General features: G+C 48.2%; 2 protein-coding genes across 3 annotated transcripts; both read right to left on the bottom strand.

Moving 5' to 3' along the window:
- Positions 1-15,463: 15,463 nt before the first annotated feature.
- Positions 15,464-60,533, bottom strand: LOC135826251 (uncharacterized). The gene is made up of 22 exons (XM_065338880.1): positions 59,772-60,533; positions 57,771-57,929; positions 56,462-56,614; positions 55,926-56,057; positions 55,259-55,414; positions 54,263-54,481; positions 38,977-41,513; positions 36,861-36,950; positions 35,826-36,103; positions 34,688-35,070; positions 33,196-33,303; positions 32,039-32,524; positions 31,208-31,476; positions 30,176-30,330; positions 29,336-29,492; positions 24,913-25,064; positions 24,275-24,401; positions 23,075-23,341; positions 20,732-20,910; positions 19,305-19,651; positions 18,610-18,681; positions 15,464-17,413 (listed from the first exon to the last, which is right to left on the bottom strand). Exons 1-22 carry the CDS (start codon positions 60,046-60,048, stop codon positions 17,340-17,342), a joined length of 6,777 nt encoding a protein of 2,258 aa, XP_065194952.1. The 5' UTR covers positions 60,049-60,533; the 3' UTR covers positions 15,464-17,339.
- On the bottom strand, positions 25,073-29,024 carry LOC135826252 (uncharacterized). Of its 2 annotated transcripts, XM_065338882.1 has the most exons (3): positions 27,037-28,894; positions 25,679-26,841; positions 25,073-25,580 (listed from the first exon to the last, which is right to left on the bottom strand). In XM_065338882.1, the coding sequence occupies exons 1-3, from the start codon at positions 28,739-28,741 to the stop codon at positions 25,578-25,580; spliced, it is 2,871 nt and encodes a 956-aa protein (XP_065194954.1). In that variant the 5' UTR covers positions 28,742-28,894; the 3' UTR covers positions 25,073-25,577. The 2 variants fall into 2 exon arrangements, with proteins under 2 accessions (XP_065194954.1, XP_065194953.1); XM_065338881.1 differs by having other exon boundaries at positions 25,073-26,841; positions 27,037-29,024.
- Positions 60,534-72,089: the final 11,556 nt, after the last annotated feature.

The raw sequence follows: 72,089 nt of genomic DNA, 5'->3' as shown, positions 1-72,089 counted from the left end.
CATACATGGCACTACCTGATCAGCATGCCGGCACAGGACGTGTTTGATAGTTCGCGTGTGACTGCGAGGGTAAGTACACGGTTTTCTCGTTAGTTGCATGCAAGAGAGACGATGCGACAGAATGCAAAGCCCTTTGTAGTTTTCTCTCTCGCACTGGTAATGGTCTGCTGTTGGAGTGGAAATGCTAAGACATAATCCTTGTTTCGCTCTTCTGTGTAGTGTGAAGAGGTCAACGAACATGTAGAGCTCACTTTGATGAAGTAGGCAAGGCTGTGAGCGCTGTGGCTCAAAGCGATAGGCCCTAAATCTTACGAGATATTTCGAGTGCTATTGTTTGTTGCGAGCGCTTCGTCTTCGATGAGTCCTGCCTCTTTCCTGGCAGCTGCCCTCCTATAGGATCAACCACGAAGTGACTGTACTCATCTGCAGCCGATCAATGTTATATTGCACAAGAAGATATCGTTTTCGCCAAGCCAGTGCCCCGCCAAAGACCATCGCCGTGTCACACCGTCGGAACGAGTTCATGATGAGAAACATCATTCGCGCGAGCGTGATGAAGAACTATTTCGAAAGACAACATAGTCTTTACCCCCGGGGCGACGACTATGTGCACGTCCTGCAAGGGGAGAATGTCACCAGCGACATCAACGAAGACGACGGCAGTATTTCGGAAACCTGGAGTCAGCGGACGTCGTCAAGCTCCTCCGCGACCCGGTACATGTACAGTATAGGTGACATGTCGACACGAGCGTGCGGAAACACAGCATACACTGTAGTAATGTTGCGAGAGTTTGCGGAAGGAGTCCAAGTCGGGAAATCCATCAGCTCCAAAAGCTACCTGCAGGTGGGCGATGAGACTCCAGCTTCAGACTACAACAGTCAGGACTTGTAAATAGTTGAACTTTGTGAAGCAGCAGATCGAGAAGTCAGCTGAAATCGTAGCTGTTGCAGTATGTCGGCGCTATGTAGCTTGCATTGTTAACGGAGAGTCGATCGCCAAGCGAATGTTTCTCTCCTCACCGAGAGCTATCTAGCCTCCAAACTCCGTCAGGGTCTGCCTAAGGTACCGAAGGTCCTTTGACTGGCTGCTGGCAGGACTCCATCAAATCCTCTAGCTTCAGCTCGGCGAGCAAAAGTCTCTCTCTCCTCCGCCATGAGCTGACACACACAAGCTGAATACAAAACGATGCACTTCACACTTGCTGGCTTGCACGCGTGCCCCCTTTCACGAACCCAGACAATCTTTTCGGGATTGGTCTATTACAAAAACGACAGCAACAATACTCTCAGTACAATGCCATCAGGAGTTAGGAAACCTACTGATTGACCTCAGGGGTCAGCGATCCAAACCAGACAAATTGCCATAACTGTATTCCAGCTTGAGAGAAGCTTGCAACAATTGCACATCTTGTAAAGGTATGTCACACCGACGATTCACACTGGTCAACAATCACTTGACAATGGTACAGACAAGGCAACCAGGTGTCACAGAACCCCCCCCCCCCACACACACACACTGTACAGCAACACTCTACTTACTCCCATTGAGTAGCAGCATGTCTTCCATGATGATGATGATTCCCATGTCACTTTACGTGATGCGGAGGACAATTGCGGCTGCTCAGGAGGCACAGCAGCCTCAAGACTTTCCGTTGTGGCATCCCGTCGCCGTACTTCCACAGCAAATCCTTCGACGTCTTGACTGGACATGTCTGTACAGGGACAATGCATACGCGCACAGACGGACAGACAGACAGACAGACAGACAGAGAACAGACAGACTGACATACACACACAGACACACACACACACGTACCCACGCATACACATACACACACACACACACACACACACACAAACAGATGGACAGACAGATACAAACAGACGGACAGGCACACATACAGATGGACAGACAAGGGGACAGAAAATAAGACGTAAGAAAGACAGCAAGTACTCACATACTATGACATACACAATGATCCAAACAAGATTGATCTCACATGTCAATACTTGCATCTACACTGATGCGTACGCACACACATACACACTCATCATGACGTCATACCCAGCACCATATTTAGAGTGGAATAACCTTTGACCCCACGTCCACGGACATGCAGCTACGTCAGCCAATGACTGTGTCAGTAGCTGAAAAACGTGAGGACGATCAATGAACGACATCGCGGGGACATCTTCACAACACACTGCAACACAATGCAATTTACCTGTCTCAGCAAAACCACAGAAACCACCGACAAATGTTACACCTCATTACTACAACTGCCTACGACAACTATCAACGAAAGAATACTGCTCTCCACCTCAAACAACACCAACGCTCGTACCGTTGACAACCAAGAAGAAAACGACAGTTCGAAGAAAGGTCTTCGCACAAAATGAATGGAACAACTTCAACTTCAACTTGACAAGCACGAACAGTTACAACAGCAAACACTTGATATTTGAACAATCTTCATGTCGATCGCAACTAGAAATATCTATAAATCCTCTTGCTCGCCAAGTCTACCTTCGTTACAAAGAACTGAAATGTACTTCGTCTACAAAAGGTCAATCAGTAGGTCCCTGAATGGCCGTCATGGTTCGACACGGGACAAGGGCAAAGATGGAGACCAACGAGACGACAGTACCAACGAAAATATGGGAAGTGAACGAGGAGAAATAGTTGGAGTGCCACCATTTGTAACTTACATTCCTTGTTGGAGAAACGTTGATGACAGTGAAAACGATCTACTTTTCTCTTCTTTCTCACTAAGTGTAGGAAACATACTTCTCTGGTCTATTGAGAGTTCTGAAAATGGTCTATTCAGTTTCTAACTTGCCATGCGGATAAAGTCACCGTTGAACTTCTCCTAGACGAACACGACTACAAGTAGTGAGTCTAAAGGAAAGAGCTGAATTGAAGAAAGTCATCCTTGCCGTTTTGTTGAACGTTGTCTTCAAGTAGCAGTGAAGAGAAAAGAAGAAACTTGACGTGGAAGTCCGGAGGGCCAACACCTGCAAGAAGGTACTCAGCTGCTTGACGGAATGGTGCAGCAAAGGAGTAACTCACTGTTTGAACTTTGGACTTTGATCTACAGGTCATGAACCGCTACTGAACAATCCACAGTTAAAGGGGAAGTTAAGGCAAAAATTAAAATTTCACCAGTTGTAGTCTTCGGGGTGCTGAGTCGAATGGTCGTGGTCCGAGGAAGCTGAGACGCTCCCTTCCTACTTGAATCCCAATCGAACTCGCGCACTTCCACCGAAACTGGGTGACTGCGCCCTACGAGATGGGGATTTGTATGCAAAATGTCACTAAAAGCGCCATTTCGTTCTTATAAAAGCACGGATGACCGCGATTGGCCCATATGTTGTAGTATTTTGGACGCTGAGTCGACTGGTTTTGGTCCGAAAAGGCTGCGATGCAGCGTTCCGCCTTTATTCCCAATCGAACATGGTTGAACAAGCGGTCACGTGCTCCTGCGTACGCCAGTCACCTGGTCACTGTGCCTGCAGGGTACAACTTACTAGCCTGTTTGACCTTTTTTGGGTGCAGTCCTGTCACTCGAGTTGAACTCGAGTTGAACCTTGGTGTGAAAGTTGTCACCTGCTGGCGTGGTGACCAGGTGATTTGGGCACCCAGGAGCACGTGACCACTTGTTCAACCATGTTCGATTGGGAATAAAGGAGGAACGCTGCATCGCAGCCTTTTCGGACCAAAACCAGTCGACTCAGCGTCCAAAAGACTACAACATATGGGCCAATCGCGGTCATCCGTGCTTTTATAAGAACGAAATGGCGCTTTTAGTGACATTTTGCATACAAATCCCCATCTCGTAGGGCGCAGTCACCCAGTTTCGGTGGAAGTGCGCGAGTTCGATTGGGATTCAAGTAGGAAGGGAGCGTCTCAGCTTCCTCGGACCAAGACCATTCGACTCAGCACCCCGAAGACTACAACTGGTGAAATTTTAATTTTTGCCTTAACTTCCCCTTTAAGTTGCTAACTAGACCGATAAGATGTAACACTCAGTGCGAGGACAGGGTCAGGGCTAGGGGGAGTGAAACGAATGATCCAGTCGCTAACGTGAGCCGTTTTTGAAATACATCCATTATGTCAACCAGGTCAGTCAGTGCAGTACCTGGCGCCGTGGCGGATTTCTACCTCTGGAGTAGGCATCGTCACAGTGTGCTATATCAGTGATACTAATGCTGTAGGGGGATTTCAAATAGACCTATAGCGCATGATTGTATTTTTACTTACTGAGTGAGTTGTCCGTTCGGTGAAATCTTCTTCAAACGTTGGCGGTGTAGGCTGACTGGAGTAAGTAGGTCGTTTAGAGAAGGAGAGCGTTGTGCTGAACTTGTTACTCACTGAGAGAACGTTGTGCTGAACTTGTTATTCACTGAGAGAGCGTTGTAGCCACTACAGACTGATTAGTAGTTGAGAGCACGAGTAACAATGACTGGAAAGGATAATGCACGACTAACAAAGGTAGGTAGGCACTTTTCAACAACACTAGAAGACGTTTACAACAAATGAGAAAGGGAGGGAGACGAAAACGGACAACTGGACTGTGTCGTGAGAAATGGAAGACTGAGCTGTGCCGACCGAATAGCGATGTGATCTAATGTTTGAACGAATCGTGCTTTACATGCATGTGGTAAATGGCAAGAGATGCTCACCGTCTGCCAGACCACGGATGGCTATCTACTCATACATTACTCATACTGGTTTAGCTTTGTGGCTGTGTGCCTTGGCGAGAACTCAGGCATCTCGTGTCCGCAGCACTGCGTGTACGTGTGCGCGTGTGTCGTGGTTTGTCACGTGATATGCTGCACAGACAGATTCTGCTCCGCTCGCCTCGATATTTTGCCGCAAAAAGTTGCTGCGAAATCTTCGATATTTTGCCGAGCCTGGCACAAGAATCTCGGTATTTTGCTCCATTTTGCTCCGGAAAAACGTGTATTTTATCCAATTCCCGTACAATAACGTACAACTTTTCATAAAATCGCAGGGTCGGTTTCTCAACACGGATTTCCACGCACGTGTCCCTTAGTTCTTCCAAAATCATGTGGATCCACAGTGAATCCCAGTGATATTTCGGTCACATGATATCTCGTCCTGGGCAGTGTTTGTTTGTTTGTTTGTTTATACGGATTCTCCAGAGGTAAATGGATACCTATCATGGTAGTCTCACCAAACCAATAAAATAATGAAAATAAAATTAACTACCTGCTGAACCAAGGAAATCCAAGTATCAGGCACCCAACATCTCGATATTTTGCTCTGATTTTACCGGCATTTTCCGCTCTTTAAATTCTTCGATATTTTGCCGAAAGAATTGCCGGCAGGATCTGTCTGGGCCTAACGTCTGCACGATGTCATCGCGCTCTGCACAGACCGAGACCATAACAGGTGTTGTTTACATTGGTGACAAGAATCACATTCACACATGTAGACTACACACATCATGGGCGACCTACCCCATTACCACATAACAACACTACCGGTATATACCTGTAACCAATCACGATTCCGACACACTTTTTTTAATTTTTTTTACTAAGTACACTACAACCTACTCGTCAGAATGCTACGCTCTTCTCATCAAACACGGACAAAGAGCTGATGACATCATGTCTTAGGGTACAGTCCCATACAGACCAGGGTGGTGTTGGTGTTGTCAATCTGATTGTCGTAAAATTCTATTTTATAACTGGTTGTTGCCAAACACATGTCACCATAATGACATGACGTCTCTGAGCAACTTGACAATGTAGACATTGTAGTAGCTGCTTGTGTGTGGTCTGGTGTACAACTCAGCAACAGACTGTACATTTGGCTGATCGTGGATAAACAGGGCAGGTCTAATACTATGTACTCTACTATGTGTTGTCATGAAATGGTGTGTTGGAGTGCTGTTGTTGTTGCTGTTGTTGTTGTGGTTGTCGCCGTCGTCGTCGTCGTCGCCGTGGTTGTTGTTGTTGTTGTTGTTGTTGTTGCTACTGTTGTTGCTGTCTTTTCCTCTTGCTGTGATCCCCCAGATAGGCGTTAGCCTTTGGGTAATCCTGAAATAAAGATTATTATCACGTGATATTGTGAATGTGCATGCAGCGTGCAGGTGTGACCAATTGATGTCATTGTTGTGAACCCTTCTGGTTCTCTAAAAGTCAGGAACGAACGACCACAGGGCACGAGGACAACTATTTTACTCTTCAACAGTATATTTCACTTCGATCGACTAATAACAACTAACACTAAAACCAGCAGGTAGTTATAGTGTGAAAATGACAGCGTATAATTATGAGAAAAGCATACACGTACATGTACAACATACAACTACAGCGCACATAGCAAACCGCACATAGCGCATGTAGCGTATACCACGTCGTAATCATCAGTGGTACGGCGGAGTCGAGATACAACTGCATTGAAACGAGCACAATGTCACAAGCGAGAAGGCCTTTCACATTTGAGAACTTGTGGTTTCATAACAGTCATTCCCTGAGTACTTCTATAGCCTTGGCTATTTTGCTTTGTGATATTCTTCTGTCCGTTGCTGTCATTGTGTTTCCTTTCCCCCGTTGCTTCTTTCCTTCCGTATTCGTCTTTGTACCATCGGACCCAGTTACCCTTTTACGTGCCAAGTTAACAAACAAATTTAACAAATGAATAAACAAACATTGTATGTAGAACGGATAAGTCCAGTCCTACACATGGTGCAGTGACGTCATGTCCTGGCTGGTGATCCACCATCAGATTGCAGTGGCCGCTAACTAACGGTGTTAATTCCATGCGTATCTCACTTCATGTACTATAGCTTTTTGCTATCAAACTTATCTGCTCCTGTGTATGTTTAACAGTATAGTACTTTCCGGCTCAGTTTTCTTCTCTTCTTCCTTTGATTAATTAATTGTTATACATGTATGTACAATGTGCCATTGTGTTGAAAATCAACGTGTATTGTGTTTTTGTGCCAATGAAAAGGGCAGTCCTTAATAGACCTAATAAACAAATACACTACAAAACGTTTGTACAGACTTCAGCCTGTACCTTTTACTACAGAGTTTTCCCTTCAATTGTCGTGACGTCATTACACATAACACTACACATAACAACCCAGTGGCATTGAGTTCAGAATGGAAACTTTTACCAATAGAATACACAGTGTTGAGATACAGAGCCGGCTCCTGAAGGGTGGTATGGCCCCAGGTCGGTTACGGGGACACTGATTTGCCAATACCCAATTTCAGTACAATGGGAGTGTGCATCTCTAGCTCTGTGCGGTATCATATCTGGTAGTTCCAGCTACACATTGGGCCTCCAGCTACAGACACAGCCAGCACATTTCCAGCGGATCACGTTAGAAAATCATTTCCTTCTTAGATGACTTGTAGAAAAAGACGTTTTGTCTGAGATTTTCCCAAATGTTCACTATGAGATGAACAGCAGTGTAAAATACAGACTTCACTGTGTGTAAACTATGCTACACATCAACACTGTCTAACTGCATCGTCATACAATCAACCACTACATTGACTAAGAGCGGACACGTGACATTCGTGGACATCATCATTGCTATCATTTACAAGCTACGTAGAACACAGAAACGCAGTGTATGATAATTATGACGTGACGGAGACTGGCTCAATCATAGTCAATGACTCAGATTTAAAAACATTCTAACAGCAGCTTATTATTATTATTATTAGACACAATCTCATAGCATGTGACAAGCATAGCGAATGCAGGGACAGAATCCCCTGAGACAAGGGCGTTGAGCCAGCCACGGCAATAGTAAGCTAGGAAAACAAAGCAAATATGAATTAGAGCAGAAAATGAATGGAAAATTACAAAGAAAAACGATTAACGGAATATGATGCCGGATGACCTTATCACGACAACCCATGACTACAATTATAAACATAGAATCAACAAAAACATCTGCGGCACGCACCTTGTTACAATTCTCAAGTAAATGTGATTTCGGGTGTGGACACCTGAATTTTCTGAAAGACAAGACAATTTTATGACAGAGTCATGAAATTCTGCAACATCCACAGAATGACCTGCGTTTAAAAAAAGTATCACCGCCACTACCCATATGATTCCCCTGCAGAAGAACATGAATACATGTATGCAAGACTTGTTCCATTTTCTGCAAGAAAAGGCTTGCACATCAATGCGTATACTACGGTATTGAATTTGATATGATACACGTACATAGGGGCTCCCGTAAGAAGACCATAGGTCTGTGGGAAACACCCTAGTAAAATAAAATAATAATAATAATAACAGTCATGTAGAGGCGCTACATGTAGGCCATCATTTATTTGGGCATTCCATTGGTGACACAATTATATCCTTTAGCCAAAAAAACAAAAGAAATTATAGCAATAAAAACTGCTTTATGGCAGTTTTCTAAAAAAAGTTATTGTGTTCTAGTCCATGGACCCCGTCTAAAAAGTAAGAAATTAATGAAATGTGATAGCCGAAAATTAAAATTTCACACCAAACCTCATAATAATTTCACACAGAATGCGAGACGACCTTTTCCCCTCGTGGTCCTCTTTCATATGCATGTATATGTACTTGTACAAGTACAAGTGTCGGAATAAACAAGTGTTGAAAGTGTCGTGATTATTGTGAGGTTTTGTGTGAAATTTTAATTTTCGGCTATCACATTTCGTTAATAATTTCTTACTTTTTAGACGGGGTCCATGGACTAGAACACAATAACTTTTTTTAGAAAACTGCCATAAAGCAGTTTTTATTGCTATAATGACATTTGTATTGTTGAGACGAAGATGGAATTCTTTTTGGAGATGGACGTCCCGGCAATGGACATGGCCTCCGACTTCTGCCGTGTGGTGCTTGCAGGATCATTTGTTCAGTCATTTTGGCAGCCTGACCGTCGGTAAGCTTGTGGATAGGATTCAGTTGTGCTCGATGTGGTACTGTGATCACAAACAATTATTTGAAATAACACAAATTCAACTCAGCATCGTGCGTTTTCAGATCCTCGCAAAGTCACTGCCGGGTCTTCCTGTGCCAAGCGAAACTCTTGCCAGGCTCATCTGTCCTCTGCGCAGCTGCCTTCACGTTTGCTTGAACAACAAACACAACAATTCAGGAATGTTTTGCAATGAAAAATACAGCTATCTGGAGCTGAAAAAAAGAAGAAAAATTGTCCTCAGAATTACACACCAGGGAGTCGTCAAATACTTGCAGTACTTGCAGTACTGTATTTGACAACTTCCTAATACACAATGTCATGTAAACACGAAGAAACTCTTTGTGGTAGCACTCTAAATTTTTCAACTGGAATTATCATGATTATGATTCTGCTGTGGTCGCCATGTCTGTTGCTATGACGATGCCGTGCCGGCACTTTTTTCTGTCTCCGTCTTTCAGTACTGTATACTCTCTGATGGCCTATTGCAGACGTTTTGTTAGGGTGTAGGAGAAATATCTTCATTTTTCCTCTTTTGATAATGATAGCACATCAATACACATTGTGGTCATAATGTGTTGGTATTTGGGGTAGGTTCAACAGCAGCCCAATGGTCTGCTCTGTGGGTCATGTGATAAATTTGCTATCGCATGGTTGCTGCGGGCCTTATGGCATATTATTGCCCCTCGAGGTTAGCCCTCGGGCCTACGGCCCTCTGGCTAACCTCTCGAGGCAATAATATGCCATAAGGCCCGCAGCAACCATGCGATAACATATACTAAGTATACTTATCAAGTTCGCGACCAGTAAATTGCTGGATCGAGGTCGCAAGACACCAGACGCGAAATATTAAAGGAGCCTAAGCTGACTTTTGGCGGACGCTCTCACGAAGGCCAACTACTTTTTTTTACTTTACTCTCGAAGGCAGTTGCTATGGAAGCATCACTTTTGGACTCCAACTTGTACAACAGTAAACCAGGACCTGGTCCTGGTGTAGCAGCATATCAATATTATGTGAGGCCAGAGACCACAGCAGCTGTGTCAGGCAGTGAACTTTGTTTTCCTCCCTGTTCTTTCTTGGCTGAGCTTTGTTTTCCTCCCCGTTCCTTTCTTTCCACTGTTTTCTTGTTTTCTTTTGTACTTTTACCATGCCTGGTTATCGCCCTCATCTCTGGGGTTGCTCCCCACATTAGCAATGCGTGCACATGCTACGAGATTGAGTTTAGTAATAATAATAATAATAATAATAATAATAATAATAATAATAATAATAAGTCATTCACCCCGATCGTCCTGTCTTCCGCTGGTGCCCTGGCGAAGGAGGCCACCCGGTTCCTGAAGCTGCTCGGAACGAAGCTCTCCACCAAGCTCTCGCAGCCTTATCCCCTCGTGATGGGAAAGCTGCGGACGGACCTGGCTTTCAGCCTTGTCCGCGACTCCGTCCTGATGGTTCGTGGGAGTCGCCGTGCATTCCGTGCACCTGGTCTGGCGGCGGATGTGGATGCTGTTTCTGTGGAGGCCCGCATTCCCGCCACTACGTGACGCTAAGTCCTCCTGGGGTTTGCCGCTCTCCGGTCCTCTTTCATCCCGTTCTCCCCTCTTTTTTGGGGATTCTTTGTACTTCGTCTTTCTTGTTTTTCTTGTTCCTTTGTTTTTTGTAGGACAGATTTTTGGTGTACTGATTTCGGTCGTTGTTGTGTCTGACTCTATTCCCAATATCTAATTCTGTGGTTGGTTTTCCAACTCATTGGGTTTTGTAGTTTCCATCATGAGTTTGATTCCATCGTGAGTTTGATTCCATCGTGAGTTTTGATTCTATTTGCTATTTTTCGTTCCATTTTTGAGCTCATATTTTATTTTCCTGATTTCTTCTCCAGTGTATGTTGTATTGCATTTTAATACATTGTGTTAATTTTTGCCCGTAAAAGAGGCTTGCACTTAAAAAAAAAAAAAATAATAATAATAATAATAATAATAATTAGGAGTATAATCGATGCAGACATGGCCAGACAACAACGAGTTCATGGAATTTTTAAGGATTTTTATGTTATTCAAAATCGATTTTCGTGTTCCGCTCATCAGTGAATAGTATCGGAACTGAGGGTACTGTGTACAACAATAGAACATTTTATAACAGCATAATTAATTAAAAGTGTGAACAACAAAGGAAGTGCTACAGCATTACATAATAGGTGTCAAACATAGTGCTAACGTACATAACTGAGTGCAGCCACAAAGCAAGAGGTGATACAGTGCAACATGACACAACATTTACATCTGATAACCAGCTAATTATGCTGTTATAAAATGTTCTATTGTTGTACACAGTACCCTCAGTTCCGATACTATTCACTGATGAGCGGAACACGAAAATCGATTTTGAATAACATAAAAATCCTTAAAAATTCCATGAACTCGTTGTTGTCTGGCCATGTCTGCATCGATTATACTCCTAATTGCACTAATAAAATTGCTTTCTCCACGCCGACTCTTTAAATAATAATAATAATAACCCAAGCACCAGCTCAAAACAAAAAGGGAAATGAAGAAAGGTCTGGCTGCAAGTACTGTGGTCGAATGCATGCCAATGGAAAGCAGTCCTGCCCAGCAGCACGTGTCCGTTGCAACAGCTGCAGGAAAGTTGGGCCTAACAAAGCCAATGCAGTAGATGCGGAGGAAGACAGTGACACTGCACAAGTGGTGTATGATTCCATTTTCGCGTGCAGCGATAAGACAGCTAGCCAGAGCCCAGAGGCCAGTTCACCATGACACTGATGGTGAATGGCAAGGCATGTGAGGGATTGATTGACACCGGAGCAACACGCACCATTCTCACGGATGATGTGCAGCCTACCCGCTCAAGTGACCGCATACTTCGAGCATACAACGGTGGCGAAGTGAAGACTCTTGGCATGGCGGACGTCGATAATGCTGTAGGAGACAACACCATTCTCTGTGAATGTTTCGTTGTACCGGCTGGCAAGCGTTCAGTATTGTTTGGAAAAGATGTCATCTCACAATTGGAACTGCTGGTGAATGCACACATGGCGGATACAGCACGTCTTGTTGAAACTGCTCCAGTTACTATCACTGTGGACAAGAGCGCTAGACCAGTAGCCCAGCCAGCTCGTCGCCCTCAATTTAGCGCCAAAGCCGACACAGAGAAGGAGTTGGCACGTCTGGCTAAGGCTGACATCATCGAGCCCGTGAAGGAGGCATCGCCTTGGGTCTCGCCCGTTGTGCCTGTCCGTAAGTCTAACAGTACACTCCGGTTATGTGTGGATTATAGACAGCTGAATAAGTCCATCATTAGAGAACGCCAATCTCTCCCGACGGTGGACGAAATAACCAGCGAGTTAGCAGGAGCACAAGTATTCTCAGTGCTGGATGCCGAATCGGGATTCCACCAGCTGTTACTGGAGGAAGAATCACGATCATTTACAACATTTTCCGCACACTGTGGATCGTATCGATTCAAGAGACTGCCGTTTGGTATTTCATGCGCCCCGAAATCTTTCAGCAAGTGATGTCAGATATTCTAGTTGGCCTGCCGGTGTGTTGTTGTCTACATAGATGACATAATATTGATTTTCGGAAGGAATCAAGTTGAGCATGATGCTTGCATCATGCTCGTACCGACAGCAATCGGCTCCGATGCCTCACCCTCTGGTCTGGGAGCTATTCTGTGGCAGCAGAGCAAGTCTGGACAATGGCTGCCGATTACATGCGCCAGGCGCATGCTCACGGACAAGGAGTCACGATATTCGCAGACGGAGCGTGAGATGCTCGGCATAGTGTTTGCACTGATCCGTTTTCGCCAGTATGTTCTGGGTCGTCATGTACAAGTATACACTGATCATAAACCTCTCATACGGATTGTGCAGAAGGCACTTGACGATGTGCCGCCTCGATTGCAGCGCTGGTTAGTCGCGCTCAGGCCGTATGATTACTCCCTCAAGCATGTTCCAGTGAAGGAGCTCTTCTGTACTGATGCACTTTTCAGAGCCCCGGCAGCGTCTACAGTACTCATGCTTCTCCAGCTGAATCGCGTTCCCTCCATGAGTACGTTGGCCTAGTTCTGGCAGCCGCTCCAGTAGGCATTGCAGACATTAGTTGCGCTGCACAAGATGGTCCAGTAGTAAGCAAAGTGATTCAACGCACACTGTATGGTTCGTGGCGTGACATTTTGCCACCGGAACACCCCTACTATCTCGTCCGTGATCAGCTGACATCTTAATGTTCGGTGGCAGGTTCGTTATTCCTGAAGGTTTACGAACAGCGATCATGACCCTAGCACACGAAAGACATCCTGGACAAAAGGCCTTCCAAGACACCCTGCACCAGAGAGTCTGGTGGCCAGCAATGACTAAAGATGAAAGCACATACAAGTACGTGGAACGCTGCTCTGAATGCTGGAGGAGACGTACCAATAGTCCGCAAGAGCTTCAACCAACTGAGGTAGTTGGCGTCAGGAGAAAGTTGGCAGTAGACATTGCATCCATTGAGGGGCACTCGATTCTCTCCATAGTCCATTATGGCTCCAGGTACCCTATTCTGAAGACATGGCGCTCGACAACCTCAGCTTCCGTCATCAATGAACTTGATGAGGTATTCTCCGCATTTGGTCTTCCCGAGACTTTAGTTTCGGACAACGGCCCTCAGTTTGTCTCTGGTGAGATGTCCTCATTTCTCAGCCGTCTTACAATTGCACATGTACGATCTAGCCCAAGACATGCCCGCGTCTGCATTGAGTGTTATGGGAGAGACTCTCTGGTCTTAATCCACATCTTAACCAACTGTTGTTTGACATTCGATGTTCGAGGCATAGAATGCTCGGTACATCACCAAGTGAAGCTTTGTTCTCTCGACCACTGCGTACAAGAGTCCCGGCACAACTCCACCCCACCGTTGTGAATCCCCAGCACCAGCTGAAAGCAAAAGCTGAAATGTCTGCACAACACGACTCCCGACGTAGCGTGAGAATGCTTTCTGAGCTTCGGCCCGGCACAAAAGTCACTATGCAGGACGGGTACTGCGACAAGTCTCAGTCATGGACCGTGGTGAACCAGTTCGGCCGTCAGGTAGGAGTGACCGATGTCTCTCGTTTCCTACTAAGGAATAGGCAGCATGTACGAGAGTTAGTTTCACCGCACCGCCCGGACGATTCTCCACCCATGCTGTCAGCAAACCCGTCTTTCAGCCGTCATGAGGTGGATCTTCAGCGAGCGCCAGCACAGGCGGCTCCTCGGATCGGTCAGCCTTCAGTGCCAGAACCACATAGAACCGGAAATGGACAGTCTGCTCGGATTGGTCAGTCTACAGCGCCAGCGTTTCGGCCTGTCTACTGTCTGTAGATCTGCCTCCGAGCTCGCCATGCCACAACATGCCACTCTCTCAACTTCCATCTGCACGTGACAACCAGCCTGCTCCGAAGGAACACACTCCAGCCGCCTCCGGCAAGCGCTCATTCGTCGATGGTGCAGTCACTCGCTCGGGCTGACATATCAAATTTACTGAGAAGGCACGGCTCTACGTAACGCAGACAGTTTATCCTAAAAGATTATTGCAACAATGTATTATACTCACTCTGGTGGTTCAACTTGACAACTTTTTTGTATGGTTTGAAGTTGAGTTCCAAACTTCCTCAATTAGGTGCTTTGAAATTGGGGTTATCCATTTCAAAAGACATATTGTGTTCTTTTTTCTAAATTCCTTCTGTTTCTTTCCCCGGCACCGGCTTTTTCGTTTGGGGGAAGGAGTGATGTAGTGATAGCGACTGCGTTGTTCTTACACCACCTAGCTGTCGTATGTTGCATTCTACACATCACTGCATGTGTCGTACTCACACCTTCATGATGTGCTGCATTCACAGTGCTGTATGTGATAGTCTCTTGTCAGTACAGTAATCATTACATTCTGGTCAGCTCACTACAATAAGCACGAGCTGAAAGTCTCAGCTATGAAGGACCGTTGGCGGATGTTCATGTATGTCGATGACGATACTGGCAAGACCATTGGACAACCTTCCCCTCCTTATGCTATTTCGATAACTTAGAACCTTCCAAGGTGGAAGGCTGTTGGAGTGCGCATCCAAGATGTGCTAGAGCTGTTAGCCAGTTAAATGTAGAACGTCAGTACCGTTGATCAGTGTCGTGCAATGTTATCACATGAGCTGATTATTTTAGTATCTAGTGGTGTTACTGGACAGTATAGCGTAACTTGTTGTTCCTTGGTCCTTTTTCTTTTGTATAAATTAAAAATCCTTGGCTCTCCATCCGAGTCCATTGGTAAAAATATCAATAATTAAAAAATAAAAATATCAATTATTATTTCAGGTCACATGCGATCGAGTCCACCAACTAACCCAGATTTTGAACGGTCAGACGTGCACAATCTCCTTGTCAGTTTTGTGCTAGATTTTGCACGTCTGACTGTTCAAAATCTGGTTTAGTTGGTGGACTCGGTCACATAATTTTTGCCCATAATTAATTCCATGTTACAACTTTTTTCCTTGGCTCATCATCTGAGTTCTATATTTGAGGATGAAATTAAAAGAAGGGAAAAGTCTGGAGAAATTGATGAAGATGGTTCACTTACTTGATTATAACTTGAAATGCCAAATGCCGTATGTTTGCACTCAGTAACAATATTAATGTCATTGAAAAAACAAAAGGGTGTTGATCAAGCTCCGCCACCCTTGCGACGGCACATTCTATCAAGTTCAAAATGCTTAAAATATTCATCATTCGAGAGAAGAAGAATAGAATAACGTATAGTTTGCATAGACAGGAGCAGCGCTGACGTATGTCAACAAGACAAGCCAGGCCAGAGGAGTGGGTAGGGGGGGGGGGGGGGGGGGGGAGGGAGCGGAAAGCGAAATAATTATTTGGAAATGATTCTGTTGCGTCAGCTTTTGTTGGCCGGGTTCGTTCTGTTGAGGATTGCTGGTACCAGCTGAGCGGGCTCAACATGCACTGTGAGCGGGCTCAACATGCGCTGTGAGCGGGGTCAACATGCGCTGTGAGCGGGGTCAACATACACTCTTAGCGGGCTCAACATACACTCTTAGCGGGCTCAACATGCGCTTTGAGCGGGCTCAACATGCCGTGGCTGGCTCAACGCCCTTGTCTCCGGGGATTCTGTCCCTGTATTACCATGCTTGTCACATGCTATGAGATTGTGTCTAGTAATAACATACGTTCTGCTCAATAGCGCACTGACTTATTATATAAAATTTAATGGTACAACTTACATAGAAAACATATCTCAACCGAAGCACTGCAGTTCCAGGGCAGCCAGAACACATTGGTTTCCTTACTTGTACATGTAGCTTTGGTCTTGTACACAGATACGCAAGCACGTATGTACGTACACACTGGCACAAGTCATATGGATCTGTGCAAGATCACACACACACACACACACACACACACACACACACACACACACACACACACACACACACACACACACACACACACACACACACACACCCGGGGGAAGTAGCGGAGAAGCACACTGGTGCAAGCTGCACGACCCTTATCTCAAAGCTGCTGTGTGCGGTTGGTGAAGAAGGATCCATTACTTTCCTGTGTGTGGCATTCCGCAAATATTGTAAGCACGTAGCCTGTGTCCTTTGGCATGAAATGACCGTGATTCTATTTACAGTGCTCCTGGAACAGTCAATGCCCTTGCAGGAGGTCCTCAAGGTGCGGACGGTGAAAAACTGCAAGCTTGAGAAATCAGCCGAGAGCAGGCCAGCTATCGGAGGACGGTGTCGACCCGAGCGCATATACTGTGCTGGCGTGTCGGTGGAACGCCATGCCATTTCAGCACGTCTTGAAGACTGATCCGGATTCTTTGCAAGCCTCTCAGCGCTTCTGCTTACTTCGACGTAACTGGCACTTGCGGGTAGAAAAGTTTTAACTTGAGCATGCCTGCGGTGCTATTGGTGTAACGTATTGGTGGCACGCCATGCTATTTCCGCATGCGTCGAAGACAAACTTCTGACTGTATGGTCAGCCAGGGGCGTCGAAAGGGAATTCAGGGTGGTATGGTCAGCCACCTGGGGTACAGTTTATTGGTGGGAGGGGTGGCTCTGCTGCAAATTTTCAAAATCTAGAGTCCAAATCCGTGTTTTTTATTTATTCTTGGGGTGCCTGGGTGCAAAAGTGGTACGGTCAATACCGTAGTGACCGCAGCGTGTCCGACGCCCCTGCCAGCGTTCCTGTACGGTTACAGCGTGGTTTGGTCGCTACGGTTACCGCATGGCTTGGTCGCTACAGTTACAGCATGTCTTGGTCGATACGGTTACAGCATGGCTTGGTCGCTACGGCTACAGCATGGCTTGGTTGCTACGGTTACAGCATGGATTGGTTTCTACGGCTACAGCATGGCTTGGTCGCTGGTATGTAGAGGTATAGCAAGTGCCCGGCCGCCTTCTCGGACATACTCCACATCTGCAGTGCAATGGTGTTGAAATAGCACGTAAACACAGAGGCGCACACACAGACGTGAGCACATACATGTATGCACGCACCCACACGCACACACACACACACACATACAGAAACACACAAAACACACATGTCCCGTGACACACACACACACACACACACACACACACACGGAAGAAAAAACCATAAGTATTTGCCCCTGCCTGCAGCATACATACAAGGAAGGTCACTGGGGCAAGATTCGTTCTGCATGACGTTTGTAGGCGCTTGCTGCATGCACAGTTGCTGCATAGAAGGTAGTTTACTGCACCGTTTTCGACCGGCGATGTTACGGTTCTCCTTTTAGTTGTCCACTGAACCATTGACTAAGTTACTACAGAATACTACAGCGCTGCTCACTGGCTGCGTTCGATTATGCACTTGGATCGATTCATGAATCCATTACATGCATTCAAGTCGTTCGATTTTCATGTCATAAGCCCTGGAATCGATTCGGAATCCATTCACCCTATTCACATGGGGTGATGTGAATAGCGCGAATCGATTCATGAATCGATGGGTGAATCGATTCACGCGCATAATCGAACGCACTCACTGAAATCCAGTCGGGGCACTCAAGTTTTCACCTTGCACCATTCCGCAGCCCAGTGCTGCGCAGGTCTAGGGCTGCGTAACGCCCGGCGGGTACTCGAGTGACGCGACCGGATTTCATTGAACAGCGCTGTAGATGTCATGCCCCTTGTCGTAGAGCAAGGCAAGGTATGACAAAAAGGTGAAGAACACCTGGTACTCTTACACATACTCACACTGAAGTGTATGACCGAACGTTGGAGAACTTTTTCCCCGAATTGAATTTTTGAAAAGCAGTGATTGAGTGCGAGCCAGTGTTGCTCACAATCCACTTATTATTTTAAGAAGCTGTGTGACGGGTCTTACAGGATTCCACACACCAAAGCTGTTGGCAGTACGAGTGAATGGCTGTGCCGCAGTGAGTGAAATCCGATCTTGCTGATTACGCAGTGCACTGTTGCTGACAGTGCAAAGAGTAACCAGATCCACGGAGCTATTTCACTACTCGTAGTCATATTTCACTTCAATCATGACGGAGCTATTTAGTCATATGTCACTTCAATCATGATGGAGCTATTTAGTCATATTTCACTTATCATGACCATAATTAGCACTCTAGAATTACTCACCTCGACTGGAGGATAGTCGTCTTTGAACTTGTGTCTTGCATCGCGTACACTTCTTCACAAGCACGCAGCATTCTGTCAACACAAGCAGAAACACAGACAAATTGAACCGCTTCTAGAGAATTTAAGGATGCTGGCAGGAGATTCCCCCAGTCGGAAGACTCTAGAATCAACCCGTGAGCCTATTGCCATGACAATATTCCTACTACTCCCGTGCTTTACGTGTGTTCGTATGCACCCTGAATAAGTCTACCAGAGGTAGCGCAGCTGCAATGTGTCAGGCAGGTCTAAACAAGTTCCCACACAGATCATGGTGTCTGTGTCAGTAACAATGCAGCAGTGATTACCGTAAACTAAACGCTAACAGACTAGACGCACTCTCAACCCTCACCCCCAACCCCTCCCCTACCCACCCCCATTTAACATGGGCACTCTCACCATGACCACCACCCACATCGACACAATGGAGGCACTCTCTAACCCCTTACCCCGCCCCGCCATTACCACCCCCCCCCCCCACACACACACACACCCGCCAACAGAAAGATGCACCATCACAAGGGATGATATTTCCAGTCAAACGACCCTGGATAAGGAGACCACCTGGCAACAGAGGCCATATTTTGAAGGTACGTTGAGTGGCCGGCTTAGACAGGTTTCACTGTGCTAGAAATTGTAGTTCATATCCTAGAACTGACCAGTGCAAGCTTGAATGTGACCACACGGTTCAAACATCACGGTGGCTAGGCTCTCACACAGGACACATTCCTCTGGCAGGTCGGCATCGCCAGCAGCATCACCTGCACCATCTCCGCTCTGCGTGCCATCGGTGTTTCCCGATGTTGCGCGTGCTGTGCCCGTGGAGTGTGGCCGCTCGTCCGGCACGTTCACCTCCATGCTCACTGTACGCAGCACTGCAGGCGTCACCAGTATTGGGATGCTGTACGGCGAGGCAGCGGTGTGATTGGACGCAGCGGATTCCTGCGCCGCAAAGACGCTGTGCTCATACTCAGCTGCTCGGGTTTCTGCCGCTGCTGCGGCTGCTCTGTATAGGGTAACGTACGCAGACACGTGCACACACAAGAACACCCCCTCCCCACACACACACAATCACACACACACATACACACACGCACACACATATGGATCCACATACACAAACACGCACACAAACATACACACGCACACGCACACGCCCATACACCCAAACACACACACACATACGCACGTACGTACGTACGTACACACACACACACACACACACACACACACACACATGTACACACGCCCATACACCCAAACACACACATAGACACACGTACACACACACATACGCATACACACACACACACATACACAAACACACAAAACACCCCCAAACACACACGTACGCATGTACACAAACACACAAAACACACACAGGCGTTGTTATCCACAAGGTTGACAGTACGTGAACGCTGACACGAGTACACCTCGTGACTAGAACTCAGAGAGACGCAGTGTACGAATCACGCGGAAGATGCATGAAAATAGTGCACCGTATTACCGTATTACCGTATTGTATTTGCAGATTGGGAGAATACTGTAAAACCCGAAAGTCTAACGTGTCACAAAGTCAAACGTTTTAACGACCAATTGTATTTCGTTATTTGAAGAAACGTTATCGCGAACCCGGTTTCGAGATGTCTGTGTAAAGATGCGCATACATCGATGCATGTTCTGAAAGGTGGCCAGGTAGCCAGGTAGTCAGGGAGCAAGGTGGCCAACTAGCCAGGTAGCCAGGTGGCCAGGTGGCCAGGTGGCCAGGTAACCAGCGTTAAACTTTCTGCATGTTATCATCCTAAAATTACAAAAACCTTTAAAAACCTTTTGGTCGTTAAACTCTCCGGCTTTACAGTAGCTGGATGCATCTAACACAAGTCATTCAGCGCTTTCAAAACGGCTAAAAGCACTCTAGTTGGAACAGCAGGCTTTACAAATCTATGCAGAACAAGGTATTGGACTCGGATGGAGATGTAGTTCCTCCGTCCTTCTTCTATTCTATGAACGAGGTTTAAATTCTGAGACAGGAAAGCTTCATGATACCCAAAGAAGCAAAAAGGAAAAACCAAAATTCTAGACGCACCTTTCCTTGGGCGAATATGCCCGGATTATCTCAGCCATGGCTGGGTCGCTGCACAACTCCAGCGGTGTCTTGAAGTCGTGATTGTAGTAGTCTAAATCCGCACCGCGCTCAGCAAGAAAACAGGCAATGGCCGTCATCGTGTTCTTGGTGGGCGTCTCGAACGACAGGAGCATTTCAACCTGTGCAATACAAGGACAAAGCAAGAGTGACGAGATGCAAGGAGAACTGTAAATGGACAAGGTAGCCAAGCCGGTGGACACAGTTCGTATATTTCAGGAAACTCTTGACTTTCCTGCCACCTCACCAAACACGCACACCAGTACTGATACTCTGCCATTATCATATAAGACCATTGCGCAATGACGTCATTTGTACCGCCAACAACCCATACAGCCACCTGGGCGTGGTATTCTGGGGTGTTGAACAGTGCATTGCTGATCCCAGCGTACTCACATAACGCTCCACACAGCCACCTGGGTATGGTCGTCTGGGTGTGTTGAACAGTGCATTGCTGATCCCAGCGTACTCACATAACACCCCACACAGCCACCTGGGCATGGTCGTCTGGGGTGTTGAACAGTGCATTGCTGATCCCAGCGTACTCACATAACACTCCACACAGCCACCTGGGCATGGTTGTCTGGGGTGTTGAACAGTGCATTGCTGATCCCAGCGTACTCACATGCATTATTCGTACCTTCCATATTTGGCATTGCACAATGGGCTGATTGATAAAAGAGAAGGAAGTAGGTCAACTGACAACCGCTGTATGCAGTTGCTGTTCACTTTCCTCACTGCGTTGTTACCTAAAAAGAGTTGATTGATACTGTACAATTGACGTTTTGGGCCGGACACCCATCATCGGAACCACTGACTGGCCAGAAACGTACATTCTGCAGCGCCAATACACTAATTTTCAGGTAACAGCGCAGTGAGTGGAGTGAATAGCAACTGAACAGAGCAGTTGGTAGTAGACAATCTCCCTGCTCTTTCATGATACAGTAAAACCTGTAACTAAAGACCACCGTGACTAGCGACCAGCCTGGTACAGTACACCCTGTAACTAAAGACCACCGTGACTAGCGACCAGCCTGGTACTACAGACCACGGTGACTAGCGACCAGCCTGGTACTACAGACCACTTTGCCAGGCACGGACGGTCTCACATTCATATGTGGTTGTGCGGTGCAAACCTCTCACTAAAGACCACCTGCCACTAAAGACAGCTTTCTCTGGCCTCAAGGGGTGGTCGTTAGTCACAGGTTTTACTGTATATCCATCAACTTCTTAGTTATGACATTGATGCTTGCACTAATAGCCATTGACAGAAACATACAGACACATGTTAATCTCCACTCTGTTCTAGAATACTGCACGTCCTCAATAAGGGCATGTTCGTTTGGTAGGATCGGGATCCCGATCCACCAGATCCACTGGATTCGCACCCTTTCGATTGGTCGAATCCGGATCCGGATCCTTCGGATTTGGATCCGGTCAACCCAGCTCGGGGAGCAGGGTTGACCGGATCCAACGGATCCAAATGTGACCTTTGTGCGTATATGGCGGGTAAAACTCGTTTTTGTACACATTGTGGTACGCACACGTGGATCGAGATAGAGCTTGCTGACTTTTTGTACAACTGGCGCTGTGAGTATGACTTTTTTTATTATTTCGTCAACATGGCAACAGTCAAGGCTCAAAAAAGTGTCCAGTTAACTCTGAAGGATCCGACGGATCTGAGATCTGGATCCCGATCCCGATCCTTACCAATCGAACATGCCCTAAGAAGCCCCTCTCGAATTAAAACCCCTATTGAATAATAGCAACCCCCCCCCCCCCCCACCCCCGGGCAGGATCCATTTAAAATAATACAAGCCCCTTTTGAACAGAAGCGCGGACTACTTTTGGTGAAGCCTCCTCAAAACTGCCATGGGAAAAAATAGAAGCCACCGGTTTGACCAAGTGAGTACACAGTGTCTGCTCCAGATCAGGGTCAGCCGGGTCAGCCACCCGGTTGGAGGGTTCTTGGACCCGTTTGGAAAAAGAACACCGGGTCACCTGTGACCCTGTTGGGAATACACACCAGGGAGTCATATTATGTACACCAGGGAGTCATATTATGCACACCAGGGAGTCATATTATGCACACCAGGGAGTACTATTATGTACAGCAGGGAGTACTATTATGTACAGCTACCTGATGCGCACATATATGCAGTAGCCATACTTGAACCGACCAGGCTCTGACCCGGTTGGAAGAGTTGTGCCAGGTACACGTGTACCCGGTTGGTTTGAAATCCTAGAGCAGACACTGGTACAGTATTTATGTTTCCTGTCACGTACCATATCAATGGATGGGGAAATGCCCGTCGCCTGGTCGCAAGCTAGCGACCGTCGGTCTCGCCCGACGACCGCCACGTCACAGTCTATGCCGTCGTCGCTGACCCGGTAGCAGAGGGTGTGCAGGGCCGTGTTGCCGCACGCATCCTCGGCGTTCAAGTCGGCGTTGCTGCGCACCAGCAGCTCCACGCACGCCTTGTCTCCGTGCAGTGCGGCGAGCATCAACGGCGTATCGAGTTTCGGCCCGCGGACGTTCACATCAATTTCCTCCTACGGGGTAAGGAAACGAAAATCGACCGGTAAGTCTGTATCAAAGCACTACAACTCAAAGAAGCAACATATCATGTTAGATGCATATCAAGTATAAATCCCTGATGATCGGCCAGGCCCGGAAAATTGGTGGAATATAAATTGAATCGCAGTAGAGAGACAATTATCGGAGTTGAGGAGTGGAACTGGTGGAATTTATGCAGAGCTCACTGACTTGCCAGTTTGAGCACTCTGGCAAGGTACGTTCGGGCCTGGTTTAAATCTGGCTTTGGAAAATGTATTATTCACTGCTATCAGGTTCGGGCTCATTTCATCTGTGCTGCGCTGATGAGTCCACACAGGACGAAACAGTTCTGTCCGCAGATTGAGGAGCGGGATTTCATGAAAGTGAAAGCGGCTGTGTGGGCGTAAGACAGCAAGAAGATTGTGAAGTCAATGGCCAATGAGAAACAAAGTTCAAAGCCAATGCCTCGTACTAGGGACAGCAGCAGACTTTCCACACAATGCGCAATATGCGCTGGATATGCTACTTTCACCAGCACAGTTTTGTCGGCACCTTCAGTGCAAGTGAGGATATCAGAAGTCAAGATCTAACGACAAATAACTACTTTCGGATCCGCTCTGCCCATAGTGTATGGTGGGTAGGCTGCTTTCCCAGTCATATGCTTGTCAGCATCCTCATTTGCTGGATAAAACCTGTCTTCACAACTCTAGGTGTTCTCAAAATTCAACCCTAGACATGAACATTTTGTGCCAAAGCTTTTCTACACGAGACTGCTGGAGTGGCTGTTGGGCGATGATGTGGCAAAGGAATTGCCCAATCCTCATGCAAGAAGGCACATTTTCCTGTTTATCGTTCAACTTTACATAAAGACAAAACCAAAACAACAGCAACAAATTCAGCCGTCGCCTTGCGCCATCCAATCGACATACCCGATTCAACAGCAGACTGGCTGTGCAGTAGTTGCCATGGAGAACGGCATGGTGCAATGGCCGAAATCCATCGTCACCGGCAACGTTGGCAAGCTGTGGAGACCGATCCAGCAGTAGTTCCAGGATTCTGCCGACACATTCACACACACGCACGCACGTGCACACGTGCACACACGCACGCACACACACACACGCACACACACACGACAGCAGATAAAAGTAAAAGGTTGCACATCCACGTTACCACCCACCAGCTATACAGTGAAAAATTCAGCAAATGAAGTATTATAAACGTTCGTCAGAAAGGTATTCTTGTTTTCGTTGGCGGTATCCCAGCGGGATACGGACAAACGTATATCAGCTGCACAGACACGTCTGGACAAGTACAGACATGTTCAGACAAGCACAGACATGTGCACACTCTACCCAGGAAGAGGCAATTGCAGTAACAGTCTCAAGATTTTTGCATACGATGAAAAAGCGGAAAACACGAAGATAGCATTTTAGACTGGAGTTTCACATCTGTCCTGGAAATGTCCCGGATTCCTCCACTACTGGCCCCTTTTTCCACTTCCGCCCCAGCTTCAGTGGTCTTATACTTGTAACTGTATGCCGCTAGTGTGTTGCTGCCGACTTACTCAGTAGAGCCTGCAGCTGCTGCACACTCCGTAGCATTCATGCCACTCTGTGTGCAGACAGTCATGTCCGCTCCGGCAGCCAGGAGGCAGTCAGCGACATGCATTCTGTCGTTTTGGCAAGCACAGTGGAGTGGTGTGCTGCCACTGCAATCCTGAGCGAGAGAGAGAGAGAGAGAGAGAGTAAGTTACATTTATAAAGACAGGTAAGTCTAACAAATGAGGACTGAGACCTCTACAACAGGGTTTTTACGCCTGAAAGCAGGTGCATGATTTAACAAGCAGGTTGTCAGTCTAGATTTTATGCGCAGATGGAGAAAAAGCGCAGAATTTTTGTAATGAGATGAAAAGCAGAAATAATAAGAAATAATAAGAAAAGATGAAATGAAAGCCTGCTCACAACCCCGCCCAGCCTTGCGAACTGGGTATGGTGGATTAAGAACCCGGTTCAACGCTCGAGCAAGCGCTCTCCACTCAAGGTGTTCACAGCAACTGATAGGAACTCATATGGGGAAATAATAGAAAAGAAATAATAAGATAAAGAGAATAAATTTCAACGCACCTCAATAAACGGAGCCCCACATACAGTACCTCAGAAAAGTGGATCTTCCGACCAGTGTTTTTGTTGACGCCGCAACCAGATGATGTAGCTGCTTCGCAGAGACGTCTTACTGCACAAATTACAAATAAATTTTATTCTTCGATTAGAAAATCCAAGCGCTTTCAGAGCCCTCCGAAGAGAGTCCGGGATGAAACCACGCACACCTACCTCAACCGAAAAAGAAACGACCTGCCACCCGTTTGCTCGGCATTGATCGGCCAGATCCGCATACCGCCTGTCCTTCCGCGAGCTACTGACACTGAATCTGTCCTCAGCACAAACTGTCAACTCCATCCAGAATACAATCCTACGACTCGTAGAGTACAGAACTATATCTGGTCTTAGGGTGGTAAGTGCAACACAGCTAGGGAAAGAAATCTTTGCACTAACTGAGTCGACAAGAAGTTTCCAGTCTGAGGCCGCTGACAGGAGATCAGTCGTAACCAACTTTCGTCTGGGCTGAACGCGAACTGGCTTCTCTCCCGCCTTGCAAAACGAGATGAAGTCAAGCTCATTTGAATTTTCGGTTTGTACGGTGTTTGCAGCAGTGCGGATTCGAATCTCCTCACGCATGTTCCTGACGATGACCCCGAGTACGTTGTCGTGCCTCCAGGTGTAACGTCCCTGGTCCAGCGCTACGCGACAAGCGCCAAGCACGTGGCGCGTAGTACAGGCCCAGGTACGGCACAAACTACAGTACGGATCCACTACGGTGTTTCCCCAACGGCGTAGGTTCGTCGGAGAAGGTAGCACGTCGAGGGTTGATGCGAGAAGAAATTTCAAATCCTTACCAGTACCACCGTACAAAAGGGATTTCCACGAGAGGTCCTGCCACATCACCGATGTCCACTCCAACCACTTGCCTTGCACCTGAAGAGTCTTCAGCCTCAAAATCTGCTCCTGCGCGTTGATCTCCTCAAATGTTTGAAGGAGATCCTTCCTCGGGGGTTTGGAATGCTGCTTCGGAGCACGAGCACCCAACCCTGCACGATGACTTGAAGATGACGGTGGACGGAGAGTCCCTGAACCTACTGATGCCTCTGCACACTCCAGCTCTATTGTCGCCGCATATCGCTTTGTCAGCTTCGCATCCTTACTCCGACGCAGAGTGTACAGCGCCCTCATGCGCGCGTCCCCACTCGATCGAAGAATGTGCCATTTGATGGACTGGCACTTTTTCCACACCGTAGGAAGGTAGTGGAGGCGTAAGCCAAAGCGTTTGCGACTGCCAATAAAAAGAATGGCAGAGTTTGCGCATCGAGGTAGGCCTGACCATTTCTTCAGAAATGGTAAACACATAAAGTGCAGTTCACGTACAAAACCTTGTGTGAGTTCAAGAACCTGGAAAGACCAAGAAAGCTTGGGCACTACAAGATGGTGGTAAAGCCATAGCTTGTGGTGGTCTTGAAGCCAAGAGCCATCTACTTTTTGCATGAGAGATACAGTGAGTTGACGGATGTCTTCCCGCTGGGTCTGCTCAGAGCAATCAGCATGCAGCCTTCGCCCCAGGAACTTGAACTCTGCAGTGTCAATGAAAGCGATCTTCCTCCCTGACATTGTCAGGCAGGGATCGTAAGGTTTGTACCGGCCATCTACAAGCTTTGCTGCACTGCTTTTGCATTTGTGCGGCGCCGCCTGCATACATTGGGTCCACGAGAGAAAGTCCTCCGTGACCGCAATGAGTTTTTGACAACCTGCACTAGATTTGCTATAGAGGCCTAAGTCATCAGCAAAAGCTGTTTGGGACACTTGCAAAGGGGCAGATTTAAAATCATAGGAGAGGCAACTTAATTCAGGGGCTGCAAGTGAGTCCAGCAGAAGCTGGAAACAAATATTGAAAAGGACCGGGGACAAGGGGCACCCCTGGAAAACACCAATGTTGTAATTAAAGGTGGGTGTGTGTGGTTGTACGACGAAAGCGCAAAGACTGTCGTAGTAGGAAAAAATTAATTTCCTGAATTGCAAAGGAAGGCTGTAGTGGGTTAGAGCATACTGTATCAGATTGTGGCGCACTGAACCAAATGCATTCTTCAAATCTATCCACGCAATGCAAATTTGGCGTTTTGCCGTCTTTGCATCACGCATCGCCTCATAACAAAGTGATGTATGCTCTAAGCACCCAGCCTTTGCAGGCATAAATCCTTTCTGGTTGTCACCATCGAAGAACTTATTGCCTAGCATATGTTTCAAGAGGCGCTTTGCAACTAAGGTGAAAAAGATCTTCCCGGACGTGTTCGCTAGAGCAATCGGTCGGAATTTCGAAGGATCATCAGACACCTCCCCCTTGGCCAGGAGTGTGATACACGCTACCTGCCACTGCCTTGGAATGATCTTGCTCTCCCAAACCCGCCCAAAGATGGTGAAAAGAATGGATTGAAGGGAGGGACAAAGCTTCCAAACTATGTAAGGTATCTTGTCAGGACCCGGTGCAGAGGTGTTGCGACACTTCTTCAAAACATTCTGAAATTCAGTCCATGTAGGGGTCCCCTCATCGACTGGGTGGGTGCAATCCCGGGGCTTCCCTGCACTGGGGCAGGATTCGTACGAAGTGGCACGATCCTGGTCTGCATATGTGTGTTGGAAGTACTCAAAGCAGGTAGTGTCAGAGAAAGTGGGTTTGACATGGTTGGTTGGTTGAAACAATTTCCTTCCGAAGGCATATGGGTCCTTGAGAAAGGCATCCTGGTCCCTCTTGTTCCGGGATCGATCGTCGTACATCTTTTGTTGTTTCAAAAGACGCTTGATTTGTTTTCCAATTGAAAAATACTCATTTCTGAGCGCTGCAGGTACTTCGTCCGGGTTTTTGATCTTACGAAATTGGCGCTTTAAATCACGCCTGTGAGCCCGGAGTTTTTCCACTGCACGGTTTTTATTTGCATTCTTGTGTTTTGGTGGAGGTGGTGGTGGTTTCTGGTCGAAAAACCAGTGAATGAAGTTCTCTAGTTTGTCCAGAGTCTCTTCGATGTTAGTGTTTTTGAGGTATGAGGTTGGGAAATGTTGAGTGAGATGGATCTTCAACTGAGCGTTTATTGTGTGCCATGCCTTGGTGTTTTTGGCTGACGGTAGCAGTAGGGACTGCCGGACTTCTACCTTGTCCATGTCCCGTTGATTCAGGACATGAAGTAAAGACTCATTATGACAGGGAGTGGATTCGTGCGGGATTGTTCGCAATTCATCTCCAGGAGTCATTGTCTGACCTACAGATGGGCTGAAGTGCATTGAATCAATCATGGAAGTCGTCCGACCATCCCCGCTACTGCCGTCTGCTTTGGCTGAGGTGGTTGAAAGTGATTTGTAGACCGGGCAGGTCTGTAGATGTCGTGGCAAGTTTTGTTTCCATTTGAGTTTTCTCAAACAGTGTGGACGAGAGAGAGAGAGAGAGAGAGAGAGAGAGAGAGAGAGAGAGAGAGAGAGAGAGAGAGAGAGAGAGAGAGAGAGAGAAAGAGAGAGACAGAGAGAGAGAGAGAGAGAGAGAGAGAGAGAGAGAGAGACAGAGAGAGAGAGAGAGAGAGAGAGAGAGAGAGAGAGAGAGAGAGAGAGAGAGTGTGTGTGTGCGAGAGAAAGGAAGACAAAGAGAGGGAAAGAGGTAGAGCGCGACAGAAAGGAAGACAAAGAGAGGAAGAAAGAAAGAGGTAGTGCGAAGAAGACAAGAGACAGAGAAACAAAGGTCAATGGGACTGTAGCGCAATTACAGCGAAGCACCACTTGCGTTTGTGAGATCTTGCAGGGGGGTTCCTTGCATTACATTTGCTAATAAAATGGTGGACAGCTAAACTAGTCTCGGTGGTGTGTAAGCTGTGTGCTTCTGCAGCCAGCTACTCATACCTGTGCGTTGGTGTTTGCTCCGGCCGTTATCAATTCTTCACAGGCCTGTAAGCACCCTCGGATTGCCGTCAAGTGCAGTGCCGTGCATTGTTCTTTGTCTGTGATGTCCGGATCTGCACCTAGGCTAGACAGTGCTTGGATGGTATCCACTTCATTTCTGCACACGTAGAAACACACATAGCAGAAAACAGAACAGATCTAGTTGACCGAGTGAAGATAGATCATTTGATGGAGCGATGGACGGGAGTATGGATGAATGGATAGATGGGTGAATGGATGGATGGATGGATGGGTGAATGCCGGGATGGATGGATACATGGATGGATGGATGGTTGGATGGATGGATACATGGATGGGCAGTTCGATGGATGGATGGTTGGGTGGATGGATGGATGGATAGATTGATGGGTGGGTAGATGGATGGATGGATGGATGAATGGGAATCGCTGGAAATCACATCCCTTGGTGCCAGTTGTCCTGGTTCTCTCAGGCAGGGGGTAGTTAATCCGTGTGGTCTACTTAACAAGTTTTACTGTCGTGTGTCTTGTGATTGTAACCCTGAGAGCATTGAAAATGTGTGAAAATGTATGGATGTGATGGTTGGTGACAGTACAGTCCTAGGACACTGTCTGTTTTGAATGCAAGCCTGAGTATCGATAAGGACGGACGGCACGTAAGCCTGGTTTTACAGTTGAAAGACACAGTGTTACCAGGTTTAAATACAGGCCTGATTCTAACAGAAGCCTATCTGTGATGTCGGCGTTTACAGAAATACTCGTAAAAACTGCCACTACACGTGACATTACGTGGTATTGAAAAAAAACATTGGCTGTGTGTTACCTCAGCGCAGCGATATGCAATGCAGTGCTGCCATCCGCCAGTTGAGCCTCGATGTCAGCGCCAAACTCATGCAGCAGGCGCACACCCTCGTCCTTGCCAAAGCAGGCGGCCACGTGAACAGCGCGGATAGAGTACGGGCTAAAGCAGCCATTCACCTGGACAGAACATGCCAGCACACACATCGTACTCTACCAGTCATAAGGGCACTGACACTTGACAGGAATTACGTGCGAGCTCCAACATTTGGAGCAACCACCTTCTTCCACAATTACACTCAAACGTCTCTTATCCGGGCGCATCAGTCGTTAAAGCCAGGTGGTCTTTAGAACCAGGTCCCACATATTCGTGGCATATCAGATCATGTACATACATGTGCATGATTGTACTTCCATGTACTCATATTGACAGGTGTGGAGCATAGAATACTTTCGTGCAGGCGCAGCACACCTCACTAAAGTGCATACAGCGCATCCTATACTGTCACTTGTCACTTCTGTTGACTGCATGCACTCGCTTCAGAGCACATTTCAACCCTGTTGCAGTCAACCCTGGCAGCCAAGAAGGCACTTTTGGCTAGTTTTGGTCGCTGTGTGTAGGTCCGATATGGCACTTGGCACACTAAAACTTGGTCGCTGGTCGCACAAGGCAGTTAGTCAAACCAGAGGTCGCTTACACCATGTTTACGGTATGTGTATGTGTGTGTGTCCGTGCGAAACGGTCGTCACATGCAGTCAGGAACAACTGCCGTCATGAATGCGAGCATTGCGAAAGGCGGTTCTCAAGGCCACAGGGACTTGCAACGCCATGCCCAATACTGTTGACTTTGCAATTTCTCTCTCTTCTCTTCTCTCTTCTTGCCATTGTCTCCCGCTTCTGGGAGTGGCGTGGCCCGATAGGGTAGCTGTACATAGTAGTACTAGTAGTAGTGTGTGTGTGTGTGTGTGTGTGTGTGTGTGTGTGTATGTGTTTGTATGTGTGTGTGTGTGTGTGTGTGTGTGTATGTGTTTGTATGTGTGTGTGTATGTAGCTTACATGCTCGCGCTGGCATTGCAATACCACTCGTAGGGTGTCGGTGTCATCGCTGGCAACACTCTTAGCTAGCAGCATGACCGGGTTAGAGAGGTCAATAGCACAGCTAAACACGCCTGTCGCTGGTGATGACGTCGTCCCACTGGCAAATATCCTTGTGATGACATCACACAGGTCTCCGTCGCCCGAAAGCAAACGAAGAGACGGCGAGACATCTGTTGTTGTATGCACATTACCATATTGATCTGCGCAGCGAGCGTTGGCTTCACTTTCTGCAGAGAAGGAAAAACAATTACACCACCATCCACACCTTGAATACCATCACTCTGGTGACAACCAACAAAAGTCTGATTTGTGCTAGATTGTGCACGTCTGACTGTTCAAAATCTGGTTTTGCTGGTGGACTCGATCGCATAACATGCGCCCACAATTTCCATGTTACAATACTTTCCTTGGCTCACCATCTGAGTTCTTAGGCACTTGCCTTCAACGTTTCACTCAAATTACCAGGAACAGCTAGAGAGATTTGATACCTTTCGGCCATTCGCCATCCAAATGACACGCGGGAATGATAGTCAAAGAGATCAGACACCCAATGCACTAGCATATGATTCAGCCCAGAGGTGCAGCACTGTTGTACATGCAGCTTTCTAACAGAGGGTGGTTTGCCAGACACAGCACATAACTAGAACCTATGACAATCTATTTCACCCAGCTGTCACCGGGCCTGGTTGACAGTACACTGGTTTTCACAAAGCCCGACACGTCCTGCAATCAAATATAACCCGTACTAAGCAATATCCAGTAGTAGAATGATCCCCTCTCTTAACTTACCGGGCTGACCTCCTTCCACTGTCGCTGCAGGTACTGTCGCTTCTTCTGGTGGTGCTGTTACGGCTGCTTCTGCTTCTGCTGCGTCACCTGCCTCGTCAAGGTGTTCAGCGGACTCATCTTGCAGATCTCCACCGCTAATATCCACATCACACTCGCAACATCGATTTGCGGCTATGGACGTCGTAGCATCGATGACCAACTCCACTGGCAAGGGTGTGTTACCACTGTCATCAGTAGGACCGCTCACGGGCGATTTCATCAAATCATCGGCCGAACCTTGACGGCAGAGCGAGCCAGGATGACTCGAGACGTCACCTGGCTTGTCCGTGGCGCTGCAAGCAAGCGTACTAGCCTTGTCTCCAGCGGTATCGTTCTCGACTGGCACGCTGACAGGTACGGGCACAGACTCCGCTGTACCGGAGGCTGAACCGCTGGAATCACCGGCCATCATCTCTGCTGAATGTTGCTCTGCACCTTGGTTCGCAACTACGAACACACCGGCGGCATAACACAAAGTAAAATATACGTTGATCAGCCTAGGGTTCTGTGAATCGCACAGCCGCATAGCGTCCTAAGCATTATAACTGCATCCTGTGGTAAACTGTTCATCTCCAAACGCTGGCCACTTTCTAAACGTGCGAAAAGCGCTACGCCTGTAGTTTCAATGTGTGTTAGAGGTCACACAAGTTGCCAATAGAACTAGACTGAATAGAGCTGTAACTCGGAGTTTCATGGCTATGCACAAGCAACGTAGCTTGTGTTAGAGGGTATACGTAGAGGTGAGAACAGACACCCTCCTGATGAAACAAGCATGGCTAGAATGTCTCTTATACCGTTGCATGTCATGATTGGAAGCTGTGGCCGAAGTAAAACAAAAAATAATAATAAATAAAAAATTCGGACAAGAGGGAAGAGCAACTGACAGTGATACAGAGCAACCAACGAACAAGAAGACAAACACATACGCATACGCATACGCATAAGCATACGCAGAGACCTCTACAAAACAAGCATGTGACATTCACGACACATTTTTGCTCACGCACCAACACGTGAACACGCGCACGCACACACAGCTGCTTGCCTGACAATCATGTAAGACCGTGAGCTACGACGGGGGTCAATATCCACAAGCAGTGCAGTCGCGCACAACCTACCTTTGGAGAAGTTACACGCCAGTTTTCCGAAGCGAGTTGGTCTAGAGGACCGTGGCAAGGCTTGTTCTGAACCCTTTGTCACTTCGTCAACCACAACACGAGACGGATCTGGAAATTGGCAAGATAAAAGCACATCCATTGGTTTGAGGGAAAGATGCAAACGGAGAAGGTCTGAAAAACAATTGACTGTCACCACCAGGATTCGAACCGGGGGCATTTGCTTGAGGCTAGCGATGTTCTAACCACTGAGCCATCAGACCTGCCGTAAGGTGGGCGAAGTCGGTCCGGTTTGAGGGGGGTTGGGGGAGGGGGGGGGGGTGCGGGGGGATACCCGCGGGAAATTGCTTGAAAATTCCGGTGAGAAATAGCAGAATTTGGGTCTTTCACAAGTTTTCAGAGCCCACTACAGGGAATCATGTACATGATGAAGTCAGCAGCAGTTCAGTAATCAGCCCTGCCACCGTTGCATTGCTGCAGTGCAATCAAAACTATCAAGTCGCGATTGCTTAAAAATATTCATCATTATTTTGAGGGAACTTAGTGTCAAGTTCGGCAGGAAGCGTTTGTTCCACGCAGGAATAACCTGCTTCATCATTTGAGGGAATAATAATAATAATACTTGGTCCGCGTCAGCAATATTGTCGCTTATCTTTTGACAATTTGAACTTGACTTTGGACATGAACGCGTGCACTTGAAGTGATGAAACTTGGTACGATGGACGGTAAGGTATAGAATGACAACTAGCTATGAGGAATTTATTGTCCAAGGAAAGGTTCCTACTTTTTTCGGTCCTCCTCGTCGCTGCTCTCGGCGATGTTGACAAATATTTTTGCTCGGGATCGACTCTCTTGCTTTTGCAAGCTCATCTCTCTTCCTCTCCGCTGCCTGGCAATTTTCTAAAGAGAAGTCGATCTTGACGGTCGCCTTCTCTATAGGACTTCGCGTGGGCAGCACAACAGCCTTTGTGGTTCAAATCAGACGCCGTTCTTTGCAAGATTTTATTTTGAACGACGACAACGACGACGCGTACAGTACTTGCAAATCTCCACGACGCGCTGGATACTCCGAGCATTTAACTGGAGATAAGGGAGCTGCGATCTCAGCTTGACGAGCGATCACTGAGGTGAGCAATCTCGGCCGTTCAGCAAAATGGAGCTGATTCCGAGTAGCCGATTCCTTTCTTGTGGCTTGCGCTGCTCTTGCCTGCACAGCGTAACACGATAATTTATTTTGATGCGGCGCTATATCAATCAGAATCACCCACCCATCGCTCTCGAAATCCACTCGAACTGTAGCTAGACCTTTCAGGTACTAGTAAACTAACTTACTAACCAAAATTGGGATGAAATGGGCTGCCAAGTGAGCTTTGGCGACATATAAACAAAGCTGAAAGATAAGCGACAATATCGCTGACGCGGACCAAGTACTGCATCTGTCAACAGACAGAGACAGACGAGATCGCGGTCAAACTGCCGGCAATAGATCACATACCCCTGCTAGCTGGTGGCATACCCATGCCTGATGCAGCAGGTAGCAAGGCCGGGACTCTGGCAGGAGCAGGCAGTGTGACCTGGACGCTGGCAGGAGCAGGCAGTGTGGTCTGGACGCTGGCAGGAGCAGGCAGTGTGGCCTGGACGCTGGCAGGAGCGGGCAGTGTGGCCTGGACGCTGGCAGGAGGAGAAACCACAGGAGCAATCCAGCTCCAGTCGCTCGAGTCGATAGCTGGCAAATCACCGATTTGATTGCTAACATCTATGCCCTTCTCCTTGATGATGAAGCAGTGTTTGAGCAGCAAGAAGCACCACAATGGACGCGGGTACCGCTGGCATCTTTTCCTTGCCACAAGAGGTGACATGATGGAAACCTTCAATGTCCTGCAAGTGCACATACAAAAATACATGTACGCATAAACCAACAAACACACCCTTGACCATGACCATTTTGTGCCCATCACCGGAAGCGATGATAGTGATGCTGCAGCAGAAGCCATAGCACCTTGTGCTGGGATGGCACTATTCAACAGCTTGCAAGGCTGAAGAATTGAACACCCCTATTCAGCCTGGTATACACCACACAGCTATGAAGTGGCTTTTCTGGCCAGTGAATCCCTACTTTTTGGTCTTTCTTCCTTTTCTTTCCCGCACACACATCACACCACATACTCCGGCATGCACTGGCTGTTGGTAACCACCCAGGAAAATAAAAGAAAAGTCAGAAAGAGTTTGAGAAAGAGAAGAAAGACGTGCGTGGCCATAATCATCGGGAATCGAACCCGCAACCTATCGATTAGAAATCGCTGCACATACCACAGCACCATATGGGACACACAAACACACACACACAAACACACACACGCACACACGCACACACGCACACACACACACACAAACATACATACACACACGCACACACACACACACGCACACACACACACACACACACACACACACACACACACACACACACAAACACATGCATGCCAAAGGTGACACAGTGTTGCAGAAATTGGCAAAAGAGTAGGATTTCAACTGGAACTTGCCCGGTACTGGAATAGAACAAGGCGTCCATAACTTCGAGGTCCGGATAACAAAGGTGTGAGTGTGGTAGCATTATTTATATTTTTACTCACCGCTCAGAAGTGCCACACTGTTTCTCCTCACAGAAGTGACTTAGAACACGAACAAGCTGATCTTCGCTCTGCAGAGTGTCGCACATGCGAGCAGCACGCAGGATCACATCCGAATGCCCAGCACCGACATACTGGCAGCACAGCATCCATATCTCCGCCAGACCCACAGCCGGCTCGATAGTGCCGAACGACGATGGTGCCACGGCAAGTGTATCTCTGCTTCCAGCCAGCATACACAAACACTTGTCCGCACGGTCAGCAAGGAACTTCTTCACCTCCTGAAAAATAACACAAGAAAATGGATGAACAGAAGAATTTTAAACATACACAATGAAGATGACCGCCGCCGAAGTCGCGACTTCTAAGTTCATACACAATGAGTGGAACACAATTCTTCGCAGGCTTTCGTGAAGCAACCTAATTTTAAAATGAACAATCTAAAAAATTCAAACAGGTTGATGGGAAGCAATAAACACAACAGACCTGCCGTCTTCTCGGCACAGAATCAAACACAGAATTCCAGGTAGTCAACTTGAGGTGACGACTAGCAACGCACCCAATGGATGGCGGTCATTGAATATATAACCCGGATATTCGCCGGAGGACGCAGCATTCCTAGATCACCACTCAGTGATGTATTCAAACTGAAGATTGTCACAGGAAAAAGTTCGTACAACCAACACAGATTGCTGCTTGATGATGTGTAGATGCATGATTATTTAGAATGACCATGCAACTTATCTTTTTATTAATCTTATTTCCATTGTACAAGTACAAGAACATGTACACACGTACAAACATGCACGTGCCTGCGTGAGTATGTGCGTGAGAGCACTCCTGCTTCTGCTCTGCTCAACACCCCTATCATCCTGATCACGGATGGGCGCCCGAGGTTCAAGGCCCAAGGCTAGCACACACGTTAAAACACACCGGCACGCACGTGTCCGGGCCAAAAAATGCTCTACGTTCTCGTCGTCCTTGGAAGGTTTTTTAAATTGGAATACTTTTCTACACTTTTCTACAGACGTGACTAACCGTAGGAAGTGACTGATCATTGGCAATCTCCGCTTTCTTCTTCCAGAGTGCCACTTGCTTCCTCGCTACAGCATTCTGCTGTCCTTCGAGCTGCACGTGTACAGGTACCAATTCCCATTCACATGCGTATACCATACACATCCAAACACACACCATAAATACTCTCAAGGAAAAGGCATAAGTAAAGATGCAATTCAAAGATAGAGTCCCTAATGATAGCTTGCATAGACCTCTTTCCTACCGATGGGACCATCATACACAGACATGCTGCACAGCCTCTGTTCTAACATTGGCTTAAAAACATTGACCCTAAACTGTTGCTAAGGGGCTAATGAAGTGAAGGAGTCCACAAATTTTGGACGTGATTATACAAGTGTTAGGTACCTCCTCCCGTACCTTTTCTGGCTGGCCTGCATGCACTTGCGTACGCACCTTTTGTCTCCTTTTGCTCCGTTGGCCTGGGTAGCTACTTGCGCGCCCATATTTGCCATAGCTACCCAGGCCCTTTATCTTGCCGTTTAGACTTGATCTCTCTCTCTCTCTTTTCTCACTCGTCAATAATCACCATGTAGTCGTTTCGTTCGTCTTGGTCTCTTGTCTCGTCGTCTATAATAAATGTCGTTCCCACTAACTTGTTCCCGTTGTCAGTCGTCTTGTTTCGAACTCAACATTGGCGCCCGATTATTGATCGACCCACGACCCTGAGATCATCCCATGCCCAGCCGTCCTCAACCACCATTCGTCTCGTCTATGTCAACCTCGTCTCGTCCATGTCAGTCTCGTCTCTCCTACGCCAACCTCGTCTCGTCTCTATCAACCTCGTCTCTCCTACGCCAACCTTACCTCGTCTATTCTCGTTCAAGCCATGCAGGTCAGCCACCTTTCTCTCTTTCTTTTTTTTTGTATGCTTCTTCGTCAAATTTATTTTCGTGAATTTTTTTGTAGTGTGTGCGCGCGCGTGTGTTCGTAAAACATAACCAAGTTAGGGGTCCGATCATGGTGAGCCACGCTCTAATTTTTGGATGTTTAGCAAAAGTGTAACTAGGCTGTATTAGCCGTGCAGAATACTAGTAATTCACGTTCCTCGTCAAACTCCAATAGTTATTACACACAATAAGTAGTACAGGAATGATGTGTACCAGTGCATTTTTCGTACACACTTTCGTGAGATCCATGCGCGCGTGCAGTATGTGTGTGTGTGTGTGTGTGTGTGTGTGTGTGTGTGTGTGTGTGTTTTCTCCTCCAGTTCATTTTTTTAAATCTTTGACTCTCTTTTTTTTCTCTCCGCGAGGACGCAGGATTTTTTTCATGGAGGGGTTGTATGTTAGGTACCTCCTCCCGTACCTTTTCTGGCTGGCCTGCATGCACTTGCGTACGCACCTTTTGTCTCCTTTTGCTCCGTTGGCCTGGGTAGCTACTTGCGCGCCCATATTTGCCATAGCTACCCAGGCCCTTTATCTTGCCGTTTAGACTTGATCTCTCTCTCTCTCTCTTTTCTCACTCGTCAATAATCACCATGTAGTCGTTTCGTTCGTCTTGGTCTCTTGTCTCGTCGTCTATAATAAATGTCGTTCCCACTAACTTGTTCCCGTTGTCAGTCGTCTTGTTTCGAACTCAACACAAGGCATACCATGGCAATAGCACATGGTAACCATGGAAACGGAGTATGGAATTTTGCATTCCACAACCATGGCAGGCTGAGAAAAACATTAGGACCTCATCACGATTTATGGGCCATGGTCAAAATTCACTTTGGACAGAGTTTCTAGCGCTCCGACAGGAGCATGTGTGGCCATTTCGACAATTGATAAAATTGCACATATGCAATGCTCTGGACATAGTCTCGCATTTTGCACCATTACTTTGCCTTATAAAGACAACAATTGTTTTAAGAAAATTCCCAACCAAAAGCACATTTGCAGCGCGATTTCTTGGATCCTACGAGACTAAACATATTTCGTTAATTCAGTTCAAGCTTGAGCTTATGCACGAAACCATTTGACAATTTGTATTCAACTTGAAGCAGATTCGTTTTTGGGTTTTGATCAGGGCAATGTGAGTGAGTGAATTAACTCCATGGTCACTAGAATGTTTAGACTTTGGTCTCATTTCTTACCTGGAAGCTACTACTAGCTTTGAACCAGCAGTTTGAGTTGTTGGGTATGCTGTACTCCGAATTACACTTGGCACAGTACGGATCGTGATGAGCACCGGATTCACTGTAGCGTACGCGCCACGGTGCATATCCGAGGTCCCGGCTTTCGCTGCTGTAGTCCTTCCACTCCTGTGCTTTGCATGCGCACACTGGCGGTAGTGGTAAACTGAACATGACTGGCTTGTCCATTTTCGGGTTCTCCAGCTTACCCAACTCCTCCATGATACCCTTGCGGACATGCTGGCATATAGATGAGATTGGCTGCAGCCAATCAGAGGCGCAGGCAACAGAGTCAGGCGAGCAATCAGAAGAGCCAGCAGCACCTTTAGGTGAGTACCGGAAGTTGATGCTGACCAACAGGGCACCTGACGAGTCGTAGTGAGCCAAGAAGATTTCCACCTTGCCTGGGAACTGCTCACGGAGCTGCTCACGGAGCTGCTTCGGCAGCCGAAACCTGGCTGTGTTGTAGGTGAACTCACAGCGACTCCGGTCGGTATTTGTGATGTCCCACTTTCCCATGAGCCTTACAAGTAGCTTGAAGTAGGAGCTGTGTGGCATCGGTGTGTCCGCGTCGGGATACTTGTAGCCTCTGACGTCTTCATCAGCCTTGCCTGGTGGCTGAACCACGATCAGTAACGGTGTGTCAGCCGTGGAGAAGCAGACGTCGTTTGGGTCATTGTCCGGCTGGAAGCTGCGCATGGCCTCCTCGATTTTCTTCGGCGGTCGGTGTTGAAGAGCAGACGGGATGAAATACTTTGCTTGCTGGCCGTCTCCGAATTTGTACAGGAAATCCCAGTCGACCATCACGTCAAGCATCTTTTCACGTACTTCTCGTTTCACCTCCTCCCAGGCACACTCTATTAGTGGCATGCGTGCTATACCCTCCTTCCACAGATAGTCGCGCCACTCCGTCTCTGCTCTCCCTGCTCTCCCTGCTTTCTTCTCCGTCTTGCCGTCACCTCCGCCAGGTTCATCCAGGTACTTGTGGCCAAAGACGAGGACGTTGATCTGCCTGATGAGCCACTGTGTGTTGTGGAAGATGATGTCACCAGGCTGCGGCAAGTTCATGTTTGCCGGCCGATAGATAATCACACGAAGGTCGTTGTAGAACCGAAGAAGACGCTCGAACTCGGATAGAGCACCGTCCATGCCGGAGTCATCCTGGATCTTGCAGGCCTTCTCCAACAGTGTCTTCATCCATCCTCGTGTTGTGTAGCCAGTGTGGGCGGGTTGTTTCTTGAGATACTCCAGTATCATCTCAAAGCGAACCCATTCCGTCGGCATCTCCTTGTCTGCCAGCACTGATGAAACAGCATCCTGCAGCTTCTCTCGGATACCTAGAACTTCTTGAGAAGCTCCGGACTCGTGGTTGTCCACAAGGAACAACCCTGCGCGATCAATGTCATCGGTCTTGATCACACCCTTCAATGTTGGTGACCGCCAACAGAGGTTTCGCAGCTTCTCGAGGATATCGATCTTGTGCTCCGAAAGTGTCCTATCTGTCGACAGCTTGTCGGCAAAGTTCCCCACCAATATCACAGGCGGGTAGTCGAACGCCTCGCTTCCCACAGCCTTGCCTGGGTTGCTGGCAAAGTGGATGGCTGTTAGCCAGTGCCGAATGTGGTCGATGTTCTTCAGCTCCTCCGGTACGTCCAGAGTCATTTCAGACAGTGTACTCCCTGACCACTTCCAGTAGTTCTGCTGTTTGGTGAGCTGCAGGTTTTCTGAGGCGTTGAAACAGAGAATATAGATGACGTAATCTTCACCCATTAGGAAATGCTGCAGGCTTGAGAAGACTGATTGGCCGCCGCAATCCCAAATGGACACCACCACTTCTTCTTTGCGGATTTCTCGCATCAGCTCTTGGTTCGCCAAGATGACATCAACCAGGCTCTGTGTCAATTCAACAGAGCTGAGTGCTGCTTCTGGATCTGCAGTGAGTTTTGATGTTTCCTTCGGTGACTGCTTGTGTCTTGGTGCAGAGCTCCCCTCCACGTTTTCTCGGTGTCCAGGCACTACGATGGGGTGTTGCTGCTTTTGGCGCCGTGGATGTTCTACTGCTGCCTCTTTCGTCGCTGTTCCCTCACGCTGGAGTCCTGTAGACTTAGCTCGCTTTGGGACTTTCGCCGCTGGCTCGGCCAGTCTTGCAGCTTCTTGCTCCTGTTGCTGCTGTTCTTGTTCTTGTTGGTATTTCTTCTCAAGATCTTCAGCCTGATCAAGGATGTCCGGAGCGCAGAGGAGTGCAGCATTGAACTTCCAATCTGTCAGGTTTCCTCCGTCCTGGAGCATATTGCCATGATCAACAACGAGCAACGGTGTACTTGGCTTCTTGTCCACGAACTGCTTGTTCTTGAGCGAATCCGCCAGGCTCGTCTTGCCGGTTCCAAACTGACCGCAGAGGCCGATGCGGATACGGCGTACTCTGGTCGAACCGCTGCTCAGTGTGCTATTCGTAGCTTCATGCATGGCCTCGTCGGACGGACCCGTACCTCGTTTTGCTGCAAGTGATCAACAACAACAACAACAACAACAAGTACACATACGCACACACATGAACACACACATATGCGTGCAGGCACGTACAAGCATGCTCAGCCACATACACATACACATACACACAAACACAAACGCACACACACACACACACACACACACACACACACACACAAACATGCATGAACGAAAGAACGAACACAAGCATATACACAAACACGTAAGCAAAGCGTGTGACCAAAATCCGTGACGAGTGCTTCGACATTAGGCATCTGTAATTGTATTAAATTTTATGGATTCTCCACAGGCTTTTGCCTCGCATAAGGGGAGGGGCTTCAGGCAAAACATACCATCAACTCATTATTTATTGTGTGCGAAATACCCTAAACATCCCTGGAAAGAAAAAAACAATAAATTGTTCGAAAGTTCAGTCAGGGAAGTGAACTGTCTGAAAAGAGAAAAAAAATGCTAACCCCACCAGGACTCGAACCCGGGACCTTGCTTGTTATGAGCGATGCTCACACCATCTGAGCTATGGAACCAGGTCGAACCTGGAAGGCACGTTTTTCACTGCAAAGGCAGCTCACAACACGTGCCACACATACTGATGGCACTTGGTCTTTTTCCCTCAGGGGACCAAATTCCAACCACGGTCAGTTTCTGGAACGTACTACGAGAGGTGAAAGAAAGTGATCGATTTTGAACGGATTGGGAGAACTTCAAATTCAAAGGATCTTTCAGGGAAATGAACTGCCTGGAAAGAGAAAAGAATGCCAAACCCACCAGTACTCGAACCCAGGACCTTGCTTGTCATGAGAAATGCTCTAAAGCCTAGTTCACATTCGACGCAACGCTGACGGTACGGGACGTATCGGCCTGTCGGGACGGCTGGGTTCAGCTGTAAAATCTTGTACGATTCGTACAACTCGACATGCAGCAGTCGTTGCGATGTTCAACAGCGAACGGAGCGAGTCATAAGGCATGATCCGTGACGGGATGACTTTCGGACCTACTTGAAGTAATTTCTTGTTTTTCGGGACTTCTTGTCAATTATTTCTCCTTGAATGAAGCGAAATCAAGTTCACAATACCAGTTTTTCAGGAAGACTAAAAAAAGTAGCCCTGAAAGTTGTGTCATTCAAATAATAGCACCAGGAAATAATAAAACAGTTCATCTGTCAAGCCGCTGAACTATCCCTAAATACAATAAGTGACAAGGGATCTTTTGAAAAGAATTCGGGTGGACACACCAATTCCCATAGCGCTGCACATCACATCCGAACCAGTTCCGTTATTTCTACAACGTTTCGGCACTTGGCCATGGTCAGGTAATAACAATGAATACCGTGGAAGCCACACAAGAGCAGTATATACGCAGAGTGTAGCGCCAAAAAAGATGCGAATTATGTCACCTAGTATGCAGAAGGGGTGGGGGGGGGGGCAGAGAGAGAGAGAAAAGGCGCAACTAGCACATCACGGAGGAGAAGCAGCAGAAGGTAGCGCGCATTGTGCTCTGTGAATGGCGTTACGCAGAGTGTAGCGCCAAAAAAATAAAATAATGATGCGAGTTATGTCACCTCTATACAGAGGGGGGAGAGAAGGTGCAACTGTGCACATCACGGAGAAGAAGAGCGCGCCGTTGTGCTCTACGAAGTGAGGGTACATGCCAAATAATTATGGTGTTAATTCTAGCACATTAAAGGAGGGGAGCACGGAGGCCCATGCGCCAATCCACTATGAGGTTAAACTTCCATGCCAAACTGTTACCACCAGGGACGCGACGAGGCATCAAGAACAGAATGGATTTGAGTGACCCGCCTCATATTATATTCAGTGATATTGAAGTAGCAGCAGGGGAAGCTAAGAAAATTCACAACAAATCCCATCCGGTGCTTATGTTCACATGGGGCTTAGCATCATGAATCTCAATCGCCTCGCGCAGTTTGCGACAAGCTCGATCAGGCTCTCTTCCTATTACTTCAACTGCAGAGAATGCACTTTGCCCATAGTTGAGCTTGCATCCAGGGTGAGTGGTACGAAAATGTTGGCCTCATGGCTTGTCGAGTTCCTGTCGTCTTGCCTCACCATTATGTTCTTCCAGGCGAGTTTCCAGAAAGCGGCCAGTCTCACCAACATATTGTTCCGGACATTCTTTCCACTTCCGCTGATATACAACATTCTTCTGCATACATACATCCTGTCCCCCGGATATACACGAGATACACGGCCCCTTTGGGCGACCTCTCTTCTTTCGGTTGTAGCGGATTTGCAGCCTTGACACATAGAGGAGGAACGAGGGCGGAGCGACACAATGTGCGCCTCAGGTTACCAGTGTGCTCATATACGACTCTAATCGGAATTTTATACTTTCTGATTCCTTTATTCACTGCTTGAAGTACTTTATCCGACTTATATGGAAGCTTTAGAAATGCGCAGCATGGGTTGGCACGGCGACGGCGCTTTGGCCTTATGGAGGCAGTGCGTGCCTCTTCAATGATTCTCTCTGGGTAATTGTTCAATCTTAATTGTTCATGAACCCTCGCTTCACTTTCTGCACGCATTCTGGTATTCTATGAGAGCCTCTGAGCTCTTAGGAATTGTGACGAAGCAACTGCCAATTTGATATGGTGGGGAACTGCTGAAGTATAATCAATGAGTAGACCGCTAGCACATGCCTTCTGGTACAGCTTGTATGCCAGCTTGCCTTCCTGGATCATAATTGTGATATCCATATAATTTATGGAGCCACTCACCTCGCTGAGCTCATATGTGAAGTTGGTACTTGGGTGTGCAGAGTTGAAATGCTGCACAAACCGCATCAAGCTCTCTCTGCCATGGGTCCATAGCAGCAGGATATCGTCGATGTAGCGTTTGTAGAGGAGCGGTACTAACGGAGAATCCTGCGAAGCCTGGCCTCAACCGTATGCATGAATAGAATCGCAAATGGGGGTGCAAGACTGCTACCCATTGCAACCCCGTCCACTTGGTGATAGATCTGATGGCCGAATCTGAAATAGTTGTGGCTGAGAACAAACAGCAGCAGATTCCGTACCCCGCTCACACTCAGCCCAAACATGTCGGTTCGCTGGGAATACTGCTGCAGCATATCCACCACTGCCTGATCGCCCTCCCGAATAGGTATGCTCGGATATAACCCGACTACATCTATGGACATAACAATGGTGCCATCGGGGGCGTTCAATCCCGGACATGCGTCACAGATGTGGGGTATTGCTTCCGTCGTGTTAGCCAGGTGGGCCAGGACAAATTGAATGAGCTGCTGTAGGATGTGCTCCAATACAATAGATACTCCAGTCGTTGGGCTGTCGCACGCTGCTACCACGGGTCGCAATGGTAAGTTCTGCTTATGGTCCTTTGGAAGACCGTACCACTCGGGGAACTTCGTACTGCTTGGTAGGATTGACTTCAGGAGTTTTGAATCCATGTTCTTGCACTCTGACAGTATTACTTCTCGTGTCTTGGTCTCGTAGGACTCTATGGTCAAATCTACTTTCTCATACATGATCATGTTCGATAATATGTCTTCTGCTTTCTGCAAATACAGCTCCTGTCTCATAGCAACGAGTTTTTTTACTTTTATCCGATGGTTTGATGATGGTTTCTTGGTCTGTGCGAAGTCGCTTCAGCTCCACCCGCTCCTCCAGCGTCAGATTGGGATTAGAGGGTGTGTGTCTGTCATATGCCCGTAACACCTCGTCGCGGAAGTTGGCCATATTCCTTTCGTCTTTGTCGTCCATCTGTGGGGGGCTGCTTAAAGCCACGCTTCATCAGCTTCCACAATTTCTTGTCCTGTCTGATCTCTGGCGGTGGGTCTTCCTCTTTGAGGTCCACACCCTGAGGCTGGGGCTGTTGCCACCGGAGGGTGAACGCCATCCTCTCTACCGATGTCTCAACATCTGTTCGTTCTTGCTTGGTGAGCCTCCCCGTCGACGGGACAAAGCTAGGTCCATGTTCCAGCAGACGCCTTGTCTGGTCGGACACACAGTCGTCCACCACCAACGCCCGCTCATGGACTGGCTCAGCATTGGCCGTATGCCCACTGGGTGACGCAATCCTTTGTGGACTTGTCAGCATACACATACACATACTGTATACTCTTAAAAGCCATTATTCTAACGAGGCGCATATATAACGATTTCCCAAAATCGACTAGTTTACGTGTACCAAAGGTAACGATTCTCACTCATTCTCAACGCTCAATAGGACAGTATATGTATCGATTTCTGTGTAACGATTTCTATTTTAACGACAGATTTCCCCTCGTTAACTCGTTAGAGTTAGCACTTCGTTATTATATAATTATGGCTTTTACAGTAAGCATAATGCATGGTGTACAGATGAACGGAATTCCGTAGAATCTCGTAGAATCCCGTAGCCCCTGTTGGGTGTTGAATGTGAAGAACCCTATTGTGTTTACTGCTATTTCCACTGTAGGGGATCCTGGTGCTGCTGTTTCAGCTGCTACTGTTGATACTGCTGCAGCTGAAATTGCCACTGCTAGTGCTACTGCTGCTCAGTGTGTGAAGGTCCTACTGGTGATGATGCTGAAGGTGCTACTGGTGATGCCGCTGCAGCTGAAGTTGCCACTGCTTGTGCTGATACTGGTGAAGGTGCTACTGCTGCTGCTGGTGCTTGGGGAGAGGAAGATAGTTATTTTTGCTTTAATCCCTGTAAGAGTCCATGAAGAGAAGGGAACGAAAAAGTTTGGTTCTAAAATTTCCTAGTGTTCATTTGGACCGGTGTGGATTGCGTGGATGCATGTAGTGCATTCAAGAACAACCAGCTTCATTTAACACGAAAGAGTGGTAGCGACCTCGGCGATAATCGTATAAGAAAGTTAGTTGCTCCCACACTGAAATAGTCAGTGGTGAGTCAGTCAAGGGTAAAGTCAGGTCGACCGGAATAGCGCGAGTTGCAGTGTGAGAGCAACCAACTTCCTTACAGCTTCATTTAACGTAAACATTATTAAAAGATTGCGCAGGTGTGCTTAGCCGTTCCCCAGTCATGATCGGCAGAGATAAACACCAGTTCACACAACAAGTTGACAACAACCTGCATCAAGCAGTGGAGTGGACTTGGTTACGTATGCCCATTGCAGCTGATGCTGCACTTGATGGGTTGCCAAGGCAAGCCGTGGCAATAAAAACAAAAAAAGTACTCAGGAGTCGGTACCACTCTTAGGGAACATGACTTCAATAGGAACACTGGTTAAAAAACAATGTACAAGGACATCACCTCCTCATCAAAGTCTACACATACACGTGCATACAGTGACAAGAGGGTATTGCAAAACAATTCAACCAGCTCAGGGGCACTCACTAGCTCTGAAGATATTTTCGCGGGTTGAACCACACAATTAGTATATTCGGACGTCACCGAGAATGTTCAAATACAAAGGAAAATTATGCCACCAGCCTCACGCTCATTTTCTCCGAAATTCGCCCGCAATCAAACGGCTCCTACACTCCCAGAGAATAAGGTTGACTCCAGAACTACTTCAAACTACGTTTACTCATAATTCGCTACATACACACGGCTAAAACTCTGCCGTGTCCTTGCTGGGGAAAATATATTCACCAACCGGCATCATTGAAATACACATGAATCACGGTGTCCAAAAGCAACCAACCTCTCTCGTCGCCTTTCTCCTCTCCACCGATGAACGGTTCAATCGAGCTCACAAACGCATGCCGGTCGGCAATCTGATCGAATGTCTTTTCACTGCAGTGCAGAGTGGTACCGATAACAACACAGCACAAAACAGAACGAAACAAAAACTAGAAACAGGTCCACGTTCTAGGTAGGGCCGTAACAGAAGAGCCTCCCTCAGTGGACAGTAGTAGAGCCTCTCCCTCCAGTGGACACTATAGAGTGCCTGCCCCCCCCCCCCCCCCCGTGGACAGTCGAGTGCCTGCCCCCCCCCCCCCCCCCCCCCCGTGGACAGTAGAGTACCTGCCTCCCCCCCCCCCCCCCCCCCCGTGGACAGTAGAATCCCACCTTGGTGGACAGTAGAGCCTTGAAATGCAATGCAGCATTTTATGATCAAAAAGACCCCCTCACTAAATGTGCAGGCAGAGTTTTGTCAATGTTTTCATTACCCTGAACACTTCGTTAATAAAAGCGGCTGATTGGTCAGCTCCAAGGCAACGTATCTGACCTCTTTATAAACCTGCGAGGAAAGCCTTCACTAACCCAATGGCACCAAGCGACATGAATTCAGCGTCGTGAACACCGCTTTCACCAGCGCTGTGATGACCGCTTCCTGGAGCACCGTGACCACCGCTTCTACTGTCCACACTGGCACAGGCTTCTGCTGCAAGGAAACAGACGGCGTGCCATTGGAGTGACCGAGAGACATGCACACGCACGCGCGCACGCACACGCGCGCACGCACACGCACCCACACACACGCACACACACACACACACACACACACACACACACACACACACACACACACACACACACACACACACACACACATGCAGATGCAATGTATACATGTACACACACAGGTGGGCACGCACACACGGTTTGTTGCAGAAGTTTATTGTCGCCACTGAAACGAACATTGTTCATTTCGTACTCGGAGGGACCCCTCACTCCTCCAAAATGGACACAGTTTGCAATGCTGGACACCACAAATCAAGTGCATGTACACGTAGTGCATTGTTGAGCAATTTACGATTTTCGACCTCCCACCCTCCTCCCCTTCTGCCATGGACGATGTTCGCTTCAGGGCGACAAAATATGACAGCGACCCCATAGCAATTCTATGACAATGTAATGTCAGTTGTCCAGGGCCCAAAACAGAGTCAGAACTGCAGTGTTGGGTGGGATCAAACACCAGCTTGCGGTGAGAAGAGGCTCAAATTTTACATTCTATCCACAGCAGATATGGTCCTGTGCTCATGCAGTGTTCAATATCCGAACGGGAATAGCTACCTCAAAACAAAAATAGAACAGCGTACCGGTTTCCTTGCGACTAAAGATTCACACGAATGCAGACATCATGCAAAACATCATTTGGAAGTAGCAGATCTGTTTGAATTGTGCAAGAGAGGTCGATCTCGGGTCAAACAGCTTTCCACATGCATCCTGCAGGTATTGCAAGAGACCAAGTACACGCAAGCACATGCACATGCACACACCCACACGCACACACCCGCACTCACGCACACACACACACACACCCGCACACACATGCACACACCCGTACACACACACACACACACACACACACACGCACACGCCCACCCACATGCACACACCCGCATGCACACATCCGCACGCGCACACCCGCATGCACACACACACACACACACACACACACACACACACACACACACACACACACACACACACACACACACACACACACACACACATACACACACACACACACACACAAATACATGTAAATACACACGAGCAAAAGCACACATGCATGCAAACACGCACACGCACAAGCCATAATCGCCGAAGTCAGAGTAGGCTCAAAATGGTTATCTCCTCATCCACATGACGGGAATACGTGGCAAGTTTTAAGAAAATAGAGACATGGGGTGCAACTTTGTGTGTGAAGAACTCTCCTCCTAAACAGAGATAACAAAGAATTACAACAAGGCCTGGTGGAACTTGTCTCATGGTTCGTGCCCCCCCCCCCCCCCCACCAAAAAGATATGATCTAAAGCTAGCGGCAGGCGCTACTAACGTAACGTCTTTTTCTAAGCTGAGGGAATTCAATCAGGTCAAGTCTCTCACCTGGTCAAGGCCCAGCCAGAACATGGCCTGCTCACGGATCATCTGTATATCCGGCTTTGAACGTGTACACAGTGGGTAGCCTTCAGCCACTAGAGTGGAAGCGTCCAAGGCGTGCGCACAGCTCGGTGCGCAGCACGTAGATAAGCCATGCCGTAAACACTCCTCGCCCGATGTTTCTCCGCAGGGGCATGGCAATGTGCTGATCACTTCGACCTGCAGGCCCCACTTCCGTAGCACTGTGAGCACGATTGCCCGGACTTCATCCAGCGTAGACTTTCCGCTGCCGCCGTGTCGGCCCTTGCACTCGACGTACACTTGTAAGCCGTAGCGTGTATAGTGCAGGTGCAGCCACGGCCAATCGCTTTTCCAGCGAAGGCGAACGCTGCACCGTGACAGCGTGGCAGCCGAGCGCTTGTGTGACTTCAGCAGCACCTCCACCACGCATTGCCAGTACAGGAACACGGGAAAGTGCATCAACTCATCGTGGTGTGTGTGCTTAAAGGACACGTAGGCACAGGAACAAGGCGGCTGTTCGTCCGTGCCCATGTCCTGGACGATTGCAGGTACAATAAACTCGTGCTCAGCAGACCTCTCATCCTGCACAATTACCAGGACTGAGAGCCATTCTAGGATTTCAAAAATGAGCTTGAACCCATCACTGCTTGCTCTGACTGCTTGCCACGCCTTAGCATGGTCGCAGTAAGACTGACCCTCGAACATCTTGTTGAGAGCTTTGCGTGCCAGGGACTCTGTCATGAACCCAGAATGATAGCGCCGCGCTTCGTGCACTGTGATGTCTCGGTCAAGCTTCATGTAGACAAAGGCATTGACACAGTCCAGGATGAACTGGGGCTCCAGGATGACCGTGTCTTTCAGCTTGAAAGTTGGGAAGTACGCCAGGTGGCCTGCTTCGTGGCAGTACTTCAGCAGCAGCTGTATTTGCCGGTCACTGCAGTCATGTGGAACAGCCTTGACTTGCTTCGCTATGAACTTTGCCTCCTTGAAGGGAATCCAAGGCCACGTGACCTCCTGCTTGAGCGTGTGTATGGTTATGCAGAATCGGAGCCATGGAACAGGGATGTTACGTTGGCTCTTCCGGCAGCGGTCGATGATGGCCTCTCTCAATCGCTGCAGCTCATCTGCTTGTGCTGCACTTCCAGTGGATCTGGTGCTGTCGATTTTGAAGTACGATGTTTCGTTCCAGACAAGGTTCTCATACGGCGAACCTTCGATATTCTTTCGAAGTAGTTTACAAGGATCAGGCAAATCGGTTTTCTTCCACATGTCACTCTGACACCCCACTACAAACACATCATCTGCAGCACTCTGGTCTGTGCTGCTGTCAGCTTTCGCATTCAGCAGCAGCATGTCGAGCCAGCTTAGCAGCTGGTCTAGGCGAGTCGCATTGGCCGGTAGAGTGGCCCGCTCGATACATTCTTCCTGGCTGAACTGAAATTTATCGAGCTTGGGAAGGGTCTCTAGAAGGTCCAGAGAAGAGTTGTATGTGGCAATAAAGGTTGTGTTTTTGGCCATGAAGAGGGGCTGCACGGATTGGTAGACTTGCTGCCCTCCAAGGTCGCGGAATGTGATGACGGTATAGTCGGGCGTGTTGGCCCGGTCAGAGATGTACTTTACCCGGTCTGCGTTGAGAAATCCTGCGATGGTCTTGTGGATTTCCTCGCGCATTGCTGGCCCGTCGCTGCTGCTGCTACTGCTGTCCTCCATAGGTCCTGCATGGGTCCCAGCCACAGGATCCTCTCCTGCTGGGGCTCTCTCTCTGTCATCTTGTGTTGTCTCTTTGTCTTGGGGATGATTCGAAGTGGATGGTTTGCACATCATGGTGAGGACGTAGAGTCGACTCAGAGCATCTGGCATGTCTGGGCATTCGATGAATCGACAGTCATCAGAGATGCTTGTAATTGCGTAGGACGTGCGCATGCCGGGCGTGCTGAGTTCATTCTCATCGTGCATCTTCTCAAGCAACGCCTTCAGCAAGCTGGTCTTTCCAACGCGCGCCGCACCAAGTATTGCCGCGTGCAGGAAATGGATGACGGTCGTACCGCCCAACCTGGCTGCCTCCTGCTCTGCTGCTTCGAGTTCACTGATACTTGGCAGAACAGCAGTATCTCCTGGGCACAACGATAAGCACAGCACACATCAAAAAATGTTGTGTAACTGCAGGTGACATTTACAGTTTGTTGTTTCTTTTGTTTTGCTAGCAAGAAATCATACAGTACAGGCAACAGGAATGCAAAACAAGTGAGAGTGCATCTTCACTACATGCACTCGTATTATGAGAAAGCCCGCTTGACTCGCAAGTTTACGGTCACGGGTGTGTCTGAAAGTCATTGCTTCCCGCAGAATAACCACTCCATCACCGGAATATTGGCAGACAGGAGACACCTGTTATGGTGTTGCTGCAGTTGAGGCACTGGGCTTTATAGAGTCCAGGGGCGTCACACACGGTACCATCAGCACCACCACGCTTGTACCACTTTTCGCCCCGGATGCTGCGCCCAATTCATCCAAAAAACAAGCAATAAAAGAGCACTAAAATGTGCCCTGTTCACCCAAAAATCACTATTTTACCTTCTACCCTTACAGACGAGCCCATTTCAGCACACTTTACTTTCTTGTTTATTTGAGCCAGCGCGTGCTAAGACATGACCACAGCGTTTGTGGAAAAAGTCGAGAAAATCGCGATTTGAATTCCGCGACAACAAAATACGAAGTGGAGTGCGACGCGAGTTGCTGTTCTTGTTCCCCTCGGTAGACTGAACTGGTCTGGATGCAACTCTTTGTTGCAAGTACATGTAAGGTTATTCGTTTGAGTTTGGATTCCATGTTGCACTGAGTCTCCTAAAACGGATCGTCAACGATGTATCGAAGGAAGACCTAATGTACTTCGGAGCGGAAGAAGACTACATCCTAGCGTTCCATGCGCAGGATGAATTATTTTATGGACTTGCATCGGAAACAGAAGTCTCAAGTCTCTCAAAACTCTCCCACACGGAGCTAGCTTTACGATCCGACATCACGAATTTCTACTGACTTGAAACTAAGCAAAGCGGACTGATACGATTCGAAACTAACCGGGAACTGCTACAAACTACGAAGAAGAACATAAGTATTTCTTGTGAAGGTGCAAACTACAAACGGCGCGTAAGTCAAACTGGGCAGCAGCAGCGGCAAGCGACAATATGTTGATGGTGTCGTTTGTTGCTCAATTGCAGTGACTGTTGCACATTCTACGATGCAAGAACGCAGTGAGCGTGCTGCGATGAACGAATTAAGCCTTTGTACGGAAAGTTGTACACGAAGTGAAGCATAGTGTGGGCACTGTACTCGTACAATTACACGTGCCCTTCGCAACTGTACTACAGTGCCGGCACTCTATTGCTACTACTACTAACTGTTTGGCGCGCGCTCACACAGGCCGGATTCGTCAAGTACACGTACGGTAACCGCTGTACTGTAATCTGTAGCAGCGACCCTAGCTCTACTGCCGCTAGCGCAGGGTCCACATGTACTCGAACAAAACTAGCATGCATGTCACACATAGAACATGATTGTACAGCTCTTCGAACGAACGTTATTACTATTCGACTATTGGTGTGCATCACTGGTCATGCCTCGTAACTTTTTGGCGGAAAAGAAGTTTGAGTACTACTTTTCGTCCAGGATGGTCCAACCAATTCATCCTTAAAAGCAATAAAAAAATTCAAGGATCTTCGAACTTGTACAAAACATCACAACTTTCATTGCAAGGAGCATACAATTATTTGATTCAAACTTGATGCCTAGCAGCTAGCACCCCAAGACTCCAGGCAGCTATCCATTGCGATAGGCGGTTGGAGCCATGGGTAGAGACACCCAGATGATGGATTCCTCACGGATACATTCACTGCAAACTTGACGGAAACAGTGCTGGCTGCGATCACTGGGTCCAGAACTAAAATTTTCCAAGATCTACCATGTTACAATGGCGATCAGCATGGTCAAGAGACACTACAAGCATGTCAGTTGTCACTTGTCAGCTACAACATAATTCTATTCTGTCCACAACGACACCTATCTAGTATCTCTGGCTCCTGACGATCTACTGCAAGCTGATGCGAAAATGCATTACATGTACACCCGCGAACGCCGCGCTTGTCAACGGAATAGGGAAGTGTTTGGAATGCTGTTCCACGGCGGCAGAACATTCTGCAGCTGTTCACCGACACGACCCGCTTCACCAAACGACTTATGATCGTTTCGTTCTCCGAATTTTCTGGTAGCAGCAACAAGAATTGCGTCCGCGACGACAGGAAGAAAGTCTCTCGCAAACTAAAGTCCTGTTGCCACGAAGACAGGGAAGATTCCGCAAGCCCTTTCTTCTGCTTCCAGTGTTGTAGCTCCCCCGTCCACTGGCAGATCTTTCAATCCCACCGAACAAAAAATGGACCTTCTTCTCTCTCTAAAAAGAACTAACATTATTACTAGTACTTCGCGACTGTCTGCGGGCCGGCCGTGTACATCATGTACATAGACTATTGCATGCGGCGTGGCGCACTTTCGCAGGACATGACTTACGTTTTTGCACAGCGGCTGGCGCTAGAACTGTACAGTGTACTTTAGATTTTGCGATTTTTTCGAGGGCAATGGCTTCCTTTTTTGCCTTGGCCACCTATGATGTACAGAAAATACCAAAAAATCCATGAGAAGCGTGTTTTTGAGCTGGAGTGGGGGTTGTCTAATAAGTGCTAGGGGAACCCTCCTTTGCGGCTGTAGAGTGCTAAAACGTGCCCTGTTGGCCGAAAAATTCGAATTTTTTCTCCGCAGGACCCCCCCCCCCCCCCCGACCCCCCGTTGTACCACATCCAACCGCCCTGTGACGCACATGCACACACACACACACACACACACACACGCAGAGTACATCTACAATATGTGTATAACGCCATTGCACGACAACAACAGTCACTCACCTCCAGAAGATGTAGATCGTGTGCCAGCCGACAAGTCGGGCGACGACGTTGCTATGGCAGCAGGTGCAGCTGCGGGAGACACCGCAGCAGGGGCAGCAGTTGCAGAAGTCGAGGTGGCAGCAGCAGCAGCAGCAGTAGCAGCAGAAGTGGGAGCTGTGAGAGTCACGTCGGCGGAATCAGCTGCCGCAGGAGTAACTAGAGAGGAGGCAGGGATGTAACCTGTATAGCAGAACAAGAGTGAAGAATAGCAGAGCATAAACATCACCAGCCTGGCTATATTCACAGGTTTGAGGGACAGTTGCAAAAGGGAAATGTCTGAAGAACAAATTGACTGTCACCACCAGGACTCGAACCAAGGACCTTAGCTTGAGGCAAGCGATGCTCTAAGTACTGAGCTATGGTGTAGTCGTCATCCCAGCAGAGACTGTTCAACATTTTTATCCAGTACTTGCATGCAATTCCACACTGCTGAGTCTCCATTTGACCGTCATCAGCAGAAGAGAAAATAACAACACCAGAACTCTGTAGACTGTAAGTACAGTGCAGTGCTCAATGAAATCCAGTCGCGTCACTCAAGTACCCACCGGGTGTTGCACAGTCCTGGATCTGCAAACACTAGGCTGCAAAATGGTGCAAGGCGCAAAATTGAGTGATACGACTGGATTTCATTGACCGGGACTGTTCGTGCTGCTCTGTGTCCGCCAACGACTGCGTTCACAGTTTTCTTATCCTTGTTGAAGTTTCTGTCCCATCGCTGCATTCGTATTTGTTGAGTATCCTACTAAAAAAAGATGACATACTCGCACTGCCATCGCAGGCTACACAATATTTTCTTCTCTTCAGAATTGGCGGCTATCCAGTAAACTGCAGAGATCACTGCCCATCATTTGGCGAGCACTGTGGCTATACGCCCAGTGAGAAGGCAGATATTGCCTGTGCCTGTGGTGAAATAGAGTATAGCTAAACAAACAGACAGCTAAAGCATGCTCTACGTACCATATGCAGATAGCAGCTCCCGCACTGCTGTTCTCATTTGAGGATTGTCCGCCCACTGTTCGTCCTCACCCTCAACACAGGTGGCAAGGGCGGCGTCTGCTCGTTCATGCACAACTGCGGCTGACACTCCCTGGCGACGCGCATGCCTCAAGGTATCTAAAACACACAACGTAAAGGAAAATAATACACTTTCATGTATTCGTATGCTTGGTGTTTCTTCGGCGTTGTTCGCAAGGTTGAAAGTGTGCAGTTTGAAAGTATGATAAAGACTGTGTCGTTCTTCGCGAGCTGTTGTGATATGTGAGGTTGTAATTCAACTGGTTTACTGCACAATTTTCGAAATGCGCCTTTCAAATACTGATTGTGAGGAAAAACCATAAAAGAAAACAGGCTTTTTCAAGATAACAGGGCTGTGGTTGCCAAGCAACGAGTAATCTTACAATTACGTGCCGGAAATGAGGTATTGCAATACCTTGCAAACATGGTCACAACAGGGAGCCAAAACTTGTTTGGGCCGCAGAGGTGTCTGAACACATAATTCTCTGCAAGCTTGAATGAAAACCGCTATGATACAATAAATATTTTGACAACGCTTTGCTGATAGAATAGGTAGACTACGCATGAAGAGATGGCCAATGACTGACACAGTTCATGCATCATGCCTCACCATCTGTGACGAAAAACTTGAGCAGCTTGGCGCAGACTTCGACAAGATTCCGGGAGGGCTCCAAGTAACACAGGACTTTGGACAGCGACACGTCAATGTTCAACTCGGTGATTGCTTGCATTGCTCCGGTTTCTACGCAGATGACAACAAGACAACAGAACACGGACACGCTTGTCAAGACGCGAACACTCCACTGTAGCCACTCATCATAACAGAACATCTGAAATTATACTCTTAACAGTCTCTAGACTAACCGTACATCATCACAGCACTCTGTAAAATGAAGTGGATTGGGGTGGATTGGGGTGGGGTCGGGGGAGGGCGATTGGAGAGCATTCGTGTTGATTACTTCGGCAGGAAGAGTTGTATCAAGTCAAAACCCTGCGAGCAAACTAGACAGCACCGGGAGGATACAGCCATTAATATTTTGCTAACAAGAGCCCTCTATGGTCAAGTAGAGTTTGAACAATTGGCACCCTGGCAAAATGCAAGCAAGCCTGCCCTCCGTAACGGCACGAAGCCATTCGGGATCCTACCTTGGATGATGCCGCGCATGTGCAGGATGAGCGTTGTGAAACGTTTGATGGCGTTGTTCTTCAGCTTGGTCCTGTCGACGTGCTCCATCATGTTTACAAAGCTCCTGCATATCTCGATACACTCCCTTCCCGGACATAGCTCCACGATGGGAACTGGGGAGAAAGATTGGCAGACAAGATACAAAACGTGCAAAGCACAGAGTAAATATTTTGATTGGACAAATTATCAACGATACAATAATTCACACACGCGATCATTTTGTTCTATCACACTCGCACAATTTTTATCATTATAGCTGTGCCTCTTCCCCACCCCTGTCTTTGAAGAACGGGTACTGTGGTGGAAAACGATCTCCAGGGAAAACATGTTCATGGAATAGAACATGTGTGTATTTTCATGAACTGCCGGGGTTGCAGTACAGCGCCCAGAAGACGCGGGCCAGTAGTATGGCGCGCAGCAAAGACAGTGCCGAGTGGGAGTGTAGCCTGACGCTAACGGATGATGCTAAAAATGAAAAAAAGTACTGTAATTTCACAAATTTTCGGTTTACTTGTATTTTCGGTACTTTCGGTGCATCTGTTTCATACCTAAAATTTCAATACACCGAACAAACACTAACACACACAATCCAACAGGGAACTGCCACTCTGTACCGAAAACTTCTGTTTACCAAACCTGACCTTTTCCCCTCATACTGAACATATTCAGCACCGACAATTTCTGAAACTGGAGTACTCGGAACATTCTTTAACTATACTAGGAACATGCTCCACAATCACAAACTTTTATCTAAATGGTGCAGAGCATGTGAAAAGGGTGCTCAGGGTGAAAATTGCAGGTTTGGGGTTATCTTGGCCTCGTGTTAGGCCTTCCAGTTTCACAATGACTATAACAATTTGCAGAGAAACCGGGCGAACCTGCAAATACCTTACGTGATGAGAAAGAGAGGCTTTATCAAGTCCTTCCAAGTACATAAGGAGCTTATAATCTTGCGTACAGACACATTAATTCACTCTCTCAAGCACGTACACACAAACACACCCACACACGAACACACGCACCCACACACACGCACACGCGCACACACACACATGCACACACATACACACACACTACTACTACTACTACTACTACTACTACTACTACTACTACTACTACTATGTACAGCTACCCTATCGGGCCACGCCGCTCCCAGAAGCGGGAGACAACGACAAGAAGAGAGAAGAGAAGAGAGAGAAATCGCAAAGCACACACACACACATGCACACGAACACACACATACACACATGACCACACACACGCACATACCCTGCTCGCCATCATCCCTGGGTGATGGCCGATTCAATGCGATGTCCAAGAAGTTACAAACGGAATCCACCACCGACAGTTCAGTTTTGTACATAGTGAGCACCTTCACAGCTTCCGAGATATCCTCTTGCGTCAGGCGAAATTGAAACGTAGCTGATTCTTGTATACACATATTAACAAGGCATACAACACACAAAATATACACAAAGGTTCATACCCAATCTCCGGAAAACTACCAAGTTCGGCCTCACTAGGTGTCATTAACGTAGCTCGAGTGAGCGGCCGATCCTATGGCAATGAACTCAAGTGTACTGTTAGGTACCTCCTCCCGTACGTTCTACAACCTTTTCCAAGCTGGCCTGCATGCACCCTCGTACTCACCCTTTGTCTCCTTTTGTCACCTTTTGTTCCCTTGGCCTGGGTAGCTACTTGCGCGGCCATATCTGCCATAGCTACCCAGGCCCTTTATCTTGCCGCCCTCACTCAATCTCTCTCTCTCTTCCATAATGTAGTCGTTTCGTTCGTCTTTGTCTCCGTCTCCCCATCTCCCCTTTCGTATGTTTTAATCAGGTGAAAGTGTCAAGGTCAGAGTGCTCTACTCATGACAAACACATTCGCCTTCAACACTAGCCAGAAAATAAGTGCCGAACCAAGTCAAGGCGAGAGAGCGTAACACTCAATCTCTGTTCACAGGTTCATACGTCAAGGCCGTCACAGCCGGGGCAGCTGAGGCTGCCCCACCTTTTCGGCCGTTTTTTTTTTTTTTTTTTTTTTTTTTTTGAGCATTTTACAACAAAGCGCGATGATCGCAGCTTAGCGCAAACGTGACAAATCTTTGTCCCCGGCCCCCCGATCGTGGTTTGTTGCAGAAAAAAGTCTTGCATTGCTAACACTGATAATGGCACCAAATGCCTGGAAATGCTTGCAATTGGCTTCAATTTTTGTGAATTTTTTCCCGGGGGAGGGTAATGTTTGTCCCCGATCGTAGCGTTTTCTTGGTTTGTTGCAGAATCAAAAAGACTTTCATTGTAGTTACCGTACACTGAAATGGCACCAAATGCCCGGAAATGCTTGAAATTGGCTTCAATTTTTGAAGTTTTTTTCCCGGCGAGGACCCCCGCACCCCCCCCCCCCCCCCCCCCTTTCCATGGCCGCCCCACCTCCAACGTCGGTGCGAAGGGCCTGAACGTATACCAGTACTGAAGCACATGCACGTGTGCTCCAGTGCACACATGTTCACACGTACGTGCCTGCAAGCATGCACGTGCAGGAACACACACTCCCCCACTCCCCCCCCCCCACACACACACACATACGCACACACACACACACACACACACACACACACACACGCACACACACACACACTCGTGCGCACGCACATGCACATTCCCACACGCATACATGCACACGATTTCGTCTACCTTATCTACCCTGCCCCACAGTTTGGAGCTGCGGCATTGGACGCCTGATCATGGCGTGGCGAGGTTCCATGGAAGAGGAAAGGTGGTTCTGGACACACCCTTCTGGTTCTCGATCCGTATTAGTGTTATTGTTTAACAAATCGAAATGTGCATGCTACAGGCTGGTTCGCCGATAAGTAGAGCTACCTATGACAGATTCAGGCCTTCCTTCATTCACTCCAACTCAATCTCTGGCTGATCCTCTCTCTCTCTCTCTCTCTCTCTCTCTCTCTCTCTCTCTCTCTCTCTCTCTCTCTCTCTCTCTCTCTCTCTCTCTCTCTCTCTCTCTCTCTCTCTCTCTCTCTCTCTCTCTCTCTCTCTCTCTCTCTCTCTCTCTCTCTCTCTCTCTCTCTCTTTATCCCTCTCCCTCTACATATTGGGTTCAAACCTAGGAACTAACTTCTGGAAAGGTTTCTTCGCACACCTCCCTACGGCCTCCCGTAACAAGGCAACATTTGGTACATGGGAGACACCAAAATAGAAGAAGAGGATGTGCATAATTATACTCTTCTGGTCTTGTCCTCGTCCATACACTCACCATCCTCAGTGACCAGGCTTGCCAGTAGCTCAAAGAGACCTTTGCAGAAGGTGCCGTTCTGTTCCTGTGCATGACCACGCAGCAAGTCCAGGTATTGCCGCTCAGCAAACAGTGGCGACGCAAGGACAATACCACGATTGTCGGCCTTCCGCATCAAATCTTTAACCCTCCGGTATTCCACCATAATAGTACCGGCAATCGTAGCTTTGCCGCTGCCTGCACCGCTAAACGCCATCGTGTTCGTTACTACTGTCTTTTTCAATCCTACTTCATCCATCGTCAGCAGAGTAAGTTAGACAAATTAATGAGTCCGCCTATTTCACTATTTATTCCTAAACCTCCGCTGATCTGCACACCACTATCCTTGTCCTTGACTGCATCACGCAATAGTTTCTGCGCCTTCAGGAGAGACGCCGCCGGGAACTCCGCAGATCCGCCAACGGCACACCTTTGACCTCCAAGAACGGCAGCTACATTTTCATTGCTGAAATCAGCTTCTAACTCTAAGTTCTAGTCGGGGATCCGAAATCTGTAGGATGCTTTTTATTTTCGGGGTATGCCACTTCAGAGGGAGGACTTGAAACTTCGCACAGAGGTAGGTAAGGGTCTCTAGAGCGTAGAGGACGATTTGAGAACTACTTGGCCGTCCCGAAGCTGTGCACCAATGCCGGTGCAAGGAGGTTTGTTCGCTCGTCGACGCGCACGCGTCGAACACTATTTTAAAAATAATTTTCGTTGCCGTGATTTCACAGTATTTGCGCCGTTCAGCGCTTGAAAATGGGGGAAAATCAGTGGGTTTCGCTGACGTAACCAGACATTTTCATGCGAATGACTCAATTTTGCTAGATTTTCAAGAGAAACACAAAGAAACACGAAGCAAAAAACGCAAAGTCACTCCGTCCATGAAGCATTTAAATAATTAATTGTTTTATTTCATTCTGTTTGTGTCTTTGTGAGTTCTGAAGTAACATAGCTGGTTCGTTGGAGGAGGACATGACTGGTGTTCCTGAGATTGTCGTGCGTAACGGCTAAATGACTTGCCACTTGACCCTGATGTCGACAGGCAGGTCTCGTAGGAACTGTCCGTCTCCATCGAGGTGACTCTGGATTGTTTTTAACAATAGTGTTTTGTAGATTGATCATCACTACAAACGATTTCATGCTAGTCAATGAGCGGACTGACAACGTGTGGTAAGGTACACACCATGGCAGCTGCCTTGAACGGAATCTTTGGATTTATAATACCAGTGAACGTAGACTGAATGCATGACTTGTCTTGAATAACGTCTCTTTGAATCATTGTTTTGTTGAAGTTTCGGGTGCTAGGCTGCACAATTCATGCGTACGTGGAAGCATTCACATTGTAGAAGATCATGGGATGATTATTTCCCTATACTACTTCATTCAGTCCTTTGTGTGGTAGATTGAGGAGTACTAGTAGTAGACCTAGTATATTTTGTAGTATATTATTTTTAGGAATTCATAATATTATTTCCGCAAACGCAATCAGTAAATGTGGCGGTAACATTATAATCATTTTAAAACTACAGCTAGCTACGGTGCATCATATTTTATGTGAACAAAGGCTGAAAGCAGATGATTGTAAACAGTGTCATGGACGCGATATGCATCGGCGCGGCACCACCGCATACATCCAGGCAAGACGATGTAGCGCAATATCTGTGTTGAACGGTTTTTGATCCCTTCATCATGGATGGAGAACAGTATCCATTCTTCATCCGGTTTGCGATCCTCTGCTCTGTGCTGCCAACGACGTCCATGTCCACTAAGTGGAGCAACAAGTCTTAATTAAAATTTCACCAGTTGTAGTCTTCGGGGTGCTGAGTCGAATGGTCGTGGTCCGAGAAAGCTGAGACGCTCCCTTTCTACTTCAATCCCAATCGAACTCGCGCACTTCCACCGAAACTGGGTGACTGCGCCCTACTAGATGGGGATTTGTATGCAAAATGTGGGTGCCCAAATTACCTGTGCACGCCAGCAGGCGACAACTTACTTTCACACCAAGGCCGTTAAGGTTCAACTCGAGTGCCAGGAGTGCACCCAAAAAAGGTCAAACAGGCCAGTAAGTTGTACCCTGCAGGCACCATGGGCACGGTGACCAGGTGACTGGTGTACGCAGGAGCACGTGACCGCTTGTTCAACCATGTTCGATTGGGAATAAAGGAGGAACGCTGCATTGCAGCCTTTTCGGACCAAAACCAATCGACTCAGCGTCCAAAAGACTACAACATATGGGCCAATCGCGGTCATCCATGCTTTTATAAGAACGAAATGGCGCTTTTAGTGACATTTTGCATACAAATCCCCGTCTAGTAGGGCGCAGTCACCCAGTTTCGGTGGAAGTGCGCGAGTTCGATTGGGATTCAAGTAGGAAGCAGGCGCGTGCACCGTATGAGTTTTTTGGTGTCTGGAAACCACCTTTTTTCGGGCAATCTTGCCAAAAGAAAAGCGTGTAGTACTGGATTGGTTATCGATCCTGCAAACGCATCGATCGACGGGCAGTTTACAGTACAGTGACTATATCCTTATTTCGAAGTGAGAGAGAGTTGCTTTGCATGCAGTTCGAAATACATTATTCTCTTTTTCTTCAGTGGAGAGTAGCAACGGAGGGATCAATCTCTAGCTCTGGTTCGCTCCTGGATTGGCGATGACGTTCAAGAAATCCGTTTTGTCTCGAAATTTGAGTCAAGCACGCGCGATGCAAGTCAGTTCAAGGATATGATTGACGATATCTCCTTCAGAACCGTTGACTCAAATCAAGAATGAGTCGCCACAGCCTTTCGTTCTCGCTCATGTGCGCAGCAGAGATGTTCGTCAAAAACTTTGTCGACTGGAAGACGTAAAAATGTGCGTCCATGATCCATTTGCGCTGCTTCAGAACGAAGCGCTGCTCCGGCCGCGACTCAAGGACGCGGGGCTTCGCTTTTCTTCCGCGAGCTTCCATCGAAGCAAGGTCCATAACTCTCTATTGAAATCATGTGGAACATTGCCAATACACGCTGAAAACTTCGTCATAAGAACAGAAAGAAAGAGACGTCGAATGTAAGCAGTGTTTTGATGAAACAAACAAGCCTGGAGTGGACTAGTGAAGTACCATAGTCTGATAGACATAGTGTTATAGACTGTAGTGTAGCCTGGGCAGCTAGGCTTATCAAACCTTTACGTGTTCAATAATTATGACAAACATGTATATGGGTACATTGACTTTTGCACCCTTTTTGCAAATGCTTTTTGAAGTGCTGGTATGTAAAAGGTAACCCGTTTTATCCTGCTATCGATTATACATGTACCAACATTTCCATGTAACCGGCATCGTCCCCTCCCTCCATTCCTCTTTATTCTTATTTCTGTCCTTTCTACCCCTGTACCTGGTTCCCTTTCAGACGCGTTTGTGCCGGCATGATCTGATGATAGCAGTCGGACGAGCCCCCCCCCCATCTCATCAGCACCAGTCACGGTTCATTGGTGCCCTGCACCCCTGATCTTGAGTCCCCCCCTCCCTCCTCCCTAGCCGGCTGCCCTCGCCGTTATACATGGTTATCTCCAACGGGATGTTCGGGGGATGCGCATGTGCACAAAATTCATACGTAATTATATAATGGGGCCCCAGAAGAAAAATTATCAACTCTAGAAACCCCCTTTTCAAGACTCGGTGCACGCCACTGGGAAGGGAGCGTCTCAGCTTTCTCGGACCAAGACCATTCGACTCAGCACGGTGGCTCCTACCCCTCGGGTCCAAATTTGTTTTGTTTGAAACGTGGCTACAACGATTGTACTTTGTTCCGTTGGATATCTAGTGTACGGAGACAAATTTTTATCAAGTTCTACCGGCCGGTTTCACTCGGGGGAGGGGCCAAAGATAGCATACTCACAATTGCCAATTTAGGCCAAAAAATACCGGAAAACCACTTTTTTGGCCGTAGCACTGGTAGTTACCCCCTTTTTCTTGATGTCCAACATCAGGACAGTAGTATACTTGCTAAATATCAGCATAAGCTGTAGAAGTGGGTAGAATTCTGCTAGAAGGTGACCTTTTTTCTCTTTTCGGAATCATCCCATTTCAGCGCACATGTCCCACAAATTAGCCCCGCCCACAAGTATTTGACACTGGACTTGCCCTGTATTTGATGGTTATGCTATCATAACCTAATAGTGGTACTGTGTAGCAAGTTTGAGCAAGTTCTACCGAAGGTAACTCGTGAAATAAAACTTTGAAGTTTCAAGTGATGCCATATTTCAAGAATCAGCACATTGCACTGGGACATTGTCCAACGCCTTAGAACCCCTGGCTCCACCATATGACAGATACGTGCCTTACAATAATTGATTGCAACATCTTCCGAACATAGTAGTAGAGCTTTGGATCAAGTTTTAGCAGTTTCCACCGAAGCTAACTACCAAAATAGAACTTTGAAGTCGCCCACATACTAAATGCCATAGCTGAGCATGTGCATTGAGTGTATGGTCTAAAGGTTTTCACAACTAGCTCCAATGCGGCAGATACGCGTCTTACATTACTTGATTGCTACATCTTCAGAACATAGTAGTAGAGCTTTGGATCAAGTTTAAACAGTTTCTACCGAAACAAACTACCAAAATAGAACTTTGAAGTCGCCCACATACTAAATGCCATACATGTAGCTGAGCATGTGTATTGAGTGTACATGTATGCTCTAGTGTTCTTCACAACTTTCTCCAACATGAAGCCGATAGTGATGTGGAATTTGTTGACTGCTTTGTCCAAAACATGGTGCTGAAGCAATGCACATTGGGCACTTTCTACTGGTAATGTAATTATTATATTATACAGTGTTTGCTGCCAACATAGCAAGAAATACTTCTATACTAAATGCGTATTCCACGGGGTACGGTCCAATGGCTTTTCACTTCACATCTAGCCACTGTTCTTCGTGCATTACTTGAATGCTTAGTCTCCGTGGTAATGAAGCTAAGAGCCACACTGGAGAAGTTTCTACTGAAGCTAACTATCAAAAATATAAAATTTCCAAGATGCTACTATTACATCAAGTAGCTGTGTGCAATGTTGAACACAGTAAGCAAAATAGAGTCACTAAAACCCTATTTGCCAGATACAAGCTGTTGAGACTGATAGCAGCTGCATGAGCTGATATGGATGGCGGTTCCACACTGACCAGCACATATACACGCGCACAGGCAGAAGAACACACAAGTAATACACCTAACGTTACTTCGAAGTACACTGCGTACATCATGTAAATACAAGCGTATATACAAGCATCACTCCTGTTCTCCACAACCGGCAGTCCTGGGCCACTCCAGCTGGTCAGAGTGCAATAATTTCTGCACCAGGCTTGACTTGGAAAGCTAATCACAACTGCCATGGCTGCAACATGAGTATTACCAGCGCTTTTACAGTGCTACTTGTATTATATTATTGTCAATCCATTGTGGTGCATGGCACTCGTTTTCAACAACCGAGTTTATGTCATTAGTTGCATATCCAACGCCAGCAGAAAAAAGCGGGGGTGGGGCAAATTACCACGGTTCAACACTAGTCATATTGAACGGCGTTATGCCATGCCAGGCGCGCACACAAAACGCCCGCGCGAGCGCGCATGCATGTACACACCCGGGTGACACACATTCATGCGACTTTACATAGCCTGCACTGTCGTTCTATGTCATAGGAGTGAGTGCACACACATATATATGTACATGTAGATTGCCTAATTTTGCATACGTAATAAAATTGTATATGTATACACACATCTGCGTGCACACATAGATAAACTCAACGGCATACGCATGAGTGTGTGCCAGTAGGGCCACATGCCAATTATCGGATTAGTCTGTGAAAGTTGCACGGCACGACAAACTTTCGGACAGTCTAAAGATATGACACAATGAATGTGGAATACCCTCCAGTGTGTAAGACCATTTTCATATCTATTTCGCAGCGTTTGTGATTTTCGGAGCGTCCCTGTTGATATTTGATGTCCTCACTTGGTTGATGACACAGTCACAAATTATCAAATTCACCTCCAATGCCATCCAATCTGCGTTCCGCGATACATGTACAGTGAACGGTGTTGAGGAAAGCCATGCAGCAATAAAACAGTCGAGACTCCCAAGCAGAGGACACAATTCAACAGCGTATTGAAGTACGAATTGTTCTAAACACTTTTCAAGACACAATTACAAAATTTGAAGTGCGTCTTGAAACGTGTTTGAAGTGCTTCGATGTATTTACCTTCGATCTCCCTGAATTGATCCATCCACAGCTACCTGACGAATTTGCCAGTCAGTGCGGGAGATGATCGAGCAAGTTCTAATTATTTGAAGGTCGCGAGATGTCAGTGGCACTGGCAGGAAATCTACACAAGCGTGTTCTGAAAATAATTTTCTAATACTCAGGCATGATTCAAGAGCGGACTTTGATTTCTCCCTTCTTATGGTACGAGCACCAGTCGACATTGCATTCTTGGAAAAATCTTCTGCGAGTGCTGCCTTCCCCTTTCATAGAAAGAACGAGTGAAGAGGGACACTAGCAGCAGGTTCTAGCTAGGTCGCCAGAATTGCAGAAAAGCGAGAAGACGTTTCCTACAACATGATCGCACAAAAATCATCGCTACCGAAATATTTACTGAAAATCTACACTTTTCAAACGATGCGCGCGCAGAGGCCTCGAGGGTACGTGTGGAGCCACCTTCCTCTTAGTCTTAGACCCTTTGCACAATAACGGTCACGTGATCCGAGACGGGGCATCCTCTTCGATTTTTGTGCAGAGTATCACTACTATCAGATGTTGAGCATGGTGGAACACTGTATTTTTCCATTTTGGAGATGGAGGAGAGAGTGTCGAGTGGTTTGCCATCGATGGCTGTGGAACCCGTGGACGAACTATCAAATGAAGAATGGTCTGTGAAGGGACTGAACAGTTTTCTGCTGAATGAGGGTGTGTATCTGTCTGGAAAAAGAAGGAGTTGTTGGAGAGGTAAGTTTTCCGCATTCAGTGGATATTTCGGATTACATGTACTGTAGTTTGAAATTTATTTTTCTTTTCTTTACCTTCTCTCCTCTGTCGATGTAGAGAACACTTCTCTGCGCAGAACCCTGATGCTCCTAGAACTAAGAGGGGCACCACTTCCGAGTGTACCTTCATCATGCCCAACATTTCATGCGTCCAAATGGATGAGTGATGAACCTCTCAGGTTTCCCAGAGTGAGTGCCACACCATGCTTGCTCATCTCCAACGCAGGGGCAAGTCGCCGACGACAGTGAAGAGAGAGCTGATGGAGTAGTACTAGTGAAAAGCCCGTGGATAGTGTCTATGAGTTTTACTTTGGTGGCTATGTGCATAATGTGAAAGTCTGTCATATCGTGCACACAGCCACAGCTCGAACTCAGATGACTTTCTCCGCACACCTGAGCGATGAGGCTGCGTCTCTCTGCATCAGCAGCTCGAGCAGCGCCAGCAAGCAGTCTATCTTCCTTGAATAGCGAAGACAGGGATGGGTCATGCCTTTTTCCCAAGCTCCAGAGTCTCTTGGCAGGGCGTTCCGCATCTTAGCAAAAGCAAGGATGAAAGTCGTCATCGACAAAGTGTTCCGAGCACAACACTGTGAACGATATCGCAGCAAACTGCGGCCCTCTTCTCACCAGATAGCCAGGAGTTTGGGGATTCAAGAGTGTGGAATGCCAGCATCACCAGGGAACGCATGGAAAGACAAGTGGGTTTCTTAGACTAGGGATGACGGTTGCTGCAAACAAGAACCCAAAATTGGTCCTTGGAAAGCGTTTCGGCACTTCTTCCTTCAGAACTAAAAAAACTTCAAATGAAAAAAGGCTGGGGAGTACATACATGAACATCGCGTCGGGACCGTGAAAACTCAGCCTGTCACAGGAAACTTGATCACGTCCTGCAGCAAACCATGCATGCTGGTTGCATGCCAAGTGTGCAGCGCGTGCACAGCATGCCCCGTCTCGACCCCTCTCGTGCGAAGGGTCTAATGCTGCTGAGCGGGTTGTCACATTCTGACATACATCGGCGAGTACCGTAAAAGCCCGTAATAAGGGACCATCGCAAAAGTTCACAGAAGCCCCCGAAACGAAGACGTATAGAATCAAGCATGGAAGGAAGGGCTTGGTGGAAAATTCATGCCCGCGTGTGTACGCCTCGAGGGCTTGCCCGAGAGCGTACACACAAGGGCATGGAGTGCCCGAGTGCGTATGCCCGGGCCCGAGGGCTTGCCCGAGGGCTACGCACGAGGGTACGCATTTTCCATCAAGACCTTCCTACCATGCTTGATTGTGTTTCAAACATACCGCATACATCAACAAGCAAACACCAATCACCGATCAGCACGTCCTGATAACGTCCGGAGCTGAAAATGAGGACAGGGGCATGAAGGTATAAAAGCGACACTCCTCTAGGGGTGGTGGTCGGGGACGTGGAGGATTCAGCTTGTTAGTTTCAGCTCCGTACGCTCGAGGGCTTGCCCGAGAGCGTACGGAGCTGAAACTTCACCTTGCTCGAGATGAAACTAACGGTTACTTCAGAACGAAACTTCACCTTGCTCGAGATGAAACGAACGGTTACTTCAGAACGAAACTTCACCTTGTTCAGCTGAAATGGAGCTGGAACTTCAGCTTGTGAGTTGCAGCTCCCAAGCCCTTGAGCGTACGGAGCTCAGAACGAAACTTCAGCTTGTGACTGTGAGTTTGCCCGAGAGCATACGGAGCTGATACTTCGTGAGCTGAAACTTCAGAACGAAACTTCAGCCGTGCGCTCGAGGGCTTGCCCGAGAGCGCACGGAGCTGGAACAGCTGGAATCCGAACATGGAAAACTGACCCCGGTGATTGCCACTTTACTTATTTTGGCTTGCTAAGTATTAGTTCAGAGCAGATAGATAGGTGCATGCTCTTTTATTTCGCTTACCAGAGCAAGTAACGTCAGTTCACAGTCGAATGTACATGCGAACTGAGCTGACAACGAAAAACTGCCAGTGCCACAGACCCTTGCCGAGCTACGCTGATAGATGGCACCATAGCCTGGCATTTGCATAGCAATTAGCATGCATGCAGGGCATTGGATGTCACCGTACTCCGTAGCATGCTAGCAGGGCATTGCCATGCCGTAGTCCAGGCAATACACACAATTTCTGCCCTGGTACAAGTCGATGCTGATTGGCCGTCGGATGGCAACAAGCACGTGATATGTTTGAACGTTAGTTTCGGGCCTGACCCCCCTCCCTCCCCCCTCAAACGAAACGACAGTCACAATAATTATGGGCTTCATTATTTCACTTGGATGCTCAAACATAATTTTAATTATACTACACTGTGCACGCATGGTCATGTATACTGGTTTGTATGCATTCATGTCTGGAGTAGTCTGACTGTCATGTTCATTGTCGTGCTGTGTTACGGTCACGCGAGTCGGCATCTTAGTGCACGACAATGCTGTCTGCTTACGCTCTCTTTGTATGCATTCATGTCAGGCGATAGAGCGGCCCTCATTTGCATGCTTCGACGGGTCCGGGTCTCTGGTTTCACATGTGCCCTGCTCGGCCTGCTGTGCCTTTATGTTGCCCTGCTGTATATTATACCATGGTGCTTTTCCTTTCGGCTAGTCTTCAGTAGTCTTCTTCTTTAGTAGTTGGTTAGTTGGAAACACAATAACAACAGAAGTTTGCAATGCGAGTCGAGCCTGAAGTGAGCCAGAAGAATACAGTCTAGAAATAGTAGAATCCAGTAAAGCGAGCCAGACAGAGAGCTGGCCATAAACTGGTCCTTCGAGCCGGATCACGACCAGCAGAAAGTCTCTGTTTCCTTTGCCTGTCATGGAGTTCCCACGAAGGAGTAGCAGGAGAACCCTAGGTAAGATGCCCAAGCGGTTCCTCTCCGATGGGGAGCAGGCCCAAGAGCCGAGGCGGTCGGGACGCAGGAGCGGCGGCAGGACGTCCGCAAGCGAGAGCCTTGGGGACGTTGGACTTGAAGCTGCGATATTGCGTAGGACCAAGGAGGCAGAACTGAAGACTGCACGGCGGATCGCCGCTCTGAAGCAGCAGGAGATCGACCTCCAAATTGACCTGGTAAAAAAGGAGCTCGAAGTCGAGCAGGCGAGGGCGGCGGAGGAGTTGGCCAGCGCGAGCAGTGCCGTGTCAGCGCGAAGTTCTGCTGTGGATACCTCGAGCTCAGAGCCAGAGAGCTCAGAGCCAGAGAGCTCAGAGCCAGAGAGCTCAGAGCCAGAGAGCTCAGAGCCAGAGAGCTCAGAGCCAGAGAGCTCAGAGCTAGAGAGCGAGGATATCAATGGTGGGAGCTGCCCACGTGGCGTGGGAAATCGTCGTGCGCGATGGGACGCGGAGGCCACGCGCAGGCTGGCCAACCACTTCAGTCGAAGTGCCTTCAGCGACGCAGGTGCTGGCGCAGTGGCTCATTGCAGGCCCAGGTTAGAACAGGGGTCTGGGTCACAGCCTGCACAGCAGCCCATACAGCTGAACATGCAACAGCCAGTGCAGCCTGCAGTACAACCCAACACCTCAGCTCCAGTGCCGAGAGCAAGCCTGCTCAAGTATCGACCTGCTCCAACACCAGCCCCACGTGCGAAGCCCAGACGTCTACCAGCTAAGCCAGTCCCGCCAGTGCCTTTGCGACTCCGTCCAGTCCAGCAGGCCTTCAAGCCCAAGGAAGCGGGACTCAACCCTGCGGCGGAACCCTACTTCCCGCCCACCAAGGCGACCGACCCAGCAGTCGACTGGGCAGACGGAGCGGCTATGTTCCAGATGGGAGTCTGCAGGTCCCTGAAGCCACTGGACCTGCCAAAGTTCGATGGCAAGATGCTGTCATATGTGAAGTGGCGTGAGCGGTTTCTCCGTCTAGTACACGAGAACCCGCTCTTGTCAGAGGACTATAAGCTCGCACACTTGAGGGAGGCACTGGCGGACGGAGCGGCCGAGGACCTGATCGCGGACGTGCTAGACGGCCCGGGCGCCTACTCCGCCATCATGGAGGAGCTGGATCGGTGGTACGGGGGCACAGACCGTAGCCTCGAACAGCAGGAACGCGAGCTCATGAGCTGGCCGCAGATCAACACGGAGCGCGAGCTGGATGAGCTGAAGACGCTGGCCGTCAAGCTGAGGTCCCACGCTGTGACACGGCGCTCCGTCCTCAGCGGCCTGGCGTCGGCGTTCGATCCTCGTGGGCAAATTGCGCCGTTCACGATCCGTGCCCGCGTGCTGCTGCAGGACACTTGGTTGCTGGACCAGGCGTGGGACGATGAGCTTCCTCCCACACACGCCAGAAAGTGGAGGGAGTGGTTTGACGAGCTGCCCGACCTGGCCGCCATCAACGCGCCACGCAGTTTCAAGGCGGCTACGGAGTCCATCCTCTCCGTCCACACGTTCACGGATGCGTCTGACCGTGCCATCGCTGCGGCGACCTACATCCGCGCAGAGGATGCAGCCGGCAACGTGCGGGTGACGCTCGCCATGGCCAAGGCCAAGACAGCCCCGGCTCGTCGGCAGACCATCCCCCAGCTGGAGCTTCGCGGCGCCGTCTTGGGTCTGCGGACCAGCAGCGAAGTTGGCAACGCTCTGGACATCCCGGTCGCCGAGCACACGTTCTGGACGGACTCCATGAACGTGTTGGGGTGGATCCGCTCGCACAGCCGCAGGTTCAAGGTCGACATCGGCAACCGCGTCTCAGAGCTACAGAACGCCACGAAGCCCTCCCAGTGGAGGCACGTACCCGGCAAGCAGAACCCCGCCGACAAGGGTACCCGTGGGCTACCAGCGAAGGAGTTGGCGGAGGACCGGGTGTGGTGGCACGGACCCGCGTTCCTGTCGCAGCAACCAGACGTATGGCCGCCTGAGAAGTCAGCGTCCACAGAAGGTCTGCCAGGCGTCATCCAGCGGGAGACCACGTTCACGCTTGCCGTCACGCCAACCACTCGCCTCCAGGCGTCCAGATACCGCACCTGGAAGCAGCTGCTCAGGGTGACTGCGTGGTGCTACCGGTTTGTCAGCCGATGCCGCCGCAAGCCGCGCGTCGGCATGAAGGGGGAGGATACCAGCAGCGATCAAGACGTCACCGTTGCAGTGTCGACTTCGCGAGCAGCCAACTCGAACTACCCTACTGTCAACGTGCCAGAGCTGACGGCGGGTGAGGTAGGCCGCGCTGAGAGGCACTGGATACGACAGGCACAGAAGGACGCGTACGGCCCAACCCTGGAGCGTCTGGCCGCCGGAAAGCCAATGCAGGCTAGCGACCCGCTGGCGGCGCTAACCCCGACGCTAGATCAACATGCTGAACCG

The sequence above is a fragment of the Sycon ciliatum genome, chromosome 10 (assembly GCF_964019385.1).
Source record: "Sycon ciliatum chromosome 10, ocSycCili1.1, whole genome shotgun sequence".
Classification (NCBI taxonomy): Eukaryota; Metazoa; Porifera; class Calcarea; order Leucosolenida; family Sycettidae; genus Sycon; species Sycon ciliatum.
Note: the sequence above shows the minus strand (reverse complement) of the source record. Positions and strands in the feature narration are given on the sequence as shown.

Bases quoted from the DNA above. Each gene is read 5' to 3' on its own strand.
- LOC135826252 (XM_065338881.1), bottom strand. From the start codon at position 28,741: ATGATTGATTCAATGCACTTCAGCCCATCTGTAGGTCAGACAATGACT. The intron at 26,842-27,036 runs CTGCAGAGTTCA...AGGTTCTTGAAC, and splicing joins GAAGATCGCTTTCATTGACA to TCACACAAGGTTTTGTACGT.
- LOC135826251 (XM_065338880.1), bottom strand. From the start codon at position 60,048: ATGGATGAAGTAGGATTGAAAAAGACAGTAGTAACGAACACGATGGCG. The intron at 41,514-54,262 runs GTGAGTGACTGT...GATCACTTGCAG, and splicing joins ACGATCTACATCTTCTGGAG to CAAAACGAGGTACGGGTCCG. The intron at 31,477-32,038 runs GTAAGTTAAGAG...CCTTCTCTGCAG, and splicing joins AGTGGAAGGAGGTCAGCCCG to AAAGTGAAGCCAACGCTCGC.